This window comes from Homalodisca vitripennis, chromosome 2 (genome assembly GCF_021130785.1).
Source record: "Homalodisca vitripennis isolate AUS2020 chromosome 2, UT_GWSS_2.1, whole genome shotgun sequence".
NCBI classification, from domain to species: domain Eukaryota; kingdom Metazoa; phylum Arthropoda; class Insecta; order Hemiptera; family Cicadellidae; genus Homalodisca; species Homalodisca vitripennis.
This window is the reverse complement of record NC_060208.1, coordinates 88,429,910-88,480,557: the sequence shown is the minus strand read 5'-3', so window position 1 is coordinate 88,480,557 and position 50,648 is coordinate 88,429,910. Positions and strand designations below refer to the sequence as shown.

Sequence of the window (50,648 nt, the reverse complement as noted above, 5' to 3'; positions counted from 1 at the left end):
TAAGGCATAGCCATATTAAAAAATCCGATAAATGTTAAAGCCTTCATTTAATTACTCTTTATGTTTGAAGAACTTAGTTATAGAACGTAATTATTTAGTACTCATTTGGTAAAAAATTATTAGATACTATAAGGAATTCATGAGCTTTATGTGCTCTTAGTTCTACTAAATAAACAAATATATAATAGTGCAATAATTAGACTATTTTTATTTTACGATTTAAGAATAATTGTATAATAAAAATAAATTTTTAAATTAAAATATTAAAGCTATTTATCATAATCAAACTTAATTAAAAGTTATTGTATGATTTTTACACATTTATCTGTCTCCACTTTCATTTGATGTTTTGTTCGTCTTTTCGAAATACAGTGTTAAATAAGCAATAAACGCTATAATGGATGTTGACAGAACCTCTAACCGATAAAAAACTTTAACTTATCCCACTACGCGTTTAAAGTTAAAATAGTACCTTAGTTGCCCAATAATCCTTTCTCATTGAAAATGTTATTAGTAGGAAAAGTTAACGAATTACTCGTAAATGGGATAGTGGAAAGGATTTCTGTTTTCAGTTAGGTAAGCACTTGCACAATTGGCATTTATTTTTAATTTGTTGGTCATAACATAAGTACAAGACTAGCTAAAACATTCTTATTGATGTTTTAGTTTTGTGGTAGCAGTAATTGTTAAAGATATTGGGTTTAAGTTATTGACCAGATTTAAGGAGTGGGGGGGTGTGTTGGAAAAAGCATAATATTGGTCCTTGAGAGCCCTCAGTGTATTGTTAGCAGAAGGGAGATTTAAAGCATTTTAGGTTTCACGTTACTCCTTTAGATCTCGCAAAGCCGTCTGATAACGTAAACCACTTTCGCTGAAATCGTTTTCGCTGATATTGTACCTCGGGCTGAGATAGATTTTGTGTGTACGTGACAAGCCTCTGTATTCCGGGAGTCAAGAACTAGTGTGTATTGTACGAGTGCACAATCTATCTTTTTTGCTATTGATAGATGACTCTCTCATATTTTATTAATTTATTATAAGCCATCCTAGTCTTAGTATGAATTTCTGTAGAAGGGCATGCATAATTTAAATGAGCTAAAAAAGTATTTTTTATAGATCACTGTTTTAGCTTGACTTAAAGTCAAGTTAAATACGTAAATAAAAGTTAAACGAGAGTCAGCCAAGGACTAAAATGGCGACTTTCAATTTTCAGTCTAGTTGTTTGATGCGTATCTTATGGTATGAAAAGATAAGGGCTTTTATATACAATTTTATAATACGTGTTATCACCATATACTTCCACTTGACATCGCCTAAAACTTGTGCGGGTGATTATCAATTAAGGGAATTTCTGTCAGTGATTTTACTAAAACCTAAATTCTGTTCTTAGACAACTACTAGTGACATGAGGTAAAATTTGTTTAGTTGTTGATCGTAATTGAAGCAGGTGTTGAGCCACGATATTCAGGTTTATAGATCTATAGAATTCTGTCAGTTTCGTCGGTGTTTCTATATGTTTTTGTTGAGCTGAATATATTCGAAGAGTTATCGAAAACAAGCTCGAGAATAAGTAATAGATTTTGCAACCACCTACTTTCTGCATCATCAAAGCAATTTGTCAATAATCCAGCTACATTTAAGGTTTTGTCTCTTGAAATGATTAATAAGATGAAGATAGTTTTAGTACCAACGTGAATTGGGTTAAGAAGTAAGGTATTTTCCTTCCAAATATAGTAGAGCTATCTTGACTAGTTATGGTAGGATTTGTAACGATGAACATGAATTGAGACATTTTCAGCAGTCTCGACCGGATGACGAAAGTTCGACGAAAAACAGCAGCTCTGGAACTTCGTTGTTTATTTCATCGTTCTCCTTGTGTAAAATTTCGGTGCTGGCTAAAGCAGTGTTAAAAAATTTGGACTCGATGGATTAGTTTGGTGAAGATTATACCTGTCTAAGAATGTAATCACAGGGTTTGCAACGTTAGACTGAACGTTTCATATTTGGTGTTCACTGTATACGGTTTCATACTTAGTCAGTTACTTCTATGACTAATTTTTCATCCCCGGTGGTTATTGACTATTCCTGTCCTGAGTAGGATAGGTAGTGCATTTGCCCGGGAGGTTTAGGAACAACTATTTCTTCAATCCCGCCGAGTGGGACAAAAAACGGATTGGACTTGGACTGCCTTTTTTTTGGGTGGGAGTGAATAATTGTTCGTTCAATTACGGCTAGTGGAACAGGAACGAAGTTGCTTGAACTCGGACTGCCTTTGCCCCGGTGTTATAGGAACTATTTCTTCCCACCGAGTATGGCACAAAGAAACGTCTTGGTCTCGGACTGCCATTTCCCAAAGAGATAGAGAATTATATTTCGTTCAATACCGCTTAGTGGGACAGGAATAAAATCACTTGAACTTTGACTGCCTTTGATTAGTATGGTGGGAAATTAGTTATTTTTTCTATCCCACTCATTAGTACAATAAGAGGATTGCTTGGACACCGACTGTCTATCAGGGACGGTAATGCGCTATTATTATTTACAACGCGCCGAAATGTGTACGAATGTAATTATTTAATTTAAATTTTAACATTCATGTAAAAACTCTTGAAATATTTTGAAATAGAAAATAGAACTAATGAGAATATGTAAAAGATAGAATGCTCTATAATGATGGATAGAAATACTTGCTCTATAAAAGTCAATTTTATTATTCATTTAAGGAATAAGTCAGTGTTTATATTACATTTAGTTTTAAATCCCAACAAAAAAATTGGATCAAAACAGGTCAAATTTTAAAACTATACTTAGTTTAGAAGCATCTAAGTATATAAGAATAAAGCTGTTGAGATGACGACGAGGAATAGAATGACTATGTCGACCCTCAGGACTAAGCCGTCTGACTTTTCCATTGCGTTCCAGAACTCAAAGTATTTACTGTTGAAAGTTGAACTATTCATAACACTATTGGTCGAGTCGATGACCATGTACCCCGTGGTTGATACGGTCCCCCATTGAGAACCTGGACTCCTGCAACATAAGTCAGCATATTATAAAAGTAATTTACTTATCTCTAATCACGTTTAGGAAGACTTAACGCGTGTATTGAAAAAATGTGGCACTTAAAACTAACAGCAATCAATGAAAGTATCGTCTATGCGCCCCCGCCCGTAGTATATTATCATGATATCATTCATAAATTGTGATTTGTATGATGTTATAAACGCTATGCATATGTTACTATACGTATTCATAGTACTGTATTCTTAATGGATATCTTCTTCTTCTTTAGCTGTAGTTGAAATATATTACTATCTTTGTTTATATCCGCTTGAAAACAGTGAATTAAATATATTACGTCTAGAGAGATGGGTACGGCATATCTATCATAAAGTATTAATTGATACAGTTTGTAAGTCTGTACAGGATTCTACTGGAATTAAAAAATATTAACTAATATTAAAATAATAACTGGTATAACTTTACCCAAACTTGGCAAAGGTAGTCCACCAGTTGACCATTTGGTTTTTCATAGCGACATTGGCCGTGTTGAGTGAGCAGGTGTCCAACGGAAGACTCACTTTACTGAAGTAGAAGATGTAAGGTAGTTCTGCACCGTGATACACAGTCTTGACTTTGTAAGGAAACGTACTGGGTCTGGACCAAGAGCCGTAGTAATTGTACAAATACCCATACGTCAGGTTTGCGAAGTAAGTAGACATCTGTAGACAACAGAACTGAAGTGATTAACCCGTACAAAAATATGTTCGTAAATTTCAGCCATAGTAGAGTAGTGACATAGTCCTGCTATCATGGTCAGGTTTGGTGGAAGGTTATAAAATATTGGATTAGGTTTCTTGTGCCATTTGAATCTCCGAATATACTTAAAACGTGCTGAGAAAACGTGTGAGAAATGTAAAATCACAATTAGGTTATGATAGAATGTAATTTGGCATTGGAAACTGTACATTTGTAGTTTAATAAAAGCTGGAATGTATGTACAGTATACGGCACTGAATGTATACATGAGTGGACTAAAGTATTAAAATAGCGTAATACACCTACTTAGTAACCCTAGGTAAGTCTAACATTTTATCCTTCTCCTTTAAAAGTCACTGATAGTAAAGTTGCAGGAATAAAGTATGGAAATGGCGAACTTCCTATACATCGAGAAGGAATAAATATAATGAAACTGGTGCTATAGTATATTTGATACCAAATTACTTCTATTACAAGAATTTGTTATGCATTGTTGTTCACCTACGACGGTGATTGAAATCTGTTCTCAGTGTAGTTAGGTTGCTGGAATCTGCTTCCAATAAACTAAAATATCAATGATTTAGTTACAAATTTTATTGGATGATATTTTATCACTTTAGAGGCAGGCAAGATTTTATTACCATCTGTCTGTATGGCACCACGAACCTCGAAAACGAAATTATCTATAGACACGAAATTTTGCATTTTGAATTTCTATATAATCAGCACTGAATTTGATGATGATTAATGTCATGCCATGGGATTCGGTTGAGCATTAGGGCATACTTTTACATTGGTGTTATGGGAAACTATGATGGCAACGAAAAATAATAGAATTAATAAATTTGTAAACTATCTCAGTACAATCATATGAGATGCACACTTCCTGTTATTCCTGTCCTATGTTGTTAACATAGAACAAGAAAAAAACAGTGTGCTAAATAACGATGTCATATAGTGACCACTGGGTCTACCTACGTCTAAAGTCGAAAAACAGTAGTCCACGTCTATCCCTAGAAGACGGAATAGTCGGTGAGTTCTCTTATCAAATTTAGTAAATTATATTATGCCTCAATACGTTAAATGTTTTAGTTTATAGATTACATATTCCAGTTATAATCGGAGGAGGACAGTAAGGGACTTATCATTGCAGCTCACAAATCATAAGACACCAAACACCAGGTGAATACCTACATTAATTAGGATTTCATATGACAGTTATATTCAGTAATCATAGAGAGAATATGGTAATTAATGGTACGTTTAATAAAAGATGGAAACTCAAAAATCGTATTTATAAAAAGGATTTTACAAGGATTACGTACCTTCGCAGCAGGATAAGAAAATAACGTGTCAGTGTTCAATCTGAGCAGACAGAGGAACTTGTTCTGGTCGAATGTGTCTGGAAAATACCGGTCATGTATTTCCTGCCCCATCACTTGACGCCTAGAGACACTAACCACATCTCGGGCTCTGCGAGGGACAAAGTCTCCCAAATTGCTCTCACCTTGTTTCCAGGAGTCATCCGCTGAAATGTTGTATATATATTATATATTATATATATATATATATATATATATATATATATATATATATATATGTAGTTTATTTATTCTTTAAGAAATTCGTCTCAGTCATAGTTTGTATGCCACTTTTTGAATTTTCTTATACATCTAATCGGTTAAGTTATGGGATAAGTTCAATTATGCGACAAGAAATCTTTCCATGAACTATTATTGATCTTGGAATTTAACAAAATCTAAACTGTGATATATGAAATACAGTTACATAATAAAACTTTAATTGTACATTAGCATTGATGAGACAGTGAGAATACATCTTCACATAGATTAGTCTATATTTTGTAGCCTGGTTGTCTTTGTTGTCGAAATGTTTAATAGTACATACTGGTATATACCGACCTAAAAAGGAAAATTTACTTAATAACTTTTTTTACTAAATTAAATAAACTCTAAACATCTTTGAACTGCTGCCATTTACGGCTAGGACAGGTTTTCGGGATTTTACTCTACTAATAAAGATCTTTAATTTGTTTTGCAAATCTACCTATGCTATTATTTTAGATTTTCTTCTGACTCCTTGTGGACTGTCCCTAGTATGATGAAACATTAATTTTGCTAAAAAAGATTTTTAAGCATAGGACATATGTGTGAAGTTCCGTTGCTCTAATTACGGTAATTAAAAAATAAAATACTGTTCCTTAACTTTTTATAGACCCTGTATGTATATACACATAGGTAGACAACTACTTACTTAAACACATTGATGGACGGACAATCTACTTAACAATGAAGACTAGGGTTTAATGTTTTAATCTTAACCAGCTCGATGAGATCGAGATTCCATAATGAAGCACACCTCACAACTTACTTGCAAATTTGACAATTCCATCGTCCATAGTTATCCCGGTCATGAGGGCTTTTCCTCGAACCAGCGCCTCGGCCATCAGTCCTTCCAGGGTATCGTTGAAGAATGGCAGTTCAGCCGTAAGATATGAGTCTAAAACTGGGACAAAACGAAGCCCTCCGCTGCCAGAGATCATGTCCTAGAAAGAAATAGAACATTTTTGTTATGAAAATTATAAACGGCAATTGATGACCAGGTTTTGGACTGAGTACCCAAAGAGGTAGATTATACATTTTCTTGACCATACATTCAGACAATTGGATTGGAATTCTTAGAAACCTCTTTGACTAGAATATTCAATCAAATACTTACGCGCTTAAAGAATAGAATAGAAGCTAAAATTCGGGATTTATTTAAAATATGGATCTACCATGTAAATATTGCAAACGTTATTTCCTTAAATGAAATTTAAGAACAAAATATATGTTTGGACGTGAGGGTGTTAACAGGATATTGTTTTTAAGAAGTTATAAAGAAGACATTTTTTATTTTTCTCTGCCCCATATTCCATTCATAAACACTTTTTAGCAAACCTAACATAATAAATGAGATTTGCATTGTATATTGAAACTTGTATTATAATCTTTATTTACTTGTCTTTCTCCTTCATTTTTTTTCGTTTAATCAGTACAAATAACATGCAATATAAAATTATCTACGTTTAATTTAATTGATTTCAACCAACTTTATGGAATATATACGTAACGTAGAAGAGGGCGATGACAAATATAATTTGGGAAACAATAATGTTGTGCGTTTCCTGCTAAAGTGTAAATTAATTGTGTAAGTTCAAAAGTTAGGACATTGTTAAAAGATTCCATACTTATAACTATATCTTCGATGAATTCCTTTTAACTGAAATTAAATGAGTTGCTATGCAGATATTGAGTTTCTTTTACTCGAATAATAGTAATTACCAATTTCCTACATACATTACTTTAGCAAATCACTCATTCAAATGCTTTAATTGTACAAACCGATAAAAAGGAAATTTAATGAATTATCATCAATCTACAAAATAATTTCATCTCATATGCTTAAGTAATATGATAATATATCACATTACATTAGTTTACTACGTAATTTGGTTATGATGCGATGTTCTCGTTGACATCATGGTTATCCAAATCATCAATAAGATCCTTCCTTATACGAAGAGGAACCTACGTATCAAGTTCCTATCATTTCTTACAGAGATTATTGCACGGACGGACAGAGAACAATGCAGTTTTGAGAAGGATCTGTCGGATTCTTAATAAAAAATAAATTATAATGATTAGTAAAAAACAAAAATGACTAATTAGTTTTGGTGAATCATGAGAAGACTAAAGTCAAGGTCTGTAAGAAATTAAAAATACTTCGAATTGAAAAAGAAAGTAAAAGGATTCAATACCTCAGTGATCTGAACTTTAAATAATTCTGAAGAATGTGTGAAAGTTTATAAACATGTTGAGGTAGATCATTCCGCCCTTTGTTCTCTTGGAAAGTAGATTGATGCGTCCACTACATACCAGCGCTATTTTCAATCATTAATTTTCACTTTAAATTCCTTTTCCAGTTTTTATTTTTATATGTGTGATTATTTGTTTTCTTTTACACTAATGTAAAAAGATATTTTAGTGATTTTCAGAATAATAATCATGATATTTGTTATCAGGATACAACAATATGGTAGGTAGTCAATATTATTGATTACCACATACGCATGGAGATGCCTACCTCTAAAGGAAGTACGATGGATTGGTTACCGACTACATCGTTGATATCAGCCTTCTGTAGGCAGGACAGTAAAGTCGAGTCGTCCTCGGTGACATTACAACCAAGCCCTTGGGCTAGCACCTTAGCCCTTCGGGTGCCCTCAGCAACTGATATTAGTGCCCAATCCGACAGAACTGATCCACTCTGGGCAATCGCATTCACGAAGAGATCTAAAAACAGATTGTTGAAAGTATACAGTAACATCTGAACGTTGGATGACTCATCTTTATGATAAGTACAAACCTTACTTAAAACACTTTTACTTAAAGAAAATACAATATGTATTCCTGGTAATATACTTATGAACTTAATTGTTAATGCTATGATTTAACTCTGAACATACTTAGATATTGGCTTGCTTAGATTAATTGTACGGAACCTCTCCTCTGATGATTCACCATATTCATGTTGATAACTCACCACTAATGGATATATTAAAATTATTCTTCGTAGTAGTTGATAAATTACAGATAGTGAAATTTTTACGTAAGAATATTATATACGGGTTTTAATTTCTGAGCAATATGACGTCTATTATTCGCCTACCTGTGGAGAGAGGAGAAAGGTAGTGTGAGGTTACTATGGCACTCCCTACACTTTGACCGAACAAAGTGACGTGTGCAGGATTGCACACGGGTGTTATACACAGGTTTTAATTTTAATTACTAACCAAATGACGTCTGTTATTCGCCTACCTGTGGAGAGAGGGGAAAGGTAGTGTGAGGTTACTATGGCACTCCCTGCACTTTGACCGAACAAAGTGACGTGTGCAGGGTCACCACCAAATAATGAGATCTCTTCTTGTATCCACTGTAGAGCAAGGAGAGTGTCTGTCAATCCTAGGTTTCCTGGAGCTACCTTGGAGCCTAGGGTCAGAAAACCTGGAAACAATTAAGGTATAAATTAAGCGTTAAATTGTAATCTTAATGCTTTGACATTTATATTCCAATACCCACAATATGATATATTTGGTAAAACTTGTCAAATGAACAACTAACACAGATGTCTCTTAATATCCTAATTGTACAGTATATGCTACATCATGTAGTTCAGATCAAGACGAAAATCTTACGTTCCCACATTATGCTTTTGAATTTCAAAGGAAAGAGGTTTTATAGCTAGTTGACAAACACAACTTGCTGAAGCTGTTGAGGCTAGTTTGTGCTTGCTGGTTGTATCAGGCCTGTTTACCTTTTGAATGTTTCGAATGTTCCAATAAACATAATATCTTATCTGAGATATTAAGAAGATGAAAATGTCTTCGGCATGCACATTTTAATTTGAAACATTTAGGTTATTCTATGTACCGCTTTGGTATACAAATCTAGAGCTAAATATCTGACGCAAGAATAGAACGAAAGCACTCTTCATGAGGTCCATGAACCAATGGTTGATGGTAAAATAAACATTCTTGTACAATAAATGACACTCAGGTAACGTTTTTGTACATACAGGATGATTAATGAACACCCTAATCTTTAGGGGAGGGCCTCAAAAGCCGAAAACCAACCGAAAAGCCTGTTGTTCTTCTACCACATTTACCACAGCCTGTGGTGCTAATTTTACTACAGTTTGAAAGAAGAAGTCTAGTTATGAAGGTAAGTCAATAGGTTTCTTCTTCACCACCAAACGTAGCTTTTCGTGGGTTACTACTCGCTTAGGATACAAGGGTGAAATTTGTCTAAGAAGAAAGCAAGTTTTGGGTTATTTTACCAATGTACACCCAAATCGATGAAAAACATGTTTGATAGCTCTTCCAACTGACTAAGCTGTAAAGGAATATAAATGGGCCACGCAAAGGTTATTTTGAGGGTAGTAATAGGTGGATCCAAATTATACTGAAAGGGTACCTCCAGAGTACAACTCGATTATAAATAGCGAGGCTTGGGTAACTGATCACCAATTTTAATCAATAGATTAGACTATAAGGACATCTACAATAAATCAGACTTGTAATGTATTTTACCACTGGTTTATATATGTATGGTGTTTATACATTTAATGCAGATCATTTGAGGTCAAATCTATAATCGTTGAAAAGCTTCATTCAGTATGTAACGGAGTAGTGAAATCCGATTCAGTGGGACGGTCTATTAGTACTTATAAAATAAATCCATAGTAGGATTTATATACTGTAGATAATAATTGCATCAATTCACAATATTAATTTAGAGGCAAAAAAAAGAAATGGTAGATTTTAAAATCAAATTATTTAAAAAGAATTAGAATTATTATCTGAAAATCTGTTATTTTGACTAGTATATACAATTTATTTTTTATATCTATGTTTTACTAATTTATAAAAATACTATGTGAGGACAAAGACTAAGAATATGATGAGGTGATATGTCATAGAATTAATCAAGAAAATATATACCATTAGTAACACAAATGAGTTTATTTACTTATTTTTATGGATGACACTTAAGATCTTCATGGCATAAACATCTAATTTCTGTCTCATTTACAGGTATGTTTTGTTCATTGGATAGGATATAAGTATTTTTCATCAATAAAAGAGTGTATTCATAAATTGGGATTTAAATTGCAATTTAAACATTTAGACTTTATCTTGATTAAAAATGTGTTCTAAGGGTCATAGAAATTAATATTATAAGTAAAATAAATATATTCCTCATTACAGCTATAATAATTATCAAATTCAGTGATATGTAAACAAATGTAAAAACTAAACTTCATTAAACTATACACTTTACATCAGTATAGCTGTGTGATTGTACGACATCGAAATTGTAAGATTGTTCATTAATGATTAAACAAACTTCAAACGTTTAGTTGGAGAAAAGTTAAACTGGAGGAAAGCTGCTAAGTTTTTAAAGTTGTTTCAAAAGTTTTTAAAGATGTTGTTATTTTACAGTTATAATTTAAAATACAATTAACTTTAAATAGTGCGTTATTATTTCATTTTATTTTGTCCACATTATCGGCTGTTTGAAAACAACTCAACTCGAAACATTTATGGGATATGTCAAGACCAATGAGGAAAGCACATATTTTATAGCACAAATTTCAAAACTATGGTAACACATGCTATTGGATGAGATAAATGAGTAAAAGTATGTTTGTTGTTAAACTAACATAATTACTAATTATATTCACAGATCAGTATAAATAATGCATTTATTGTGTTTTTATTGATTCATAAGTCATTATACATGATATTTCCTCATTGGGAGATCCAAACTTACATCTAAATTCTATAAAAAAAATACTTAGATAGATAAAAATGGCTAGATATCTCATTAGTCGATTTAGAGTTTATCTTTATGGCTTAAAATAATGAACTTTGTCATACATTAGTGCAGTAGAATAATTTCAATATACTGTACCGGCAGCTCCCAGCCTGTAATTGAAAGTGACGAGAATCACATTTTCAGGAACCAGAAAGTCAGGACCATAAAGCAGTGAACTGCTGGAAGATGCTGTAAAGGCACTCCCATGAACAAAGGCCATCACAGGATACTTGGAGGGAGTGGAAGATGCGTTCTGTAAATAGAAGAATTCACGAGACAATATATAAAAATCATTAATAATGATTCATTTATAGAATCCCAAAAGTAGTGATAGTATGTAAAATATATATACTGTAAAAAAACTCACGCATTAGTTAACTTGGATTAAATTTAAAAAAGTTAGCAATTAAAGTTACAAAAAAACAATAATTATTACACCTCTTACTCAATCAAGTTATTTGAAAATCAAAATCCTTAGTCCATTTAATTCAAGTCCGAGTTGCTGCCATCAACAGTTTCAAGTTCATCAAGTTCTATGAAACGACAATCTATTCAGTATTAAAATTAGTAATTATAATATCATTAAGAATAGTGTGCAAGGACATGTCTGTCTTCTACACGCCTAGACGAACACCGTCTCTCTTCCAGTTAGTTGGGAACGTCTATAATTTAAATCATTAAGCGGTAAATATTCCCCCTAAGTACAATACAGTTCCAATGTTGTATTATACGTAAATCTGTAGTGTTTTACAACAAAATTATTCTAATAATGTTACCATGATCAAATTGAATATTTGTCTGATAATTTTGGAATGAATTGTTTCCAACACTGGTTTGTTAAAATATCGAAATTTAGCTTTTTATGTTATTTTATGAGTATGGCATACAATTTCCCGTGGTAAAATATTGGAACTAATATTGTATTCAACAGGAATAGTCTAAAAAAATGAATGATATTGTTGCATAATTTAAAAATAATACTTACTACTGGAGTAAAGACGTTCATGTAGAGGCAGTCCTCACTAAAAGGTACGAAGGGTTGCGGACATGCGGGCCCATCCGTCTGTGTTTTCTTAGCGTTACTCCAGGGTTTCCTGGGAGTGGCCCGCTGGAGAAAATGTTTTTAGAAAAGTTAGTATACCAAAAGAAGACTTAGGCTCTTAAAAGTACAACTGTATGCATTTTTCTCCAATAATGCTGAATTAATAATGGGAAATATAATTAGAACTAAATAATTTACATGGGTATACTGAGTATTTAAAAAATAACTACCCAAATATTGATTTAAGTACTAAATAAATCATTTGCTATAGTTTCACTTATTTTTAAAATTGGATTGAATATTGTCATATAAATATCAAAGTATAAGTTTTGAGGCCCACTGAGGGAAATTAGTTAAAAAAAATCATAGAAACTCTAGCCATAGATACTCTAGTTGTTGGTAAACTTTTGCTGAATTAACCAAAATATTAATCAAGTGTTACCTGGAATCTCGCTGGTATTTGACCGTAGGGTATCCCTAGGAAGGCATCGTAAGAAACATCAGTGTCGGGGTTAGGGGAAAAGCGAATTCCAATTATGGGTCCTCTATTTGTGGTTAGTGGTACATCGGATTGGCTGAAACATATACATGTAATTTATTTGGTATTTTAAATCTACGTCCCACAACTAACAGTATATTGTCAGTAGTGATAATATAAAATTTGTGTTTTAAATGAGTTAACCTACTCAAAATATGATTTGTAAAATATAGTTTTATGTTTGTAATAATTCCAAAAGCCACTCTCGACAACAGACCTGCAACAAAACTAGATCGGCTCCCAGAATACAGGGTACAGGTTGTATTGTCTCAGTCGTAATGAATAAATACAAAATATTACAGTTTTTTCGTGGTTTCAAAAAGATTTTACAAACAATGTATCTGTCATGTATACAAGATATATTATTAGTACCTCCAAAAATACGATCATTATTATTGTATTCTCTGTGGGGGAGACATAACGTACAATAACAAATTTGCAAGGTATAAAATATTAAAGTTTGTGAACAAAAAATAACTGGGTTACCACGTAATTTGAAAATTTTCTGTATTATACAATTAATTAAGATATTCAAAACAATGTGTATTATCAAAAAGCTTTTTATGCGAACGAAGGGTTCAAGATAAAAAATAAAGTTATATAATCGGTTGAAGTTAAGAATACTAATTTTCTGTTCCATTTAACATGGGAAGTAAGCCGTTTCTCAAAATCAATCTAAAGATGACGAATTTATTAAATTTTACAGTATGAGTTTCATGATTTCTAAGTGTTAGTTATGGTTTCTTACAATTTTTACCTTTTTGGCTCGTGATATTGCAAATGTTTTGAAACTAATTATCTGCCCACTACTAATAAGAATCTTATCATTTGGACTTCTGAATTTTATGAAAATATTGTATAATGTACCAGATTATTAAATTAACGTAGTTAAAATAAAAACTTCCGGCCTCAAGTACGCTTGTACTTCTTCAGAGGTGATATTTAAATATAATGTATCAATAACGACAAAAAAGTGTCAATAACGATTAAAATAGATAAGTGATGTTACAATACATCACTTATCTCTATTTTAATGGGTACCTAAATATTTACATTAATAACATGCGTTAATATAATTTAGTTCATACACTGTAAGCAACATAACAGCACCGAGTTGATACTCTTGGGAAATCATAGTGTTGGTCGAGTACTTGTGTAAATAGGAAACCACGAAAGAGTCTACTCACGGAACCTATACCAATATTTAGTTGGGAAGTACGCGATTTGCATGGAACCAAGTGGGTTTTATAGGGGCAAAGAAAGCGATGATTGCGTTCAAACAATAGAATAGAAGTATAAGACAATAAAAGAGGCTCTTAAATAGCGAATATAGGGTAATTTACACTTACAAATATTAAACGAGAGAGAGGGATTGGGGATGCTTACAGGGGGGTAAAAATGGTTTAATAATGAGAAGTGACGGATTAGAGCTGGTTGTTGAACTTGCGCAAAAGAAGGCTTCACTCTCACATAGCATAGCACAGCTCTAGTTTTGGGCCACGAAAGGCACCTGGTAATCTTGGACATCACAGCCAAAACACAGTTTATAGTATCTGCAAATTTCATCGGCACTTCCAGCACAGTTCTTCGGTTAATTTACAACTTCAGAGGGTGGAAAGATATAGGAATCCCTGTGAAAACACAAAATAACTCTTTCTAATAGGAGTCTCCAACTATACGGGGTTTCCACCAAACGTGTAAATACTATTATAAGAGTTTTTGGCCTTCGATAAGTTACAAGTACACATGAAACTCAACGTAGGCTGGCGGTAGGGTAGACTAAAGCCACTCAACTCAATAAAAGGATCGGACTAAATACCCATTGCAAAGCTCAGCACAAGAGAGAAACTCTAATGTCCGTCGACACCAAAGCATGTTATCAGTTACAGTACAAACAGGTTGTTTTTTTACAGTTACAGTACAAATTCACGTTGTTTTGTGCGAGCAAGGGCTCCAGGCCATTGCTCGCACAAAACAACGTGAATTGATTAAGAGACAAGATAAATATTAACATAGTTACACAAGTTTCAGAGTAAAATTTAAATCAGGATAAATGCAATGAATACTGTGCATTTGTGTTTAGCCTAAAATATATTTCTGCGAAGAAATATAATTTAAAATATATAATACATATATATATATATATATATATATATATATATTTAAAATTGTAATATATATTTTGTGTGTGTGTGGGTGTGTGATTAAATTATTTTATTAATATTTTGCCTGGTAATATTAAATTTATTTCACGCAAACCCATTCAAGGGGTTATTATGTATTATTATAGCATTACGTAACAGCTATCAACCTCTGGTTGAGGTAAATAATTTTCACTGGTTAGTTATAATTGTGAACTATTAACTGCGAGTCCACAATTAGAAAATAAACACTCTCGATAATAACGATAATTGCGGTTGAAAGAACTAGGTCATATACTGGCTGTATGTGGGTTTGTATTTACGTATGCAAAGCAGCAACGTTCTAGTAGCTATCTCTCGGGGTATCAAAGGTAACAGCCTCTTACTTGTACAGAAAAGACCAGAATGTTATCATAACTTAACTCTCAAAAAGAGAGGAAAGAAATATAATCTTTAAATGTATATGGAAAATAAATGTTATTTACTTCTAAATTTTTAAATTAAAATATGATTATTTGATGTAACATTGATAAGTGACACATTAGAATTTGTGGCTTCAAAACATTCCAACGTTTTAAAGAATAGTCACCAATATATAGCCCTAAATTCGTCCTTTTTTAAAGTATGATCCAAATAAAGTAATTTTTAATTTGTCAATATTAGCTTAATAGACAATTCAACCAAATATGGGTTAGCTGGCGCTAATTTCACGTTTATTTGCTTATTCAGATAAACGCCAAGATTCTAGTATTAAGAGGGTTAAGCAAAGAAACATATGCTCTAAAAAGATAGTTCAGAGGGTTCAGATTTTAACCTTTCCGATACTCTCTCATTTAGACCTTCATCAAAACTAACCCGTTCAATGATCTATTTCTTCTAAAAGGAAATTCATCCAACGATTTCAATAACAACAGGACTGTGTGATTTTACAATACAAACCGGTTCTAGGCTCCTCCTCTAATAGTAATCCGTAGTATTAAATCGTTACACTACTTTAATTTATTGCTTATGCATTGTACTCACCTGTTTGTGAAGCTAACAACAAATATCAAGAGGAATAAACGGCTCATAAAACAGAACATGTCGAACTACTATCTTCACAGAAGCTGACAACACAATAGAGAGGAACGTTTAGTAAATCGGTTAAGTGGACACTTAATATAGCTCTTATCTTTGGTTGTTAAAATCGTTGGAAGATATTTCAAGGTTACCGGCACAGATACCAGATAAGAGGCTAATCTTTTAAAGCCGCGTTTACATTGGACTTGCAAAAGATAATTTTATAATTAAGAGAATACATTTTTATAATGGTACAGTTGCTTTTTGTCATATCAGTAACGGTTAAACGACATAACGTACACAAAGTAAAAAGAGATATATACTGAGGTCTAATTAATACCCTGATAAACCTTTCTTTCGAATAAAAGCCGTCACTAAATATCGTTTACCTCTCTATAGTGAGTGCACGCACATTGTCCTATGAATATATATATTTTTCGTGCGTGAAACCTAGTCGAGTTTTAAAGTAAAAGCTCTTTGATAATCGAGCACTCAAGTTCTGTGTGGATCACAGGGGAAAAGTAGGTTTAAGTTTAGAGAGAATTAAAGTAACCCAATTCAATTTAAATACTTGTGTATTTTTATTTCTCCCAATTATAAAAATTATTTCTCCCACAAGGCCAACTATTGAAAGAAAACTTCCTTCAAACATTGATATGAATATATTTCAACGACAGTGTGAACAATATAAAAATTACATATTTCAAAACGTAAATAATGGAGTTTTGATATTCACCTGAAGTTAGAAATAATGATTTTAACAATTATATTTCAGTTAAAATATTCACACTTATGGCTTGCTAAAGACTTGAAAATAAAGTTATATCTTGTGCGAGTGTTCTGCAAATTCGAATAATATATAGTGATGGATTTATAAACCTGAAGTTGAAAATGTTTTGAAGTGAAAACTAAAAGTACTGACAGAACGACCAGGAATATCTTTTAGTAAGATTGAAATCTTATTTGAGAAATAGTGTTTTGAGTAGGCCTAGAGTAACGCCACTGATAAAGAACTACACATCACTATTTATTCCACGAGAATATTGAAAATATGATAAGTAAATTTGGTTTAAACTAATGTAAATGTAGATTTGATTTTGTTTCTTTTGAATTAAAACGAACGAGTACAGTATAACCTGCCGATTATATTATGGCATAATAGAAAAACACAAGTTGAATATTAAATGTTTATCTATACATTTGCATTATCTTATCCTTATTCTCTTATCTTACTATAGCCTTAAAAAGTAAACAACTATTACTTATCATCTCTGAAGTTTATTTTACTTATCTTCATTACATCTTGCCAGTCATTGTGTAATGGCTAATGTTAGTTATCAGAAACGCTCACTAGCATAACGAGTTATTTGTACATATTTCTCATATTTTATATCTGGATTAGAATGTGTACTGTTTTAATCCCACTGAAACCTGAAATTTTAGAGAGTATTTTATATTGGGAGCTCCACAACATTTCGTATGATTATTTTCAACTAAAACAGCCTACTACAGGAATATACAGAAATAAAATAATTAAAACATGTTATTGACTATTACCTGACCTCAATGTTGGAAAATTGAACTACACGGACACATATTTAATATAGAGCATTGTGAAGAGCGAACTTACTGTTGTTATAAACGGGTAGGGGGTTTTATAATGGATGGCACAATGTTTATTAAATTCGACGAGTACTGCACCGAAATGTGACAAATAACATCAACTGAATAATAATAGTAATAGATAGAGAAATTAAAGAAAGTTAAATGGGCTCATATTTTGAATCATTTTATATGGAGTAATGAAAAGTGTGCACGTTGTTAAGGCCTATATTAATAATTTATGTTTTGGAACAGACGAAGAGAATAACTTTAGCCAATAGCAATGGCTTTTTAAGTAAATTATTTTATATGTACTTTTTCAAACTTAAACTCTCCAAGGAGGCTCTTTCAGTAATTTTTGACCACATCATTGTGTACATTTAATGAATGAATCTAATAAGAAAGTTAAATCTATTAATATTTAGAAAATTATGATTCACAATAGAAAATGGAGAGTCCATTTTTATTCGGGCCATTACTATAAATTTAAAGACAAAAAGCTAGATATTAAAAATAAATCAAATAATCCTAATTAACAGTGAAAATTATATGGAGTAATGAAAAGCGTGCACGTTGTTAAGGCCTATATTATAATGGATGTATATATAAAGTAACAACCCATTGTATTTCACCGTTGTGTTCAAATTACAAAAATGTTTAATGTTACGTGTAATAACACGGAAAAGAATGTATCGCGAAATAGTTGAGGAAATAGTAATAAAACATTCAATTGTTAAATTTTAGCTTCATAGGTAATAACTAGTCTTCACTTGAGGCGTCACCAGTCGTATTGAAACCTTGGATAGATATTGAAAAATATATAAAATTAAAATAGCTAGCCAATAACCTTACATAAATACCTTACCATGGTTAACATTTTACATGTGTCTATTTACATACATCATTCTGACTGAGACTTGTATCACTGCATACTAATGAGTAAAGGGTTGAACGTCAATCAATAGTTTAAATAGCTTACATCAATAAGAAAACTATTAATATTTTGTAAGTACATGGTAACAGTCAAGTTCGAAGTATACGTATACAAGTAGACACGGGCATCGTCTTAAGAAATGGTATCGATAAAACCGGAAAATTATTTTATTAAGATATGGGAGTTACAACTGTGAAAAAATATTCAAATTTTTCTAAAAGAGAAAAAATGGGAGGAAGAGATGGGGGTTGGGAGAGTAAATGGTACATCAGTGTTCTATCAGTTCATAAAAAACATCTACGGAAAAAGTTATCATACTTGAGCCAAATATTCGTATTTCCACAGTACGTTTTCTGAATTTACGTTTTTTCTCAGTACAGTGTACTGTAGTACGTTTTTTATCTATTCAACTTTGTTGTAAAAAACATTAATCTTTAAATATTGGAGATTATTATAAAAACTTTTAGCACAAGTTTATAAATATGTAAATACGTTGATAATACATAATTTGTTATAGAAATTAATGTCAAAAACAGTTTTATTTTATAACAAATTGACACATTTTAAAAGAAAAGTATGCAGTTTCAAGAGCCATAACGTCGTAGTACAAACCCTCCCCACCTCCAGACAATGTTCTGAGGACAGCGGCAAAGGTACTATCTTGTCGCAACCCTTCCCTTCCAGACTTTGCATGTAGAGGCGAATGACGATGTCCATCTGAGGCGGCGGAGCTACAGGGGGGCGACCGTTGCGATTCTCCATTCTGTATTACCATTCTTGTGAGTATTGTATAGTAACTATTGTTTCCATTATTGTTACTTTACTACTGCAATTCGTATTTAACGATAAAATTAAATATAAAACTCTAAATAATACTATTCTCCGCAAACTTTGATGGCTCTACATAGCTTCTTATATCTCATAAAATGTGTGTGTCATTGTGGCGTACAGAGGCTAGTATATTGGGGGTTTCAGTAGTACTTAATTCTATGGCTGGGATGTTATCAAGGGTTTGAAATTTTGTAGGCTTACATTTCATTATATATTTACTCATAAACTGGGCATTACTCACCCTTATCAAATCCTAAATAGAAAATAATGTACAAAAGGTCATTAAAATATGTAGGGAATTATTAATAGACTGAGGTTTTTAGTTTTTGTTATAAAGTACTTTCCCCCTATCACTTGCAATGGGAGATGGTAACTAGAAAGATATGCATGGTATGATCCTCATTATAGCCCTAATCAAAAGGTTAAAACATTTCTAGATGTTCAAACGTGGTAATGGTAAATGCATTCACGTATAATTTGTACTACGTGTGATAGTTTTTTGTTAACAAATAATCATGGAGTTCTAAGAACAGAAGATATTCCGTTCCATTCCTCTTCATTTTAACAAAGATTAAATAAGCTCTAATTGGAAAAGTAAAGTTAAAAGATGTGCATGCCTTGCATTTATTGTGTTATTCTTATCATTACTAGTCTTAGTTGACGCATAAAGATGTGCTATAATTTGACGCTGGGGGGAGGATGAAGAAAAAAAGATATCGAGGTTTTAAGTAGGGATGGGATTTGGGAGATGGTCTTCTCACCATTTTTGAAACAGCCTTTGAAGGCTGTTTTTGGACTGACTTAAATTAACAGTTTAACAATACAATGGAGCCTCAAAATGCTGTGCTGAAAGAATTTGGTTATTTTAACTATTTAATTTGTTTACTTTTTGCGATAAGAAAAAATATCAATGGAAAAGTGGTCAAAATTCCCCCTTGGTTATGCCTATAAATGAGAGTATAGCTACCGATGGTATTAAGAAAAATTATTAAAGTGCTTAACGAATGTGGTATAGGAGGAAGTCTAATTCCTACATTAACGCCACTCCCCGAAATTTGTAACAACTTGAGGCTTAGAAGGGTTATATTTTTTCACTTTGAAACTATTTTGGTTTAGGAGAAATACAATAAAGATAAAAAACTGACGATGTGTAGCCTAAGACTATCACTTTTAGTTGTTTTTAAACTTAGTTTAAAGGGAAATACAAATCCTTCCATATGATTCATACGGTAACAAGTACAAGAAATTAATAATATGTTTTCTTTTCTGTTAGTTTTATTAATTTAACTATTTAATTTTGTGCGATAGACAAAAATATCAAAGGAACAGTGATCAAAATTACTCCTTGGTTATGCCTATAAATGAGAGTATAGCTACCGATGGTGTAAAGAAATATTATCAAAAACTGTATGTAGTAACTAGCCAGTAAATATCTAAAATTCTTACGTATATAAAATCAGTCTAAGTTACTGATTTATTTCACAATACCCTGGACTCTGTCCAATTCACTTTCAGACTTTAAACGTTCCGACATGAGACAGAGCGCAATACTTTAAAATTTGATTCACTGTAAAGCTAATAGAGAATTAATCAATAAATATCTGGATTAAATTTTTACTTGTATAAGTGGGCCTTCAAAAGATCCAATATTGTAAAATGATTAAAATTAAAATCTCTGATTTACAGCTTATTTCAATTTCTAGTGGTATAAGAAGAATATATCTTTACTACTATTATTTTATGCATGTCTATGAACTTTATATATATACATAAATTAAAGTTAGTATTATATAAATACACAGTATGTCCCGTAACTGAACAAAGGTGTACCACGTTATTAAGGGTCTCTGATGTTTAGTTTTCCATTTGTCTGTCTGTATGTGTTTTTTAGAAAAAAATTAATATATTAATATATAATATAAAATTAATAAAACTGTTAAGTTGAATTATACCAAATTTGGTTCAAATATTTCTTGGTTCAAGTATCTTAAAATGTATTTTATTTATAAATTTTATTCACATATTATATTTAAAATTGACAAGCACACTGAAAAAACTGTACAATGACTTGGAGAATCTTTAGGTTTTAATATTCCTTGTGAAGTGACACCTTTGACTATTTTTCTTGCAATGAAGTTCAACTCTAAGATAAACTCTGATATTTAAAAGACAATGCAGTAACAACGTAATTTCACCACTGTGTTGTTGCTTAAAGTGATATTTTTTATTGATTTATTACGCAATCCAGCCAGGCATTCATCCTGTTAGTATCTGCTGGAAGCGTGTATTTATAACTGGAGAGTGTTTTTATACACTTTCGGGCATATCGTGTTGAGAGCATACATGTCAATCAAAGGGACAATTTATGCTACAGTGGCGTGATCTCTGTCAATGCGACATTAACCCGTTACTCGCCTCTATCATTGACTATATAAAAACTAAATAATTAAAAAAATATAGCCTTTTTGAAACACATAGTTTTTATTTGTTTTGCAGTAGGAGTACAATATTTTGTGAATATTTACTCTAAATGAAATGGAACAAAATCTATACAACTCCAAATCTTGTTATCCACGAAATCACCTTTAAAGTTTATGTTTAAGTATCAGATGGGATAAAAATACCTGTAATAGTTTAAATTTACAATTCATAACATAATATCTATTTCCCCTAACAGCTGAAATGGTACTGCATAATAGTTTAAACATTTGATCAACTTTCTGTGGCGTGTTATCACACATCTATTGAGTATTTGTATTGAGCGCTATATAACTTTCTTCATTATAAAATATAACAAATATAATTGCTGCTCTCCATAAGGCTAATACCATAGAATAAAGGTAAAATGGCGATCGGCCCCTTTTTAAATACGGGTTCGTTAGTTCTTTCTATATCTTTGAACTAATATTAAATTTAAATACTAATAGATTATTTTGCAATATAGGGGTTTGTGCAATTCTGGTGTATGAACAGTGTGGTTCACTCTTAATGTATCTTATTTTATTAATAGGACATCAAATTCAGACCATTTCTAGATACATGCATATATAATCTCGTAACCTGGTCACGATATTGTAGTGGGTGATGGTGTGTGGTGGAGTAGTTGGGAAGCGTGACTTGGTTCATTTAAAGAATATTTAAAACATATTATTTTTTACTAAACTCAAGCGTCCAATATTTACAATGTTTTTTAATATGATTATAGTTTTCACTTGATTAATTTACAAATATATTCTCATTTGAGTATTGCAGAAAGTGAGGTTATTTAAAAGAAAAACATAGAGACAAATGATATTTATTACAATGAAAAATGATTATTATATTTATAGATTATGATATTTTAGAAATAAGACAATATTCTAGAGAAGTATTGACAACGATGACCACAATTGTAAAAGAATTTGTTGCTTGAACTTATGATCACAAATGTTCATTAAAATAAGGTTTCAAACTTGAAAAAATTTATAATTACAGATTGTTGAATGTGTTCGTTTTAAATAACTATAATGAAAAAAGTTATTAATTTAAGTCGGGAAATAAACAAAATATGTTTTAGATAAAATGATAGTTTTTGCTTTATTTTATCCTACAGAAAAATGTTCACACGTTTGCATGTTTGCATTCCTAGAGAGATGGTACATATTTTTCAATCCAAAATATCGGAATTTTCCATTTTAAAACATTTAACACCGATGTCTGTGAATACAATTTTAAATTAATTCATATTATTTAAGTTTCAATATTTGTTTACATTAAAAATTACATAAAATTATTAGCTGTAATGGAATTAATTATTTCGTAAAAAAGCTTTAAAATATTGTTTTCGATAAATTATTTTGTTTACGTAGGAATCGTTCAGAAAGACTGTTTAAAGTTTTATTTAATTGTCACATACGTATTATAGCGGTGCCAGGTAACCAACGTTGATTCTCCCCAACAACTTTCTTAGTATTCTACCTTGTTTAAGATACAGTGCATTATTATTATTTCATGACATATATTGATTTGTAATAGACATAAATAAGTCTTGAGGCGTTTGAAAATATTCTGTTATATTATAATTGTGTGAAAGTTAGAGAAATCACCAATTAAAATACGGCATTGTTTTCAAATTATTGTACAACGAAGTCAAAGCCCGTTTTAATGTACCCATCAGCAGATGGCATGATATAGCTTGCAGTTCGCTGTCTCCCAATTTTTCCAGAGGCGTCCCTCCCGCATTTAGGTCAGCCGCCATTCGAACTCAGTACTTAGACTGCTGGACTCTTTGTCTTGGGCCTAATCAAAGGTTGTTTCGTGATACAAGGGGTGGTATGTATAGACTCCTTTAGCTTCTAGCGGCAGTGTGGCTTCTACAACGAGAGTGAAAGTCTAAAGCCACAATATTTAAGACTATGAACTACTGGTGTTATATCAGCTTCATGCGATTCTCAACAACTTGGAAGAAGTTAATTATCGGCTGGACGTTTGCAGATCTACCAAGGAAGCTCATATTGAAACATTGTAAGGTGTTAAAAATTTCAGGTTCTTTTAAACTAAACAATAAAGTTTAATTATTTGTAACAGGATCTGATTTGTGGGTTTTGAAATAGCTTCAACTAGTTTAGAAGACAATGTAGAAGAAGATTTGAAAGGCAGATTATTTGTAAGATGTCTCCTACATTTGTTTTACGCTATATAATTAGACATTGAGAACGATATTTTATTTGTATAATTATTTTTGTTTCAGAGACAGAATGGACACGTTACCTCCTGAAATGGTGGAGAAAATCAGCTTCTACCTCACTGCTCAGGACTTGGTTTCGTGTTACTCCGTCAGTCGAGTCTGGAGAACCATTTTCAACCAAGACTCGTTGTGGAAGCCACACTGCCACCAAAACTTTGAGGAGTATCTACGGACTACCCCTTGTATCACGAAACCACCTTTCATGATCCCCGAGACAGAGTCCAGCGGTCTAAGTCCTGCGTGCCAGTGGCGGCTGGCCTACATGCGGGAGGGACGCCTCTGGAAAAATTGGCGCACAGGGAACTGCAAGTTATACAAGATCATGTCATCTGCTGATAGGTACAATACAACGGGGATTGACTACATTATACAAGAATTTGAAGACAATGCAGCATTTTTTAAGAATGATGACTCTGGAGCCAATATTCAGGTAGAAAGTACAACGGATTCTAGAGAATCTGGCTTTTTTTAAAGAACACTACGTAGCATCTGTTTTTCGGGATTGCATTGAACTTTACGACATGAGAGTACATCCACCTGAAATAATTGCTGCAACGGATCTATACCTTCCTCGGTGTGTGGCACACAGATTTAAGTGTGTGTCGGAAAAGACTCTGGCATAATGGTCTTTAACTACAAAAATGGCGTTCAAGTATTTGGGATGAACAACGCTTCAACGAAACTCGTTAAGAAACATATTTTCTATTTTGACGATTCTGAAAAACTACCTGGCTACTCAATAGAAGTAGCAAAGGAAATGTTTAAACTCGATACCACAGATGGCGCCAGTGGCTTCTCTATTGCTATTGTAGGACAAATCTTGATGGGTGTTGCTAAATCGGGAAAAGGTCACTCACGTTTACACGTTTGGGATTTGGAAAGTGGTGAGAAACTAAAAGAGGAGGTCAGTCCGATAGAAGACACGAGGATTATTAGCGTGAAGAGGTATGAAACAAGTGAAGATGTCATTGTTGTTTGTGAAACCATCAAGTCAGAGGGCGATATGCTACAAGAACTCGACGAAAAATATCTCTGTTGTATTTATAGTCCAGAAAAGTTGAAATTTTATCCATACATTACAACTGATCTCACCAAAGGCATGATATGTGGCATGAATGGGCGGCGACTATTACTTTATGATGGGGAGAAGCTTACTGTCGTAGATTATAGAAAACCAAATGAAATTTTTACAGAGTCACTTAGTGGTATCTCAGAAATTCATGGAACTGAAATTGGAATCGTATTCAGGTATCATCGTAGGCGTCAGGAAATACATGTTTTCAATACTTTTACCTTTAAATTTCAAATATTTCACCATCCATACTTGATATATTTGGAACCTTTGTGTGGAAACTTTTTACTAATGAACTTTGGTAATCATTTATTTCCAAGTGCAATCTGGGAAATAGGCGTAGGGTTTGTACAAACCGAGCAACTTCCTTTGGGAAAGAATGCAGTGAAAGCAAACAAAACTTGTACAAGAATAGTGTACAAGAAGAACGAGATTCAGGGACTTTACACTTTTAGAGAAGGTTGTTACTGGTAGACTAGAGCATAATGCACACGCCACCTAATTAGTTTTCTTAATAGTGTTGATAATCATAAATAAAGCTTTTTAGTGAAAGTGAAATGGGGGAATAAATTTGACTTGGGAACACCGGTAGGGAAGTCATATTACAGTTCTAGTAGTTTCATAACTATAAAATGGCAGTTACAGTGACATAATTGTGATTTAGTACAAATTATAGTAATATGAAAACCTAGTAATAGCTATAGTCATGTAAGAATGTTTTACTTACTTACTGTGTTATAATGTGTGTGGTAATATGTGGCTAGTCTATTTTAAGTGTATTTATCGATTATTTTACATTTTAAACTTTTAATTATTTAAAAATATTTATTAACCTCAATAAATTTTGATTTTTAAGTATAGTATACTTCTTGTACGATAAATTTCTATAATTTTAGTTTCCTAATCTTGAATTACGCTTATTTTCAATATTATATAAATAGCGTTACTATTAATTAGTTATATTGCTTACAAAAGAATAACCTTATAATTGTGGATAATCTTTAAAATTTATATTTAACGAATTTTGGCAAATTTAACGATCAACGAACGATCTTTAGCAACGAAAAACTTTAATTCTTTAGCATAATATTTCGTCAGCATATCGTCTTCTTAATACAACACCTTTTATAAAATAATACTTTGACAAAACCTTTAACCGTTTATTTTTAACAATTAAATAATATCACTATATACCCGAAGATAATTATTATTACGATTGAGTATAACATAATGTAATCTAGGTATATTTCAAGATACCCCTACTAAATTATAATTTTCCAACATTGTGATGATTACAAGTATATTGGTGTAAAACATATTTGTAAGTAAATTACGCAACATAAAATTTACCATAGATTATTATTAACTACGTTAAAAACTGAAATATATTTTTTAAATACTTTTAAAACAAAGAGATAGATAAATCATAAAGTGTCCCCAACATTACCTCATATTGCGTGGAACAGTACGTGTTTGTCTTGCAGACAACAAAGTTATATATCAGGGCAATGTATTTATGTGAAGACCCGCTTATGCATACTCATGGCTATTTGAATATGGAATTACTCGCTATTCCAAATAAATCTGTTATATTCTAATAGTTGAGAAATAACTCGCATACTTTAATGAACGGTTTGAACTATTGGTTTCTACTGAACAGTGTTTAATGAATTCTACCAAGTGATTTGGAATATTTGTAAACAGTGTGGTTTAGAGAATAATATCTAAGTAATAACCACCATGTGATCAAAAGTAACTAATAATTAATTTTTTTATTGCATTAATATTTGATAAAAACACACGTTTATTGTACACATCTTATTTACGAGTTAGGTGTAGACAGGATTTATTTGTTTATTTAACGAAATTGAACAAATTAATCTGATATGAATCTTAATCCAATAATAAAAATAATTTTAATGGTGGAATTGTATTTAAATATAAAATGATCATTGAATAAAAATAAAAATATAACGTTCATCTTTAAATCGGGATATATAACACGTGGAATTTTGCTGATTTAGTTTAATATAATTGTAAATAAAAATAGAATACAATATTGACGTAACTTATTATTTTTGATAGGATTTTCACAATGGGTGCTGTACATAACGAGAGTAATTGTTAAGAATGGTAATTCGTATATAATAATGGTATAGAATGACTCAATAATTAGGGGAGACTGCTGAAACACTGATCTCTAAAAGAAACCCTCTGTAGATCCATGATGACTCCAAAAAACCATTTTACCAATCCCTACCATTTTATAAACTCTTAGTATCTTCGTTACTTAATGAATTTGCTATGAAAGAGTTATTTATAGTAGCAAAAACTGGACATATTGATGTAACATGAAATAAATCGTCTCCAAGCAAGTGAATTAGGGAATAAGAAATACAAGTTTTGTCCCATTTAATTCTAATATTTCTACTCAGCCTTTAGCACACAAGATATTGGTATCAGTAACAGAACGTCCTGTTACCGAGCTCACTGTCTAAGGTTAATTACTAGGTTAATGCTGATGATACAGTATGTGTCTGCCGGAACAGTCCGCCCACTCCAGTCTAATGCAGTTAGCAGCATGTACATGCCGCTGGGCCGAGCACGTCTAATTTCATTGCAAAACCATACCACTATTTAAAACTCATTTTGTACTAATCAGTACAGCAGTTATTTCCAGAAACTACGAATTACCATTCTTAACAAGTACTCTATGTTTAGCACCCATTGTGCAAATCTAACCAAAATAATAAGTTACATTAATAATGTATTCTCTTTTTATTTACAACTATTTTACATTAAATAAGCAAACTTCAACGTGTTATATATGCCAATTTAAATATGAACTAATATTTTTACTTTTATTCAATAATCATTTTATATTTAAATAACATTCCAACATTACAATTATTTTATTATTATTATTTTTATTCATGTTATATTAATTTGTTCGATTTCTTGAAATAAACCAATAAATTTTAACTGTTTACACCTAATTCGTAAAGAAAATGTACACAATAAACGTGTATTATGTAAAAATAAACATTTAGAAAATCAAATAGTAATGCAATAGAAAAAATTTATTATTCTTTATTTTTGATCACATAATAGTTATTATAAGTTTTTTATTCAACCAATTAAAATGTTGTGTTAATAATACTAAAGTAAATCATGTTGTTAATACTGAAATTCGAGTGTGACAGCTTCTGGATTTTATAAGTTATAAGTTATTTCAAGTTAATAGCTGAACTAGTTTACGAAATATCACCTGAGTTTAATGGTATATTAAAGAACTGTTAAATTCCATTCGTAATAAATTTAACATTCACCACCATTGTATTAAACTCGATATTGGTAATGTAAAATTCAAGCTTCATGCTAAATTTCAACCATTTAGATCCGTTTGTTCTAGAGTTATCGTGTGGAGAGACAGATATATGTAAAATTTTTCCAGCCCATTTGCTAACGCTTAGTCAACATCTCTACAGAAGTTACTAAGTATCATATAATCCGGATACTGACGTTAGTTGAAATGGCCATGCCCGACTTTTGTGGTAGTTTGGAGTATTGTAAATACAGTGTATTATATTGGTTTTAAATTATACTCCTTGTTAGGGACCAAAAGCGGCGGAGTATTCTCTCAATGGCTATGGAATAAGTATACCTCAGTGAAACGAGAGGAAAATTCATGTCACAGATGATGGTTGGAGTTTTGGAGTGACACTGTTTTTGGGACTATTTGGAAACTTTCTGGAGGCATGGTGATAGGGAACATACAGTATGACATACTTAAGATAATAGGGGACATACTGCTACTGAGGCCACCTGTTGATAGTAAGTAAGGTAGAGTATAATTATTATTTTTTGGCATTTTTAACTGGAAAGACGAACTGAAAATTAAGATTTGCATGCATATTAATGGTCAGTAACACATTTTCAATGTAATGGGTAAAAAGTATGAAGTAAGAAACCACAGTCAAAAAGCAAAAGTAAAAAAAAAAAAAATACAATAGGCAAACTATAAAGTATACATATAATTTTTATTTGACTATTAAAAGTGTAGTTTTAATTTATTTGACGTGGTTGGATATTATATTAACGCTTTATAATATTTTAATATAAGTTTTAAAGATGGATATCTAAAGAGCCTTTCATAGTAGATTTTAATATAATTGTTTAAAATGTGATTGTTGAATTTAGCCTAATAATTGTTAAAAGTCGACAAAATTCAAAATACAAAACAATTGAATTTTTATGTGGCAATATGATGGTTATCGTAGATGGGTCCATATTTACTTTTACTTTTATTCATACCCATATTTTCAAATGTTAAGTCCCGAATTTTTGAAAAACTAAAACCAACTATAAGAAAATCTCAAACTAGTACTTCAATGTTAACTTGAAAACAAGAAAGGTGATGGAGTAGGTAATTTTATTTACGTACTAAATATAGGTGTATACACAATGTGCTTGTGTGAGATATACAAGTTTTAAGTTTTAGGACGATATTACAAAATTGATTATGAAAATGAATTGGTACAATAAGAAACGTTTTTCTCAGATAAATTTACTTATCAAATTATGCCTAGTCTTATGAAACGTTCTTGAAAATGTCACTAAGTCATAGAAGTTTAACTGTGTTTTGGTAGCATTATAAACTTTCATACAGAATTTTTCAGCAACAGAAAATCTTTTCATTACTTGTAAGGACATTTTGCGTATAAGGAGATAACAGTTTGGAGATCTTAAACATGTGTATATAGTGTCTAAAACTTTTATAAAATTACCAGTTTAGTCAACAGGTAAGATGTATAATATGTGAAGTAAGTTGCATATTTAGGAGGGGCCCAGGAGGCTTTTCGTCATATTGACACACACACACACACACACACACACACACACACACACACACACACACACACACACACACACACACACACACACACACACACACACACACACACACACACACACACACACACACACACACACACACACACACACACACACACACACCACTGGTGTGCCAGTATGATAACAGTAATTGTAATTATGTTAGTGACCAAGGAACTCTTAGATGCTCGGACGTTTTATATTTTAATGGTCATGAGCGTTATCAGTGAAAATTACAAAGGTCACTCTGTGTGTCAATGTCCTGTTCCAGTGAAGGTCACCAACCCGCTCTGACTTGCAGCCGTAACCTCCCGTCCCTGGTAAGTTAGCTAATAATTGAATAAATACTTAATATAATGCATACACACAGCTGATTATGTGATAGCAATAGAACTATCACAGACCTTTTTCAAATGTAAATACAAATCAATGGAAAGGTAGATTTTTTTAAACATTTTCTATTTTAATGTGCCATACTCAAAATTGCCTAGTTATTTCTCAGGAAAGTGACTGGTAGAACTCATATTCGTATGATAGCTCTACATCATGACTGTTTTTGCTTGATTTACCTTTGTATTTAAAAAATACGACCTTCTATAAAATAAATAATCTTGTTAAAATTGTTCTTGAGAATAATATTTAGTCACACTCAATTATAATTATTAGCGCATATAAAAATCATACTTTTTTGAATTTAAATAAACTGTTGTTATACACTATTATAAACTTTTCGTCATTCACTATTTAAACCAATGTTGTAGAGATATATAGGGCATATGCTATATATAGGGTGTGCTATATATGTGTAGGTTATTATTAGTTCAAACTTGTATCCTGTTTATGTATTATAATTAACTATAGAAATGCTTTTTGTATGGGTTTTAACATTTCTTGAATATTTTAGTAAAATAATTTAAAAAAGCCTAAGAAACAAAACATCTTAGGCGATTGTTCTATGAGGCTCTTAGGTATTCAAAGTATGGATTTGGACCACCTTTAAAAATATAACTGGCTGAACATGAACATTTGAATTTTAGAGTATAGATTTAAATAAGACATACAACATTGATTTAATCTAAATAGCTGTAACGTATTGTTTAAAAAGTGTTTTAATTGTATTAAAAAACTTTCGTCAGTCACATTCAATTAAAAACATATTACTTACACAAGCCATATACATATTGCAAACAATTCATATCCTCGTTTTAAACAGATTTTCGATGGATGAAATTACACAGTTTCCAAAATAACAACTTCAAATGCCTACAGTGCTGATCAAAATTTGTCTATTTTTATCGTCTGCACAGAAGATACCTTAAATGTCTGACACTATCTATTAATAAACATCTGATCGGAGACCGAATCCACCACTGCGGTGGCGTTTGTTGGGTAGGAATAATTAATTAATTAATTATTTATATAATTTCGGAATGACTTTTGTGTTTGAAAAAATATCGGAACCAGTTTTGTGACGCTATTTAATTCATTGCCTCTTGTGATCAACGTATTTATATGCTTAAAACTCGCTGTCACATAACATAACACAACATAACATACTATTTTAACTCATAAATACTATTTAAACATTAAAAATAATGTATCATTGTTTAATGTGTTGCAAAATGGTCAAACGTTGGGAAGATGGGAAACAATATTTATTATTGTACAGTATCATTGTTTTCTTAGTTGTACAATAACCTTTAGCTGAAAGTAAATCATTTATTGTTCATAAATTATATTAATATGCGGTGAAAAGGTTAAAAATTGTATAACATATGTATCATGTTATAATAAGGTATCTTCATTGTGAATGATTTTGTGATATATATTTAGATTTAAAAGACTAAATGGGATTTAACACTATTACACTTATTTTAGGATTACACAAGATTTTAGACAGTATTAATAGTTTGTGTTAATAACACCTATTTTGTTACAATTTACCGTGTTTGTGTGTATTGGAAGTAAGTTATAAGTAGCGCTGGATGTCGGATATCAATATTAAGTGTAGGTACGAGTATTTCTATTTATTAGATTCAAATATGTAATTATATTTTTACTCAACTTTAATTTTTAAAAAAATAATGGCTCTGTAGATGCCCTTTCAATAAACAAAATATTATATATAGAAACTGTGTAATTTTATGTGGTGGGAGGGTTTAATTTGTTGTGTATTATAAATTTCAACTTTCATTAATAATAATTATCACTACAAAACTAATATAGTTAATGTTGGACCTGATTATTTTGTTTGTAATAACTTTATTAAAATTATAATCTGGTTATTTTATATGAACTAGTAAACATTTTCGTTTCAATGGATTTTATGTCAACGATTTGAATTAAGGCCATGTTTCTTATAAATAAAAAAGCTTAAAAACTTTCTTACCAATATTTAATCTTATTATTTAATCTTAAACTATTTAATCATATTATAAATTTCAGTAAAATCAAAACTGTTTATTAAAACTACCTGCTTGGTTAATTTTGTAGTTTTAAATGAGAAATCGCTTCAAGCAAGAATTTATATTACCAAATTTTGACCTTGCCACAATGTTTCCAAACATGCCTGTTACTGGCACTGTCTGTTATATTACTCACTTCTTTAACGGATTAAAAAAATAAAAAAGAGTTTTTTAAACTCTAAAATTTGGCTTTGTGGGCGAAAGTAGATGTTTTAATTACGAGTATGCGTTCTTACAACATAAAATAATTACAATAAGAATAAAATATTGAACCACGAATTTTTTCGCTAATGATAAAAAACTAAAGCAACCCTCGCAAATATAGTCCGATGGTAACTGATGTGTCTGAATCACTACTATACATATAACGCTCCACAGCGTTGCCAGTTTTATGTGTTTGAAAACTTATAATTTTCTAATAATGTATTGTAATAATACAATAATAAACATCATCAGCTGTTACTGCAAGCAAATAAACGTAAATTTTATTTCATTCATTTGGTTTGCAGACAACATGTAATTAAAACAGACATATTTCACCATAACCACATCATAGAGAGGACAGCTGGTGGTCAGCAACGATATGGCAACGTCGCACCCGCGCCGCCTCAAACTATCATCTGCCTATTTTCATGTAGGTTGCAATAGGAACCAATTTATAACGTTGGTCTAAAAGTATCTTTTCATCGATAGTTTCGAAAGTCTTATTTTACGAAAAATACGATTTATTGTATACATGATTATACATGTTATCGAGTTTGTGTTTTTTATGCCAGCCGATAACCAAGAGCGAAAATACGGACGACCGGAAAAAAATACAGATTAGGTACGAAATATAACGTATTATGCATTATAACAACGACTCTTTTCTTCGAACTGTCCATAATATTATGAAGAAAAAAAGTATTACTTATGAACAAAATTTAATTAGACTAAATAAGTATTCTTCCATTGTTATGAAAGTAATTGATTATTAGCTTTAAAAGTTTAAATACAAACTGTTTCATAATTGCAAGTCAACATTTTAATCTTTATCAGAAATGTTAACGAGATTAAACAGTATTATTTGTTACAAAATAATGACAGCAATATAATCTAGATAGTATACAGTTTTATACATTATACTCATAAGGAAAACAATAATAACAGATGATGAAGTGTATATTAGTATCATTGATATAATCAACAGGCTACCAGCGCAATTCGTGTTGAAAATGCCACTTTTGATTCTTACAACTATCATGGAAACTTTTTATATTCAGTACAGAGTCATGAAAAAAGCATTAAACACGTACTTATAGCATAATTGCTGTGAGAGATAAGGAAGAAAATATAAATTTAAAATAGGGGTTGAATTGTGATGTACTTTTGTCCAAGTAAACTTCTATTTAATATTAGCATGAAACGTGTCACAAAATACTTAATTTATTTTTAAGTATTACATATGTTCCGAGAATGTTCCCAATTAGGAACCTCTGTTATACGATATAATTGATTTGTTGTTCCCTTTGTTTTAATTCTTTTTAAAATAACAAAATATTTTATACTATGAGAAGCTTTATTTATTTGTGATCAGATATAGAAATTTATGCAAATATGAATCCTAAAATAAGTTCACTTTGTACACAGGTGCAAATAATACCTCTTAATGCGCAAACAGTGTTGTGCTCACCTCCAATGATGTCTTTGCAATGAATGCTTTTTTTGTACCTGGTGCTTTGCTTTATGATTCCACTCGCTATGATCACGTGCTCATAGCGTACGTTTGAATCCCAAAATTGTATTCACGGAGCGAATGGTTCATTGAATCATAATGAGCCCAATCCCTCTGATTTCGCCCTTTCACTGCTGTAAATATACCGTACAACAATGTCAAAAGAAACAAATTTCGGGTGCTTTAAGTTCACACATTCACAATTTTGTTTATTACATTGAATTATACAACAAAGTTTATTTAAACTATATCCAGAAAAATGATTTGGGTTCTTCACTGCTACCATCCATAGTAATAGTTGGATAATACTACTGCATTACTATTTTGCTAAGACATATAGTTTTTTTATTTATGTACATACATAATTGCGAGACACGTTGCTTTCCGTGACTCAATAAACAGTAAAAAATTATGCATGTCTACAGTAAATACATTTTCATTAAATAGAGTATTTATGGGTTGTGTTAGGAATAAAAATATATCTATGTTATATTCTTTTATCCAAGCAATGTACTTGCCAAATTTCATTTAGAGAGGTTAGATTAAATGAGTACCAAATATTAAAACGTGTTCATAAAGTTTCTCATTCATATTATTAATTATTAGTATATTTTTAAGAGATTGTGGGTTAAAGCTCTAATTCATTACACAATTATGATTAGGTCACTGTATTTAATAACAGTTGTATACAATAGCCCATAAAAAAGAAGTGAACATTTGGCACAAATGGGTTTATGTTCCATAGTGAAAGATATTATTTTGATATTCATTTAAATTTTTAACATTTTTATAGAAATTATGGTCTAAGCCTCGAAACTCATAGATTAAAAAATAATGTAGAAGTATGTATTTCAAAAACGAACTTTTCTATTTTGTCTATTAATATATTGTAAACAGCATGTATAGGGTTAATGCCGTGGTCATATGCTATAACGCGGTACTATAATATAATATTAAATTTGTAATAAAAATTAAAATTGACCTGATTCCGATAAATTACATACTATTATTATGTATGATACGTATAGAATTAAATGTGTCTTAATAAGTAACTTATTTAAAATTGTTTTAACGTTTAGGTACCGTTTACCACAAGATTATTTTAAAAGGTGGTGGTGAAAAGCTAACGAATCTGAAGTAATATAATAAGTAATATGATCAGGGAATATGTTACAGGAAAAGCTTGTAGCCAAAAAATGTAAAATATCTTTTCTCAACATTTTTTGCAGTTTCCTTACCTTTATGAACGTGAGTATATGTTTATCATCGATCACGTCACGTTTAGTTCTGATTATTCCATTTCCTTTGTTTTATTAAAATTCCTTCAAGTACGTTTCTATCAGTGGCCGTTTGAAAACTAGATGTAAGTTTAATAAATAATAATTCTAAATGTGTCATAGCAAACTGACTTTTTGAGTCAATTTCTGACTATCCATTCCAAATACTCTTTCTGCATTACTTTGGCACTTATGCCCTGGTAAGAATTTTTTCCGATTTTTTTGGCTTTCATAATGTCTTTTACATCTTTGTTATTTTTAATTAAGTGGTGAATTATTTTGATCTCCTTATAACATGTTTTGTTTGATGGTGTGTGTTTACGACACGTTTCGAAATCAACATTACCATAGGGGAAAGCTTCATCAACACATCATCAACCTTACCGCTCCCTGCACCATTTATGCCCATAGACATTGAATTTCAAACAACATCCCTTTTACTCTCAACCCTTCCCTTACAAACGCACACACATACACACTAACACACACGCGCACGCGCGCGCGCGAGTAGTTGTAATACCGGGTTTTACTACATAGTGGTAGATATTGATTATTTAATAGACGATATAACTTGATACGTGTTCATAAAAGATCCTGTCACCAACCACAACGAAACTGGATATGCGGACTTTGTCAAGTCTCGTCTTTTTTGATAAACTCATAACAAGTTATGATATGGAACAACTAAAGATGTCAACTTGTTAAGTTTCGACATCTTAATAATTTGATTAAAATCATATTGGGACAAATATAAGTCCATATATAAATTTATTACATCTGCTAGTTGATACATTTTTAGCATATTAGGTTATGGCTTAACTTTTCCCTATATTATTTATATCATGGATCACTAAGAGGTGAACACATTGGTGCTGATAACTGTGTTACGGGAATAAATCAACATATCACGTGATATGGAATCTGAACACAGACTTTAGGTAATACACAAAGAATTATCATTATCCCATTAGCGCAGGAGGGAGGGATGACTTCCAATCTCATTTTTGATTTGATATTGTGGAGTGTTGTGTATTGAATACCACATATATTTGTATAAGGTACAAGTAGATTCTAAATTTGTTCAGTTCTGACAATAAATATTGTACTTTATGATTTTTGTTTTTATGACATTTCAAAATCGTGGAAATTGGAGATTATCACAGAAAACACATTACTTAAGGTTTTAAAATTTGGACCACCATTAATAAATCTTAATATATCTTATTAATGGTGTTTCCATTTTAATCCATCTTAATAAACCGTTATAAAGAATCAATATATAATATGACCTAGAATAGTACGGTCTAATTTTAAGTCTCTTTGTTTACCTTTTTCTGTTTTATACGTTCGTCTGTCCATTGCCAGCGAGGAATCAGAATGAAAACTATGACTAGTCATTTTCTATACTATCAAAGTTTTTATTAAAATTAATAGCTATAGACAATGTTCTAACCATAGTCGTATAACATAAAATAAATACAATTGTGTCTATAGAATTATGAACTGGCAGCGCTGTATTCCAGACATGAGTAATGTATATTTTTAAATGTCTATAGAACTCTTGACGGCTCTTAACAGTCAACCAAGGCGCTTCAACCCTAAAAAGTCCTTATTATAATTGAAAATGGTAAGCATTGATTCACTATGAGCCGTATTTCGGGCCAGGATGTGGGGCGGACACTAAGTTTTGCACGCTGATATGTACTTAAACTTGTATAAAAGAATAAAGTAAGTGATGGATTAAATTATTTACAATTTACCAGGCGGTATTTTTCATTTTGTTATTACTGTGTTACAGGAGGAAAATGAACACCCTTCCTCTAGAGTTGATTTTGGACCTATGCACACACCTGACAGTCCCTGACATAGCCCACTGCTGCGCCGTCAGTCGCTCCTGGAGATCAATCTTCAACAATAATAATTTGTGGAAGCGTTACTGCCACAAGGACCTAGATGAGTATTTGAGAACTACCCCTTGTGTCGTGGAACCGAAATTCGTCATTCCAGAGGTGAGGTCCAGCAGGTTGGATCCTATCTGCGAATGGCGGCTGGCCTACATGCGGCAGAATCATCTCTGGAACAACTGGCGCACCGGAAACTTCAAGAAACAGATCGTCATCAGTAACCCTAGCAACGATTTGAATTTCCACGCCGACATCTTTATGGATTATCTTGCTCTGATTTACGAGGAACGGATAGAGCTCTGGGACATCAACGTGGTCCCTGCTCGCAAATTGAGTGTTAGTTACCACTACATACCTTCGTACGTGTTGAAGTCATTCAAGTGTGGAGGCAAAAATTGGGACATCATAGTCCTCAACTACCTCTCAGGTACGCAAGTGTTCCGAATGAACGAGGCAACGAAGATCATCGAAATGAAACACATATTTTATTTTGAAGAGGATGAAAAGCCTTTGGTATACACAGATGAACATATTAAAGGTATGTTTTCTTATCAACACATGTATCCGGTACCGTCCATTGCCATCTTGGGGTCGATATACGTGGGCGTAATAAAGGGGAACTCGAACAACTTACACGTGTGGGACTTGGAGACAGGTGTAAAACTGAGGGAGGAACCGTGTCTGAAGAGAAATCCATACTCTTTCATCGAAATCAGTAGCTCCTCAACTAGCGAAGACATTATTGTTGTAACGAGCCAAGTCTGCGGGGGCGTGATTAAACGAATGCCAGACACTCTGCCAGGAGAGAGCCTAGACGTACTCGATTACCATTTTAACGTCTATAGTCCAAGACTATTAACTTTCTTACCCTTTAGCAAAACACATCTTTCTTCTAGAGGTTACGGATGCGCGATCCATAAGAATTACGTGGCAATAAATGTTGGAAACGAGTTAAGTATTCTGAATTACGTGACGTCACAGGTCGTCTACTCCTCGACACTCTTCCTTACAGGCTTGGATGTCATTGACAACGGAATAGTTTTCGTCTTAGGATCAATATTCCATTTATACAACCCCTCTGTGAAGCCTAGAGTACGCATGTCAGAAAATGTGGTGTATTTCAAAACCGTGTGCGGGAACTTTTTGCTGTTCCGGAAAGATGAGATAGGTTTCCCTACCGAACTCTGGGAGGCGGGAATGATCGTAAGGAGAACTCGTACAGAGCTGCCAAAAAGTGATACTATTAGGTCCAACAGAAGTTGTACTAAACTTGTGATAAAAGATTATATCATGCCAAATGAAAGAATGCTAGTCAATATTTTATACTTCTGGTAGAAAAGAAATTACACTTATGAGTATTGTTAGTGGTTTCCATAGACATCAATAACTAATTGTATATGTTGAATTCTAAGCTTGATTAATGTACGGTGATTGAACATCAAGAAAAACCCTCTTGTTAGTTTTTATGTAGATACTTTTAATGACATTACTGATTACCGGTATGTTATTGTAGTGAAATAATTTTAATTCGTTGTAATGATAATGTTATTGCTTTTTGTTTTAAGAATTTATTACAATTAAAGTGTTATTTTTAATATTTTAAAAGTAGTACTGTAATTATTTTCTTGATACTTGTCTAAAATGACTCTACTTCCATGAAAATTGGATATATTTATTTAAAGCATGAGGTTATAAGGTATTATTAATCTACCAAAGAAAACGTTCTTTAAGTTATGCTTCACTCAACACTCCACCAAACCTTATGGAGGGACGACATGCACCATAATCGAACTCGATACTATTTATATAGAAATGAACGTCCTTGAAAAGGTCATACTGCATTAGATTTTGTGGTATTGTAAAGACTAAAATACGCTCAGCCCACAGGTTTGCATTAGCGTGGGCAAAACATTTTTTAGATAAAAGATTTCTAATAGTACGGAAATATGGAACAATGGTACCTTAATAGAGGAGAAAACGATGTAAAAGTCCTAATCTGAATCGCGTAATAGGCCAAATGTTCAAAAAAAGATTTTGTTATTTAGTTTTACTGGATGACTTCTTTTTTGGTATTGTAGGAATAATCATGCTGTGTGTCGGAGTTAGCAAATTTCTAAATAATACTTGAAAACCCCCTTAGTTAAATCAATAATATTGCTTAAAGAGGAAGTACTGACCTGATTATACAGTGTCTTTTTATTGGACCATAATTTATTGTGATCTTGGAAACTGTTAATCTGACAGTAAACTTTAAGTGGGGAACCTTTCATTACTTTAAGAGAAACTTAAACTTTAAAATGTGTATATTATTTATCCAATATGGTGACCAAATTTGATTTTCTCAATTTTCTCATGAAACACTGATTTATTCATTATTCTTTATAAAACAGTAATTTTAAGACTTTCCTTGCTCGTGCTTTTATGACATTTTATATTATAACAGATATGTGACATCTCAAAGATTTGAGATTCTTTATAGAGTTTAAAAGTGAGAACGGTGTTTTAAAATAAAAAAAACTTTAGTACTCTAAAATGAAATCTTAAATTTTAAATTTGGATTTTTGTAGTTTTGAAGATATCTACAACTGTGTAAACAGGAAAAGAGATTATATTAGTTTTAAAAGCATTCAATTTTATCTATTTAATTATATGCAGCTAATATTTGGTTGTGTTTGTAAGAAACATTTACAAATATCTTAAAAAATAAGGAGAAATAATGTTTAATCATCTTAAGAGAACGTCATGAAACATCCTATATTTAAGCATTCTCCATAGGTTTTGCTGGAGACGATTTATTGGATAAAAATCGTTCAAAGATAAGCCGAAAATAATTTTTTATTAAATCAGTTTGAATGGACATTAATATAATGTATGTTATACTAATATTTAAAGGGTTATCAGCCATTATTGGGTTAAGCAAGTATACATATTGGATATAGACATTATATGGAATTGTTTAGAGCCCTCTTAGAGATAAATAGAAATAATTTATTATAATATTTAATTACTTAACCCAGCAAGTAAGCATTAATAATAAACAAGGTATCCCAGATTTAATCTAGTACTAACCTTTTTAATATTATTAAAAAATTAGTTATACTTTTTACACCTAATTCTAAATTGAAATATATTGAAATCTAACGACATAAAGTAAAGAGAATGCCGATGAGATAAAAAGAAGTAAATAAATAAATGTCTCAAATAGGGGAGCAACTTAATATATAATACTCACATTAAAAATAAAATAAACCGAAATTATTTGAAACGTTTTTCAAATCCAATATTACACAGTTTTTGAAGGTGGTGCCAAAATTAAATATATATAGCTTTATAATATATATATATATATAAAATGGACAAATTATCATGTATTAATATAATACGTAATGTTCTACAAGAAAAAGAAAAAAAAGCAATGAGATAGTCATTTGGCATAATAATTCACATGATAAAATGAATGTATTTGATATTTGATATATATATATATATATATATATATATATATATATATATTCTTTTTGCTGTTATGTAGTACTTAAATATCTTTATACTATGCGTTTGCGTACATAAGAGGCTTTACGCCATATGAAAATATGAATCATAAATACAGGTGTTTAATGTGCCTTGATAGGAAAGTAAAATCGATGACATAATTGTACATATTAACCAAGTTTAAATATACTATATTATTTTAATATTATTTTATATAATAATTCTAATTTAAATCCCCTCAATTATGTATATTTTTATTACATCTATTCTTTGGTCTACTTGAAATATTCTGTATTTTTTAGCAGTGTTCCAAATCGGCCTTTCATAGCTTTTGTTTCCTTCAAATTAATTTACCTTGTTCGTTTCTTGATTTTATTACTGAAATTTTACAAGGTTTTGAAATGGGTTTATTCTAGTGGCTAATTTTTTGTAAGTTATAATGAAATTATGAATACAGGTCAGGGACTAGAACTCAACGCTTAGTGACACAAATTATTATATGTGTTATTTTGCAAGCAAACATACCAATTTTACATAGGTAATTTATTAAATGAACCTTGAATTATTCTGTACTAATGTTCCATGTTACAGAGTCTCTCTAATGGACCGTCACTAAAAACTATGACTTAAAATGAAAAGCCTCCATTCCATATCATAGATTCCCGGTCATTTAGAGAAATCGCAAACTCTTAACTCCATCCTATCTCACTGCTCCATAAAACATACTTTAGATGTACACACTAAGGTACCATTCCATAGTGAAGAAACTTACCTATGGTTCTTACCTAGAATTACTGTACTAAGTTTTAATCCATTCATTATATGGAAACCTCTATTCAAAACAATAATCGGTCTAGATTTTTAACAATTGGTTATAAGGTCCTTTCCAATGCAGGCTTTATCTGGAACAAAGACATTAACGACAAAAAATCCTTTAGTAACTGTAAAGACTGCATTATGGATTTAATAGATCACAATCAACGTATTTTAATTTTTCTCGGAACTCTTAGATGGTCTCCAAATCGCCTCAAATGTGGATATATATAACTCGGAACGGTAACATAAGAAAGTTAAATGTATCTTGGAATCCCTGAAGTATGTTATGGTGATTGCTGGGGTTCTCTTTACAGTAGTTCTGATGTAAATTATGGTGTTAATATCCGTACTCAGGCCTGTATCCAAGACGGATTCTATATTCTTCCAAAATAGAGGACATTCGGAAAATACGTACCTACAACGATGTGTTCCTTAGCTTATATCCTGAGGCAGTTGCCGAGTCTTTTAAGTCCTATAATACAATTTATATACCAAATTGGATATATAAAATTTAATATAGATGTGGAAATAATAGAGTCATGTCAGTTTTCGTAATGAAAATACGCCGCATGTAAAATTTCAAGTCTTTTGTTCATTTCATTAGCTTAAATGTGTTACTATGTGACATACAAAATTTCAGTCTAAAGGTAAAATTTTTTTTTTAAGAAATAATTTTCTTCGCACAGAAATATTTGTTCTTACTGGACTAAAAGCCTTACTTAGTGGACAAAGTAAATGATAACGTTATGTGAGAGGAAACCCATTAGATTTCAATCTCTAGGCTGGAAAAAGGGTATATTGTTTGGGACTATGAAAGTGTCTTTCAGTACTTCATGAAACTGGAAGATACAAGGGTAAAGAAGTACAGAGCTATTTGAATTGTAAAAAAACATGATGTAAAAGAAAAATATTTATTGTTGACACTTATTGCCCTAATGACGAGAAAGATATAGTAAGTAATTAAAATTATGGCGGACTTTTGATGTGCAGTTAATATAAATTGTAATGATAAATATCAAATTAGATTTGTATACATTATATATATATATATATATATATATATATATATATATATACATTATATATACATAAATTAAATTGGTATAAATGGCAATAGCCGAATTTAATGTTTTCAATAAACATTGAATCACAAAAAGTACTTGTTCCGCCGGGACTCAAACCCAGATCTCACACATGCCGGGTGAATGTGCTACCGTTACACCACAGAGCCCTTACTTGCTACGATTCAATTAATTTGTATTTGGCCGTATATGTCACATATGCGTTTAAATAACCAAACTAACATATGATCGGAAGACCAAATACCTGTCAAACGACTTTAATTTTCATTACTTAAATTTGTATAAATGGCAATAGCCGAATTTAGTTTTTTGCCATAATAGCTAATGCCATATTTTTTCTAAAAAAATAATATCAAGGCATGTTAAAATTTGATACTACTATATCAGATGGCTTATTTGCCACTACTGCAGGGCAAATTATACTATGTGTCAGGAGGACAAATAATACGAATGGACATAATGAACGCTTATTCCAATATCTCGTCAGGTATTCAATAGCTATTCGAATTATAAAATGTACTTGAATATTTCAAACATATGTCTTGTCGAATTACGCTGTTATCAGAGAAAAATACAAAGGTCAATGTATGTGACCCTACTCCGGTGTAGATCGCCTACCCGCCCGGACTTGCTGTGAGCTGTGTCGGCTGGAACCTGCTGAACCTGGTAAGTCCTAATATTGATAATGTTTTCTGATTTGTGTTGAAAAATATGTATATGCCAATAATATTATGCCTTTTAACTAAAGAACAGTTTTGTAAAAAAATAATAGAACTCTAATGTTATCAAAGTAACAAATATGAAAGGGAATGATTTATTTTGTAATGAATACACAGCTAAATTAAACCTAGTTTTGCTAATTACCTATCGTTCAACAAACATTTTATTCTTTTAATTTGCCGTACTGAAAGTAGAATAGTTTATTTTTCAGTTGAATATTTATGTATTCAATCACCTTTAAGAAAGTTCATGTTTAAAATAATGGATAAGCTCAGTTATTATTACCAGCTACATGTTATACTTCAATTCATCTCAGCTCACATCTGTATCTCTTTTGTAGTTCATAAGTGATAATAGCACCACAATTTAGATTGACTTTGTAGCGGCATGTTAGTTTTCTGGTGGATTAATTTAATAAGTTTTATGAAATTGTGAAATTTAAGATCTTCAATTATTTGGAAGAAATTATGGTCATTTAAAGTAATATTGACCATCTTGAGATCAGGGAAGAACTACCGAGTTTGAAGATGTCAATATCAGCTATAGAAAGAATTAAAATTTAGAAATTTCATATATAATTTTTCTGTTAGTGGCCATTTTTCATTAATGTTCTAACTTCTTTTGAAACAAATACATGTCATTATCTAAAGCAATATAAACAAAAGGCATATTCACATTTCTATTCCATGTTACTAAACAATTTCAACATTTATAGACAAATATTGACCAAGCATGGGTGTAATATTGTTTTATTATATATATATATATATATATATATATATATATATATATATATATATATATAAGTTGTATTGGTATCTTTTTGTCTAAAAATTTTGTAGAAATGTTATATATACTTATACCAATACTAATATAAAACTTTTAATGAATTTAAATTTGACCTTAATATTAATGTTGCACATTTTACGATAAAAACATATATCTTTCCTCTACCGCTTAAAACTCTAACTTTAACTATTCTCACTACTCGAAGCTCAATTTTCTGATAATAAAGTTAACACTATACGGTTTTTACTTTATTTGAGATCAGATACGCAAAAATCTTTTAAAATAAGAGGTGTACAGCTAAGTACACATTAATTAATGACCAATGAATCTATTTTGAAATTTGTACAGGGGGGGCTTCCCTCAACTCCCTGCTGCAGAAAAATTAATGACTTCAAGACTTAAGCTCCAAAAGTCAAGTAATTTCTCATTTTACTCGTATTCAGACATTCATTTTTGAAGACGAGATTAGACGTGTGTGACAGCAAGCGTGTAGTATGGTATAAGCATCGCAATGCAATTAATATTTTTGATGTGAGCATTGCTTGCGTAAGAAGAGGAATCGGACATATGAAAATAATTATTTCATTGTTAAACAATATAATAATTCGTGTTTTATATTCTCAAAGTGTGAAAATATTGATCTCAATGATCCTGATAACCTAATTTTATTAGGTTCTGTTTGGATGAAGAGGGTTTTAGAGCCAAACCGGCTGAGTAATATTAAAATAGTAACACACGCATTATACATTCAAAATGAAATGAAATACTGACGTTAGTTAGGCTTTGAGAGAATGGAAATAAGTATGTGCATTGACTACATATTTGTATATTATTATAAGTAGTATAAGAAAATACGTTTAGTTTAATTTGGCCAATAAACCATAAACTGTAATTTTTCCCATTAGCCAAGGCTAGAATAATTCCCACCTCCATAGTTTGAGATTGAGCAATAATGTATATTTGGTGCTACACAAATGTACAGGTAGATTCTGATTATATAAACCCATGGACATTTGAAATTCTCACAATAATCTAAGAAAAAAAGGTGAGAAATAATACTGTTATAAATTGTAAGAATAACATTTCTTTGAAATTAGTTTATTATTCAAAAAGAAAATATTTTATAGAAGAATAACAGACCATGTATGTAACCTGGTACATAAGAACCTTTTGCATAATTTTTTTAATTTTTTGGTTTTTTGTTTATTTTTAAGGTGAGAGTTGGACTTAAGTACCACAATTAGTGTACCACATTCTGCTAAGGAAATGTTTATGAACAATAGTAGTACCTATTAATTGCTGAGGTATTGAAACTGCAGTAAATTTACAAAAGGCAATATGTAGTTAATAAAAATTGATTTCCTAAAAACTGTTAGTGCTACGGTAGGCTAATTCCAGAAACAGGTAAGTTATATAGATCACGTCTCTAGAGCAGTAAAAGGATTCTCCAGTGATAACCTTTTACCGGAATAACATGTAACCAGCCAAAACTTGTAATTTTGGTAATATTTGAGTTAAATCTAGAAGGCACACAGGTAGATTATGAAACGACACAATTTTCATTCGCATGTTTAAATATATTAATAAAACAGTTGAAAAAATTATGGATAGTTACTATACAACAGATTTTTATTAAATCAATTCATAAAATATTCATGAAATAGAAACTATTTTCTAAAAGCCCATTTCTTGGCTTAGTTTTGTACAGAAATAATGAAAAATAATAAGTACATTTTATTTGTATTGAACTATATAATCAGTTATGTATAATATTACTGAAATAGTGTAATTATAATGATTCAACTTGTAAAGCTTCGGAAGGAAATTTTCGACCATAATATTTTCTCAATCACATCCATAATCACAAATTCAGACTCTTGGGGATGTAACTATAAACTTACGAAAATACTAATATTGATCAGAATGATACTTGAACAAGCACAGAAATTTTAATTTATAATTTAAAATACTGGGTACTTAGAACAGTGTATCACATCATGTTATACCTGTTCGGTATAAAATGCAGACAACACGTTTACATTTTCATAGAATACTTCCATTCACTAAATGTTTGGAGCTAAAAGCTGTTTATTTGTTAGCTGATATTAGAATGATTATCGTGGTAAGTTCAGCTTACTCTTAAACCAATATTCTAAAATTATAATTTCCTCTAATTTACCAAATATTACATTATATAAACATTTTACCCTTAATCCAGTCCTTTTAAATACGTTATGAAATGTTTCATAAACAACAATAGGAAAAATTTAAAAAAATGTATTACTTTAACATTACAGGAATAAAGAATTAGAGGATTTGAGGGTCTAATATTGATAGATACACGAAATTAGCTGTTGTGTTTTAATGCAATTTTATATTCACTACTATAATATCAATTATAAGAGATTGTACTCTTTATAAAATAATAATCATTAATACAGGTATAATTTAATCTGCATTATCAGGGAAGTAATATAATGACAGAATTTCATTGATAAGAGCATTTAAACTAAATCAAATATATTCTTTTAAACTCGTTTTAACTGCACCTAATTTCTTATGTACTACATTTTTTACTCTATTTGAAATTTGTTGCTGCTTTAAAAAATTGTCTGATATTGACTTTAGGTCAATTTTGTTTTCTCACATTAAAATGTGTGTTTTTTTAATTTTTGGTTCCTTGATTTAACGAAAGTTTGTGAAGTAGGTTTATTTTTTTAACTGTATATTTTTAAAGTTTTCTGTGGCTAATGTTAATCACCACTTCTTAGTTAAAGAAGATTTCCAGAAACCAGTACCTATATGTTTATTTGTTTGTCTAAATTATTGTCGATGCTCTAGTAGTGTTTAAATTGTTGGCCCAGTTAAAAAAAATATATTCATATGTTTGTATAAAAAGTCTACTTTGTTAAAAAACTGAATTCTGGCCATTGCAATATACTTCTGGTGTAAGACATTTGTAGTAGTCTGTTAAGATAGTATGCAAACTAAACATGTATGTCAAATTTCACCTTTTTGGGATAGCGGAAAGTAAACAAATAAAATATTGTTCTTCTAGGAACAAACCTTTTTAAGGTCTTATGGTTGAATGGAATGAATTTAACGTGTTGATTTTATATGAAGATATATACATATTATATGTAATTCATGAAGCACAATGAGAGATCTTAAAATCGTTTTTTCTGGTATTCAATTTAATTTCCTATTTTTGCTTTACTTTTTTTGAGTCGTTACACCAATAAGAACATACTTATTCCAGAGATTCTCCAAGTTTTGGAGTATTATATTTTTTAAGTTAATTGTATTTATATCACTCCTAATCTATTTACATGTTATTACATCTTAATTATCTATGTTTTTAGTTAAGGTGTTGTTTATGTTGGCGATGGTAATAAATAATGTTAATACAGTTTTATTAATATTATCTGTTTTATTAATGTATGACGTACTTGAATATTAGACTTACTACTACACACGATTTATATTTGAAATACTATTTTTATCATATGTAAGTGCTGTAACGATGAAAAAGGAACACTAAAATTATTGAAATAGATTATTTCATAAAACTTTGGTATTGTATGTTTTACAATATATATATATATATATATATATATATATATATATATATATATATATATATATATATACAATATATATATACGAGTACATAACAGTTAAATATTTGATGGAGTTTAAAACACGTACAGACAGAATGTTCTAGAAAGAAGTCTGCTCAAAGTTAAAATACAATTGTTATTGTGTATTGCGATTTTGTCCACTTTTACACTGTACGGCTTTTATACAAATATTACATTACACAATGGATATAATGATGTACCTAATAGATGCTGTATAAAAAAATAAGATCTAAAAGAATACAAGGAGGTTCTTTGTTACAGAAGCAAAATGGACGATCTTCCTTTAGAGCTGGTTTTGGAGCTCGGCAAACATCTGGCAGCCCCTGACTTGGTCTCTTGCTGCGCCGTCAGTAGACACTGCAGATCCATCTTCAACCAAGACGTTTTGTGGAAGCGACACTGCCGTCAGGACCTAGCAGAGTACTTGAGGACTACTAGTTGCATCGTGGAACCGGTCTTCGTTAGTCCCGAGCCAGAGTCCAGCACGTTGGATCCGATCTGTGATTGGTGGCTGGCCTACATGCGGGAGAATCATCTCTGGAACAACTGGCGCACCGGCAACTACAAGTCAGAGGTCTTCTTGAATCGTCTGTATGAAGAGTGCAGAGTCGTGATCCCTCCGTCTCAGAGCGATAGGGTACAGTACGATTGGAATTTCCACGCGGACGTATTTCGGGATTACCTAGCGCTGCTCTACGAGGAACGGATCGAGCTTTGGGACATGACCGCGGACCCTGCTGTCAGAATAAGTGTTTCTAAATACTACCTCCCTTCCTTTGTTTTTAAGTCATTTAAGTGTGTTGGCAAAAATTTAGACATCATAGTCTTCAATTATCTTACAGGCACGCAGGTGTTCCGGTTAAATGAGGTTACAAAGAACATCGAATTGCAACACATGTTTTACTTCGACGAAGATGAAGAGCTCTTGATCCACACAGAAAGTCAAGCAAGAGCTATGTTCGAGTTCCAACACATGCATCCGCTGCCGTCTATTGCGATCGTGGGATCCTTATACTTGGGCGTTATAAGAGGGACTTCAAGAAACCTACACGTTTGGGACTTGGAGACGGGTAAAAAACTGAAGGAGGAACCGTGTCCGAGGGATATACCAAACTCTTTCATCCAAATCGGTAGCTCCTCGACTAGCGAAGACGTTATTCTGGTAGTGACACAAGTAGGTAGAGGACGTGTGAACAGACGTATGTCAGATGTTCAATCAGGAGAGAGCATAGATGTGCTCGATTACCATTTTTACATCTACAGTCCAAAACGTCTCACTTTCTTACCCTTCACCAAATCATGTATTGCATGTAGAGGATACGCATGTGCTATTCACAGGCAGTACGTGGCAATCTGTGAGGGGATCGATTTAAACATCTTCAACTACGCAAAGTCAGAGCTAATATACACCATGACAATCTTCCTTACCGGTATAGATGTCGTCGACAATGGAATCGTATTTGTCGATAGATCGAGGTTCCGATTGTTCAATCCGTCTGTAAATCCTCCCGCACGAGAACTCACGTTACATAATGTCGAACTTCTTTATTTCAAACTTATTTGCGGAAACTTCTTGCTGTTCCGGAAGGACGAGATGGGTGTCCCTACGGAACTCTGGGAGGCGGGAAGAGTCCTAAGGAGAACTCGCACAGAGTTGCCAAAAGAGAGCGATACTACGAGGGCCAATAAAACTTGCACTAAGCTTGTGGTAAAGGAGGATATCATGGTGGATCGGAGACTGGTTGTCACTATTAGACACTTTTGGTAGAAGAGAAATCACAGTTGTTAGTTCTACAGTAACTGATAATGATTTTTAAATGTTGCTGTTTAAAGTAACTGAATTGTAAGATGAAGATTTTTGTTAACTATATTATACCAGCTATTGTCTAATGAGCTATCTAATTCACAGTTGTTATTTGTTCCACAGTCATCGATAGTGTATTTTAAATGTTGCAGTTTAAAGTAATTGAACTGTAAGTAGGATACTTGTCAAGTATATTATAGACGTTATTGCCTAATGAGCTATCTAAGTCACAGTATGTTGTTGTATCTAAAAATATTTAAATAATTTTGTATTTGTTTATGTTTTAAAATATTTTAAAATAAAATTGTTATGTCTATATAGTAGTACTAATATTTTACCTTTGTAACTGAAGGAAGACAGCTTGAACATAATCAAAATGTAATGAAATTCTTTTAAGGATCTAATTTTAAAGTCTTGTAAATTAAATTCAGTATATGGAAAAATAATATCATTGTAATGGAATGTTTAACAATATGTTTAGTAATGTTCATCCAAGTATAAGTTTTTTTAGTTGGTACAGTCGAGTTGTGTGCGTGAAGCGAGAATTACATCGGCATATACCCAATCACTTATAAACAATAGTTGTAAGTTTCAGGGATGTTTGGAATATCAGAAAGTTATGGTTATCTCTGATATGAACTACATTGATAATGAATTTAGGATTCATGCCAATATTTGATAGGCCTGTGTTTATATTATACCCATTCTGCTTTGACTATGGCTATTAGAGCCATTAATTTCCTGAAATGTATGTCGTATAATTGGAAAAACTATTAGGGTTACCATAATCACAAAATAGCTCACATAAATAAAGGATTGGGAATTTACAATCGTGTGGTGAATCTTTTGACAGTAAGCACTGAGTATACATGAGCATCAGTAGATATTCCTGACTGTAATGTAATAAT

The 50,648-nt window shown here is 31.4% G+C and overlaps 4 protein-coding genes across 5 annotated transcripts; 3 read left to right on the top strand and 1 right to left on the bottom strand.

Moving 5' to 3' along the window:
* Positions 1-2,691: 2,691 nt before the first annotated feature.
* Positions 2,692-16,070, bottom strand: LOC124354335 (acetylcholinesterase-like). The gene is made up of 10 exons (XM_046804702.1): positions 15,943-16,070; positions 12,683-12,815; positions 12,184-12,306; positions 11,295-11,451; positions 8,640-8,825; positions 7,906-8,114; positions 6,151-6,325; positions 5,085-5,287; positions 3,487-3,722; positions 2,692-3,030 (listed from the first exon to the last, which is right to left on the bottom strand). Exons 1-10 carry the CDS (start codon positions 15,999-16,001, stop codon positions 2,823-2,825), a joined length of 1,689 nt encoding a protein of 562 aa, XP_046660658.1. The 5' UTR covers positions 16,002-16,070; the 3' UTR covers positions 2,692-2,822.
* A 3,096-nt stretch (positions 16,071-19,166) lies between these two features.
* On the top strand, positions 19,167-26,008 carry LOC124356298 (F-box/WD repeat-containing protein 7-like). The gene is made up of 2 exons (XM_046807486.1): positions 19,167-19,293; positions 24,075-26,008. The coding sequence occupies exon 2, from the start codon at positions 24,082-24,084 to the stop codon at positions 24,541-24,543; it is 462 nt and encodes a 153-aa protein (XP_046663442.1). The 5' UTR covers positions 19,167-19,293; positions 24,075-24,081; the 3' UTR covers positions 24,544-26,008.
* Positions 26,009-30,212: 4,204 nt separating this feature from the next.
* Positions 30,213-39,004, top strand: LOC124356297. The gene is made up of 2 exons (XM_046807485.1): positions 30,213-30,356; positions 37,291-39,004. The coding sequence occupies exon 2, from the start codon at positions 37,298-37,300 to the stop codon at positions 38,729-38,731; it is 1,434 nt and encodes a 477-aa protein (XP_046663441.1). The 5' UTR covers positions 30,213-30,356; positions 37,291-37,297; the 3' UTR covers positions 38,732-39,004.
* A 4,366-nt stretch (positions 39,005-43,370) lies between these two features.
* Positions 43,371-50,056, top strand: LOC124354334. Of its 2 annotated transcripts, none has more exons than XM_046804700.1 (2): positions 43,371-43,452; positions 48,198-50,056. In XM_046804700.1, exon 2 carries the CDS (start codon positions 48,205-48,207, stop codon positions 49,702-49,704), a length of 1,500 nt encoding a protein of 499 aa, XP_046660656.1. In that variant the 5' UTR covers positions 43,371-43,452; positions 48,198-48,204; the 3' UTR covers positions 49,705-50,056. The 2 variants fall into 2 exon arrangements, with proteins under 2 accessions (XP_046660656.1, XP_046660657.1); XM_046804701.1 differs by lacking the exon at positions 43,371-43,452 and adding an exon at positions 44,646-44,711.
* Positions 50,057-50,648: the final 592 nt, after the last annotated feature.

Bases quoted from the DNA above. Each gene is read 5' to 3' on its own strand.
- LOC124354335 (XM_046804702.1), bottom strand. From the start codon at position 16,001: ATGTTCTGTTTTATGAGCCGTTTATTCCTCTTGATATTTGTTGTTAGC. The intron at 6,326-7,905 runs GTAGGCATCTCC...ATTTCTTTCTAG, and splicing joins CCATCGTACTTCCTTTAGAG to GACATGATCTCTGGCAGCGG. The intron at 3,723-5,084 runs GTACGTAATCCT...TGTTGTCTACAG, and splicing joins TTTCTTATCCTGCTGCGAAG to ATGTCTACTTACTTCGCAAA.
- LOC124354334 (XM_046804700.1), top strand. From the start codon at position 48,205: ATGGACGATCTTCCTTTAGAGCTGGTTTTGGAGCTCGGCAAACATCTG.
- LOC124356298 (XM_046807486.1), top strand. From the start codon at position 24,082: ATGGACACGTTACCTCCTGAAATGGTGGAGAAAATCAGCTTCTACCTC.
- LOC124356297 (XM_046807485.1), top strand. From the start codon at position 37,298: ATGAACACCCTTCCTCTAGAGTTGATTTTGGACCTATGCACACACCTG.